A 51,189-nucleotide genomic window follows, 5' to 3' on the forward strand; every position below is an offset into this window, starting at 1 on the left:
TATAGGTTTTAGTTTTTGTTAAATGTAGGTTTTAGTTTTTAGTAAATGTAGGTTTTTAGTATATTTTGTTTTTAGAAAATTTGAATAAGTAATTTGAAAAGAATAAGTAAATGTAGGCCTTTTGAATAGAATAGTGAATTTTTAGAAATTTTGAATAAGTAAATTTGAATAGAATAAAATATGAAATTGAAAAAAAAGTAAATGTAGGTCTTTTGAATAGAATAGGAAATTTTTAGAAATTTTGAATAAGTAAATTTGAATAGAATAATTTAATGTAGCTTATGGAGTTTCACTAAGTCCTAAGATGACGATAATAATGTTTTTGTTTATATTTTGTTTTTGCAGAAATCAAGGAGCTCATGCATCATCCCCGCCGCCGTCCCCGTCACCGACCCCCTCCGACCTCGATCGAGGTGAGAGCAGCCGCCCCATGTTGTTAATTTAATTTAGGTATTTTAGGTGTTTAATCTTAGAATAATGTAGTATGAACCCTAGTTATGATCGAATCATTTTCAAAATGTAGGTTTTTAATTAGGTGTAGTTAATAGAATTTAGGTGTTTTAGGTGTCACATTTGTTGTTATTTTTTTAGTTAAAGCAACTATTCCCGCATTGACGTCGATGATGCCTATCCCGCATCATCGTCGTCGACTCAGCGGAGGAGGCCTGGGCTTGGTGAGGAGCCATGTCCGGAACTGGGCTCCGCCGGGCTGGTACTGGGAGGTGCTACCTTCCGGGGGCGTAGCTTGGTGAGGAGCCAGCCCGTCGTTGACCCGAACCTTCTTTGGTGGCGGTCATGTGGGCCAGTGACGGTGCGGAGGCTTGAGGACCCCACGGAGGTGGTACGTCACCGTGTCAGCGAGGAGGACGAGCACGTCCGTCGCTACATGGTTGCATTGGAGGGCAGGTTCTCCAATACCTGGGAGGTTCTTCAGGGATCTCACTGGAGCTATGATCCTGTGATGGTTCCTTCTCTTTGGGTGTCCACCGCCCGCGCCAATACCCGTCGTTTGCTACAGTTTTAGCTGTATTAGTGATTTATATGTATGATACTATTCGAGATCTATTAGTGATAATATTCGACGATGTATGAACGAAAGAGATGGTTTAGTTTTGCTTATTGAATGAATGCTAATTTAAATACTAATTTATTTATGATTTGGTTTTGCTTATTGAATGCTCAAATTGGAAAACTACTCCATCAAGTTTGAATGCTCATATGATGTAGATATAAACATGTATATCTTGTGTTGCTCAAATAGGATATGCGCTTGCCCAAGTGGCCGGCCATGTTTGCAAGTTACACCTCCTATAGTGGCCTATGTTTTGCCGGAGTGTTGATTAATTTCCGTTCCGGCAAATTTCAGGCACTCGATATGTCCTTTTTTAGCAAAGGTCATGCCGATTTTTTCGTGAGTTCTGGCATGACTTGTGCTAGAATATGTAGGAAATATCGAGTGGCCTGGATTTTCTCGAAAAATAATTAAACGGCATTTCAGGTTGACTTTAAGTCTGTCGAGGCTCCATCACCGAAGGTCGAAAAATCAGTGAGGGAGTGTATCCACCATATATGAGAGAGGACGAAGAAGCCCGACTGTTGTCGTGGGGGTCGTTTTTCCTTCTTCTCCTTGTGCTAGACCTTTGTTATGCACTAGGGGAAGGAGGAATAACGACCATCACCAGCGGTCAAAAAATCTATGAGGGAGTGTATCCACCATATATGAGAGAGGACAAATAATCCCGACTGTTGTCGTGGGGGTCGTTTCTCCTTGTTCTCCTTGTGCTATACCTTTGTTATGAACTAGGGGGAGGAGGAGTAACGACCATCACCGACGGTCGCAAATGTCAGAGAGGAATCAGTGAGGGAGAGTCTCCACCATATAGACTCGGCAAACCGATAGTCAACCCGTGATGAATAATAATGATCTAATTTAATTTTTATAGTACATATATTGAATTTTACAAGTTTAATCTTTGAATTACGAACATAGGAAATATCGTCATCGGACGACGAAAGTCTCCCGGGGGAGTGCAGCTGGTGGAATGACGACCGAGGTCTGTGCGACAGGCCTCACCTGGACGAAGATCGACGCTTCAGCATTAAGCTCCAGGAGACCTTCGATGTTGAAACGGTACGCAACAACGAAAAGTTTTTTTCGTAATTAAGCATGACTTCAACTATTTCAACGTGTAATTTTCATCTTTTACAATTCGAGTTGCTTATCCCATGACATGAAAGATGCTATGTCTGGGAGAGGATGGGTTTTGAAGACCATGAAAATTTCGAAACAAAAAAAATTCACCTAAGGACCCATCATGATATGGATTTTGAAGTAAATCTGTATAATTCTGAGAGCGTAACCCATTTTGGTTGCAAAAATTGGGAAGCACTTTGCAAGATTTATGATTTTTATGAGGGTATGCTTGTCACCATGGATCTTGGTGATCCTGATATCAACCAAGACAATATGGACATTTGGGTCCTTGTTGATACGCTTCCAATTCTATCGCTATGTGAGTTTCTCAAACATAGTTATTAACTAATTTATATTTTTCATTTCAAAATAGTTGACAACTTATTTCCATTGACAACTTATTTTCATTATTCAAACAATGTGCGGAACATGGTAGACAGAACGTACAACACCGATGGCTCTGAGTTAACTTATCAGGAGAAAAATCATCTAGTCGCATTTTGTACTGATCTTGAGAATTACAATATCTATTATAAAACTCCTCCACATTATGGTCAATACGTGTCACTAGTGCACGTGTTGAACTACGGCAACATCCATGGAGATGCCATGGTAAGATTTTTTTTAGTATTACGACATCCGTGCATCTTTTGCATAAACTCTTTTAAAACTTAACTACATTGCTAACTACGAAGTTATTACTATGTTTTTCAACAGAAAATCCCGAATGATTGTGCGCCTCATCTGATGTATCAGAATGGTCACCTTGATGTTTTGAACATATGACCAGGTCATCCTATGAATCTCACCTGTCCATATCGAATGTCTAAAAGAAGTGGAGACATAAAAATAAAAGAATGAAAAAAATGTATGGATAGTCGTAAGGAGGTACTTAAAAGCAACATTGTGCGAAAGGCAAGAATTGAAGACAGGATAATCTTCATTCTCCATAATGGAGAGTCAGGGCCTATCTTGTTTTATGCTATTTTACCTAAGAGAAGGTAGTAGGTCCTAGTTAATAATACTCATGATCATGTGCTAAGAACAACTAAGTAGGATTGGTTAGATGACTATGATGATGATGTGGTATCGAGTAGAAGTTGTATGATCGATGATGATGAGTATGACTTGTTATTATGATACCAATGACGAGTTATTTATTATTATGATCGATGATGCATGATGCTAAGTTGTTATGTGAGCATGATTACTTATTATATATAACAGTGGGCGAAATGAATCTGGATTAGATTCAAGTGAAGCCAACATGTGGTGCACATCGAAAGTACTACTAATCCAAACTAGATCAAGTTTGGATTAGAGTAGTACTTTCGACATGCACCACATGTTGCCTCAACTTGAATCTACTCCACGTTCATTTCACCCACTGTTATATATAATAAGTAATCATGGTCATAAAATCATATGATGAAAGTACTGTACATAAAACCACACAATGAAAATAAGCTGTATTTTTAAAAATACATGAAAATGTAGCAGCAGCGTTTTTTAGAACAAGCGCTACTGCTACTTACAAGTAGCAGTAGCGCTATCCAAAGGAAAACGCTGCTGCTAACTAGGTATAGCAGTAGCGCTCCCTATCCAGCGCTACTGCTACTAGTTAGCTGTAGCGCCTTAATGGTAGCGCTTGGCCCAACGCTACTGCTATGAATATTTCAAGCGATACTACTAGGGTTTTCCCTAGTAGTGTCTCCTTTAACCATGACATGCTAAAGGGTACGATGGGGACAGTCTTGAGAGATGATAAAGGTAGGTTTATTGCAGGAGGAAATGAAAAGATCGACTACTACGCGGATGCTTCGATGGCAGAAGTCTTAGCTCTCAAATTTGGCCTAACATTAGCGCAAAGGGCGGGATGTAACCGCCTAATCATCAACTCAGACAATCTGGAGGTGATTGAGACCATGCAGGACGGAGGACAGTTAGCCGGCGACGACGATTTTCCATGACTGTTATCACTATACATGTGATTTTATTATGACTAGATTCGAACATTGTAATAGAGAGGCAAATAAAGTAGCACATGAACTTGCTAGATTAGCTAGATTTTCTTCGACTTCGGATTGGTTCGAGGAACCCCTTATTGAAATTGTAATAATCCTCACAAACGATGTACTGGTTATTTCTAATGAATAAAGTTCCGTTTTAATTAAAAAAGAGTGCAGATCATGTGTTAGTGAAGCATGCATGGCCGCCTCTCTGCTTCATGCATTCGTTCATTCCATGTTATGGGAGATAACAATGGATAATTTTGTGCTTGCAAGACTCACACATGACTAACAAATTAATAATCATAAAGATAATGAGCTAACATAGGACATTGCATGACACTAAGCAATAATATATGTAGATTAAACTATTGCTTTGACGTGTCCGCGGACGTTTGGGATTTCTGATTTGATTTTCGAAAAGGGTCGCTTTATTACTTAAAAGGTTTAAGCATTATACCCGACCTCTGCACATAGCCAAACAAGTTCTCTTACACAAACGAAAATTAAGAAGGCGAAATACAAAGAAACAAAGTATGTATAACGCCTAAAGCAGAGGTGGGCCAATTCTAAGATCATGCTGTCATCCATGTTGGGTAAAAGTATCCATCGCCGTATCCTCCAATCGTGTACACACCTCCGTAAACAGGCCTCGATTCTCCACACGTTGTAGAAAGGACCATAAACGAAGAGTCCCGGTACACCTGTATATAACCTGCATCAGAGAAGTACTTTTATCGTTAAACACCTTATCATTTCTACATAGTCAAAGCGACCAAATAACGGCAAGCGCTCCCACCCTAAGAATAGTTCTAAACATGTAATCTATCCCATGTAACCAGTTGCCAAATACATTAGCAACACTACAAGGAGGATACAAACCAGAAGCTATCTGGATGACTGGCCATATAGAACGAGCCAATTTGCATTGGAAGAATAAATATTTTATTGTCTCATCATGGTGATAAAAGACACATTGCGGGCTTCCATGCCAATTTCTCTTAATAAGGTTATCTTTAGTAAGAATGACTCGGCGACGAAGATACCATGCAAAGATTGTATTCTTTAGAGGTATCTTCATCTTCCAGATCTTATTATTATCAAATGGCACATCAGAGTGGATTAACGATCTATACATAGACTCCACTGAGGATTGTCCATTCCCATGTAGGTTCCATCAAAATACATCAGACCCATGTGACAAATACACCATGGACAACCGCTGGAGCAGGATGTACCATGATTGAAGTCTGGGTCCAATTAAATCTCTTCTGAATGTCACATTTGACGGAAATGATTCCATTACCGTGGCGATAGTATCACCCTTATGATGCACAATGTTGTATAAAGCCGGATATTGTTCTTGGAGTGTGGCATTTCCTAGCCACTTGTCCTCCCAGAATCTAATTTCCGAGCCGTCCTTAATTGAGAAGGATCCATAGGAGAAGAAAATATTTCTTCGTAGCCATCAGACCCGCCCAAAAGTGAGAATCCCCAGGCTTCCAGTATACTTGAGATACCGCCTTAGAACCCACATATTTCCTTTTCAGGAGGGTTTGCCATACACCATCTCCCATCAGTAATTTAAACAACCATTTCCCAAGGAGGGCCCTATTCTTAACCTCAAGGTCATGAATACCCAGCCCACCTTGGTCTTTGGGACGGCAAACCACACTCCATTTAGCCAATCGATATTTCTTTTTCTCGCTATCTCCTTGCCAAAAGAATCTTGATCGGAAATAATCCAATCTATGTAAAACTCCTTTCGGCAATTGGAAGAAGGAAATCATATATAGTACCATGTTACTTAGTACTAAATTTTTTAGGACCAATCTTCCAACCAGAGACAGCAGTTTACCTTTCCAACTGCTAACTCTTTTTTGTCGTCTCTCCTCGACGTGTTTCCATTCAGCATTTGTGAGTCTCCGATAATGTATCGGTATCCCCAAATATGTGATCAGAAACTAGCCCAACCCGCATCCGAATAGTTCGGCGCATAGGTGGGAGTCGTCTTGAGCCTCGCCAAAACAAAACAATTCACTTTTGTGAAAATTGATCTTAAGACCTGAGAGTTGCTCGAATGCGGATAAAATTAATTTCAGATTTCTCGCTTTCTCGAGGTCATGATCCATGAAGAGAATCATATCGTCGGCATATTGAAGTATAGAGAGACCACCATCAACTAGATGATTTACTACCCCATCAATTTGGCCATCAACCTTCGCACGCTCAATCATGACCGCTAGCATATCCGCCACTATATTGAATAGCATGGGCGATATGGAGTCACCTTGTCGCAACCCCCTTTTCGTTTGGAAATAGTGTCCAATGTCATCATTGACCTTAATGGCAACACTACCTCCAGAAACGAAGCTATGGATCATAGCGTGCCACTCTGCAGAAAATTCTTTTTATTTTGAAAGTCTGTTGAAGAAATGGACATTTGACTTTGTCATAAGCTTTTTCAAAGTCTAATTTGAGTACCACCCCATTCAAATTTTTCGATGTAATTCATGGATTGTTTCATGAAGGATAACAACTCCATCTAGAATGTGTCTCCCTTGCATAAAAGCAGTCTGTGAAGGACGAACCACATGTTCAGCAACCGTATTTAGTCTGATCGCCACAACCTTCATAAATATTTTAAAACTAACATTAAGGAGACAAATAGGTCTATATTGTTGTATCCTTTCAGCCTCATTAACCTTAGGTAATAAAATAATCTCACCGAAGGTTAAGCGAAACAATTCTAGTTGGCCAGCATGTAGGTCACTAAACAAAAGGAGAAGATCCGGTTTGATGACTTCCCATAAGTTCTGATAGAACTCAGCGGGAAAACCATCCGGACCCGGTGATGAAGCTATGTACCTAGGGTAGGGTCATGGATCTGTCCAACATACCCTCCCTAAGGACATCTCTACAAAGAATCAGAAGCAGTCGAAGAGAAACCATCATCCACTCGACCATGAAGATTTGCTCACTCGACCACCTTGAAGACACTCGACCACCAGGAGATGAGAAACCTTTCACTCTGCAATGGTCAGGGTTTAAACCATAGCTTTATGAGCATTTACAGCACTTTACTTCAGACATTACCTGTAACGTTCCCCCTTTATGGGCATTGAACCTGAGTAACGGAGGGGAGCTGGGGTCCTGGCACACTCTATATAAGCCACCCCCTCCTCTGGGACAGGGGTTCGCACTTTCTGTAATTCACACACATATATTCAGTCGACCGCCTCTGGGCTCGGAGACGTAGGGCTGTTACTTCCTCCGAGAAGGGCCTGAACTCGTAAACTCGTGTGTACAACTCCTCCATAGCTAGGATCTTGCCTCTACATTCCTACCCCCTATTCTACTGTCAGTCTTAGTACCACGACACCCGGGGTTTGTTGTGCTCCGTTAAGAAAAGTGCATTTCTAACTTCCTCCTTGGTGTACGGTGCTGTTAGAAATCCGTTTTCCTCATCAGAGACCTGGGGGATGTCATTTGTTTGGGACTCATCCATCGAGAAGTTTCCTTCCTCTGGGGCTCTGAACAGATTTTTATAATAATTAGTGATGTAGGATTTAAGTTGCTCATGCCCCTCAATCGTGCCCTCATCCTGTTGTAGGGAATGAATAATTTTCTTCCGGTGTCTGCCATTGGCGACTCCATGGAAATATCTAGTATTTGAATCACCTTTCAGGATAAATTGAGAGTTGGAATGCTGGTACCATTTGAGTTCCTCTTCACGCAGCATGCTAGCTATCTGTGCATTCCAATGACTCTTGATCTCGATTTCATGCTCAGATAAAGGTCTAACCTCTGCCAAAGCTTCTAACTCATAATGATAGATGAAAGACGAAGCTTCTCCTTTTTGAGGATACCCACCGTATACCTAGCCCAACCACCAATGAATTTGCGTAATGCACGCATTTTGTTATTCCATCTGTGAATTGGGGTATGCCCGGCCACTGGTTTCTCGCATACCTCCTTGACCATATCATGGAAGCCACCCCTAAGCAACCACCCAAGTTCAAATTTGAACTTGCGTCTATGTTGTGGTCGTGGCAAACCAGTAGTTAGGAGAATGGGTGCGTAGTCTACTATAGCCTCAATACGAGGTAGAGCACGAACAGACACCATGGAAAATTTAGATTCCCAGTCGGTATCCATTAAAATGCGATCTAGTTTCTCATATGTCGACTCCGGAAGACTGTCCGCCCAAGTGAATTGTCTTCCAATTATGGAAACCTCTCGCAAATCTAGACTGTCGATGATAGCATTGAAAAGGAAAGGCCAATGATTATCAAACTTACCGCGGCTTTTCTTATTTGGGAAATCGAAGCAAATTAAAATTCCCACCTATAAGAATGGGGTAGGGATTATCTTTTGCCAGATTAACCAATTCGGGGAGAAAATCAGCCTTGAACTCGTCTTGGGCTGCCCCATACACGACAACGAGGGTCCATGTGAAGTTGTCGACCTTGTTGCGAATATGGAGTTTAATGTGAAACTCACCATCCGAGCTAGCCAAAACATCCATAGTCCCTGTATTTACGCCAAGTAAAATGCCCCCGGAACGACCTCTAGGCAGTCAAGAAATCCAAGTAAAGTCTATCCCGCTAGACAGACGGTTTAGCTGACTTACTAAGAAATCACGTTTCTCTGTTTCAGAGATAGTCAAAAAATCTAAATTGCATTTCCTATTACATTCCACAGTGAATAAATGTCTAGCCAAGTCACGAAGACCTCTGCTATTTCTGATTTGATAGAGGGAGTTGGAGATGCCCTTAATTGCCCGTGGCAACGCAGCGGTATTACGCTAGTCCTGCAATGATATTTGTTAATGAAGAAAGAGTGACATTCTATGCGAAAAGAAAACCCGCATACACACTATCACCATCCAGCATGCGCCGTACGTTTGTGTTCGTTCGCGCCTGTGCATGTAAAGGTTCTGTAAACAAGATAACATAAAGTTTGTTTCGTAGGTGTAGCAGCATATGCTGCCGTTCTCGCCACGGCACGTGGTGCATTTCACCAAGCGCCCCTAGCGCTTGACCTCGTCGCCGAACCTATGTAGCAGCTCGTCCTCGCCAACCAAAGTATTCCAACCTCATTTGATTCATGTCGGAGTATTTATACTCCGATACTAGACTCCCGGCTCGGCGTGAACTAGTGACTACTCGGGCTCTCGCGACCGCGTCGCCCCAGCGGGCGACCGGCCACGCCCCGATCTTCTTCTCCAGCGACCCTCCCTCCTCCTTCCCTCCCCGCCGTCGTTGTCGGCGCTCGCCGCCGGGCCTGGCCCGGGCGACGCTGGCGGCAGCGGCCCCCTCGCAATTCCCCTCTCGGCACTCCTCTGGCGCGGGACGGAGCAGGCCGCGGGGTGTCCCTAGGCGGCGGGGTCCTGGCGCTGCGCAGGCGGATGGCTGGGCGGTGGCGTCGCCGTTGGCAGCGGGGTAGCGCGGCGGCGCATTCTGGCGGCGCCCGCTCAGCCCAGATCTAGGCCCTTCGGGCCCCATCTGGGCCCGGGCGGGCTGTCGGTGGGGTGCGGCTGCGGCGCGTCCTCCAGGAGGCGGGGGGAGGCGAAGAACGGCAGGGTGCTGGCGGCGCCATCGCCGGCTTGCTGCAGCGTGGCGGCGGGGCTTAGCGGGCCCGTTTCGGGCCTGGCCGGGCCAGGGGTGGTCTGGCATGCCCTGCTGCCGCGTCCGGCCGGCTACCGCGACGGTGCCGGAGGTTCTGGCCTCCCGCACGACGGCGGTGGAGGTGGTTCCCTCCCGTTCAGCTTCGGTGTTGCTTCTCCCTCCACGGGGCACTTCTCTCCGGTCCTCTTGGCCTCGTGTTAGTGTCCGCAGTGAGGCGGCGTGGGTGGCGGCACAACCGTGATGACGCATGGTGGTGGGCGGTGGTCTGACTGGTCGGCTCCGGTCCGTTGGGCGGTGGGGATGGAGTGCGGGAGAAATCCTTGTCGGTTCTTCGGCTTCGATGCGGTGACACCTGCGGGTGCCACCATTCCTCCCTGGAGGGTGTCGGTGATATCCATCCCCCACCTCCCTCCGCGTGCCAGGGGAAACTCTAGGACATGTCCGGACAGCAGCGTCGTCGGCGTCGCATTTCTTTTTGGAGGTGCTGCTTGATACGCGGTGGTTCGGAGCCTCGGGTTGTGGTAGTTTGTGTCTGGAGGGCGTAGCGGTGGCGGGTCATCCGCGCTTTGTCGAGCTGCCGTTGTTGGCATTTGTTTCTTCTTCTTTTTCTTTTGAGCTTGCTGTGCTGTTCGCCCCAGCTCTCCTTATATCGGTGTTGGTTGCTTTGGAATACAAAGCAGGGGAAAACCCTTTTTCGGTATATATACTCCCTCCGTCTTAAATTTTTTATTTTAGATTTGTCTAAATACGGATGTATTAAGTCATATTTTGGTATTAGGTATATCCGTATCTAGACAATTCTAAGACAAGAATTTTGGCACGGAGGAAGTACAAGATACTTAATACTTTGTCGTGCACAGTCACGTAGTATGGAGCAAGTTGACGAGAAAGGGATTGGGTGGATTTGGCGGTTCATTCGGCGTCAAGGCTCCACGGTACTACTCTAGAAGAAAAGCCTGAGCCGTGACGAGGAGTAATCATGTTGTTGTTGGGATGGGACTCCCTTGGAAGAGACAGGTGAAACTTCAGGGTGGTTTCCTCTGTCCACGTGCAACAATGGGCTCACTATTTTATTGTGCAAGGAAGGAAAATCTAGCGATGCACTGATGCTCCAGTGTTCCATTCAGAAGATACAAACTAATCCTATACTTCATCTTCTAGAGTTTCTGTGGAGAGGCTTGTAGCTGCAAATCAACCTCGAAGTAGATGACGAAATCCCCATGCAGTGTTGGAGAGCTCTCGAGCAGCCGTGCTACCAAGTTCCCAGTCTACTCTCGAGTAGGTCGAAATCCAAAATGCTCTTGTAGCCGTGTCGTGCCGCAGAGTGCAGACACGATGGTGCGAGGATTTCAATCCAACATGACATGCTGTCTGCCCGTGTCTGGAACGGACTACCGGCTTCGGCTTGCGCCTGAGCCAACTTTTCCGAGGTGCACCGAACCTGTCGCTCGATCCGATCAGCATCAACTACTTGCGGAAGAGACGACCAGAGAAGTGGCGTGTCACTTTCCATCCGGCTTAGACTTTCCGAAATGAATCCTCACGTGTTGTGCTGACCGTTCGGGACGGGGATGAGAGTGTTCATGCAGCAGCGGGTGCAAGTTGCGGCGTCTCACGCCTTCCAGGATGCTTCCCCGCGACAGAAACCACTGATCCCATTCCCATGTTGGCATGGCTGACTGAGTGACAGAGAAGGGAGGAGGTTTTGGCCCGGATGGAGGGCGGTCGCCATCGGTTCGAAAAATCCGTGCCAATTCAAGCCCTTTGACGTAACAGCGCGGCGACGGATGGATATAGAGACCTGTAAAAAGAAAGCTACCTGTAGAGCAGCTGGTGGTCTAGTGGACACCCGTTGGGATTCAGTTTTTCTTTTTCTTTTTTGAAAGGAACACTCTGCATTCCATACAAGGTAGTGCTGGTAGAGTCTCCAGCTACATGGTCTTATACAGAGGATGGAAGTTTGTCAAGCCAGATTTCCCATGTACTCCTACTCATGGTTGTGCCATGTTCAGCTAAAGTTTGTGCAACATGATTATGCAACATGATTATGCAACATGATTACATTCCTGGTTATGGTTACAATGTTCGACGGATACATGAGATGAAGAAACTCTAAGTTGATATTTGATATCCCTAAAAATAACACCTAACTATGAAAGATCATAAGTATTTGACGTTATAGCCTGCTTCGGTAAAAGAAAGTCGGTTTCTATAATTAGCCAATCACATCCCATCCTGATTGCCACGTTCACAGCATGGAGCATCACCAATGCTTCAGAGTGAAGGGCATCTAATAAGTATTATAGGTTCCTTCTCCAGCCGCTATTAATGCACCTACATCATTTCTTAGAGTGAAGCCCCAACCTCCAAAATGAGTCTCCTCTCGAAAGGCACCATCTGTGTTAATCTTCATAATTCCCAATGGAGGAGGAGTCCATCTATGGATAGTGTTTCTGTCTCGTGTGCTTGCTTGGCTGCACATTGTTCAGAGCATTAACCAGATAGTGATCAATTGAGAAACGTATTTCATTGTTCGACTTGACTCTAACTCCCACATTAGCTTTGTTTCTCTAGTGCCACCACATCCAATGGATAATTTAAGTTTTAAATTTTTCTTCTTCATTAAGCTCAACAATTTCTTTCATGAATTTAAAGGAATCTCGACATTCAAGTGATCGAAGCCTAATGTGTTCTAACAGAGCATGTCTTCATATGCCTTTTACCTTTTTACATGTTAAGAAACAATGACCAGCATCTTCATCGCATCTAAAACACAGAGGACAAATGGTGTCAACAACTGTACCTCTGTGTTGAAGTTTTGTATGTAAAGGCAAACTGTAGGCGGCGATCCACCGTAAGAAATGTAGCACCTTGCATGGCTCTAATCCTGATCATAGGTCGGGCTGGGCTGGGTTTCGGCCAGGCTTGCAAAAGACCGATCCAAAAACTACAAGCCCAAGCATGATCTAAAGGCTGAAGCCCTAAAACCCTGCCCAAAGATTAGAAAAATAGATGCCGACTCGGTAGGACGCCTCATATTTCGCACGTAGGTCGCCCGTGATTGACCCATCGCTCACCCCTCCAGCGTGCTCGATCAGCGTTTAGGCCGACCCATTTTAGGCGTATTCCTCACCGGTTTTGGGAAGGTTCTATAACCTTCACAAAGCCAGTTTTTTTTTCTTTCTATTATGTTCCTTTTTAATTTTATTTCTTAATTTTCTCTTTTTTTGTTCTTTTTTTATTTTTCTTTATTGTTTTCCTTTTTCAGGAACAACTTTCAAACTTTCAAACTTTTTTGAAATTGTGAACATATTTTTAAAATTCGTGAATATTTTTTCTCAAATTTGTGAACAATTTCTTTAAAATCATGATTTTTTTTCAAATTCATGAACATTTTTACAAATTTGCAAACATTTTAATTTTTTAAACAATTTTCGAATTCATGATCTTTTTAACAAAGTCACAAATATTTTTTGAAATTGCAAACATTATTCTAAACTCGTGAACATTTGAATCAGCGACATTTTTTAAAATCACATACATTTTATGTTTGGTGATTTGTTTTTTGAAATACATGAACATTTTTTAAATTCATGAACATTGTTTCGACCGAAGTAATTTTTTCAATAATTGGAAACTATTTTAAAAATTTACAAACATTTTTTCGTTTTTTTAACATTTCTTAAAATTTTCATGAATATTATTTGGACTCGTGATTTTTATTCAAATTGATGAATACTTTTTGAATACGGGAACTTTGTTCAAAACCATGAACTTTTTAAATATACAAACAGTTTTTTTTACAAAGACCTCAGTGTCTATCTTTCGAAGTAACCCGTCATTACTCATACCGACATGCAATTTCTTAGTAAAACTTGAAAAGTATTAGACACCTGAACTGTAACGCCCCGTGACCGATGTGCCAGGTGTCCTTTAGTTATTCGCTGTTGTTGCCTTGTCATTGCTTGCGTGTCATCCATGTCATATCATGTCATCATGTGCTTTTCATTTGCATACATGTTCATCTCATGCATCCGAGCATTTTTCCCGTTGTCCATTTTGCAATCCGGCGCTCCTATGTCCTCCAGTGTCCCTTTCCACCTCTTTTCGTGTGCGGGTGTTAAACGTTATCATATTGTACCGAGACTTGTCATGCGGCCTTGGTTTACTACCGGTAGACCGCGTGTCAAGTTTCGTACCATTTGGACTTCATTTGATACTCCAACGATTAACCGAGGGACCGAAAAGGCCTCGTGTGTGTTGCAGCCCAACACCCCTCCAATTTGGCCCAAAACCCACCTAAACCTCCTCCATCATCTAGAGCGTTCTATCACGATCGCGTGGCCGCAAACCGCACCTCATTTGGAGCCTCCTAACTCCTTATACCTTTATTTAAAGGTCACTCCCCGAAATTTTCGGGCAAACCCTAGATCCCTCCCTCTCCTCGTGTGCCGGACATAAACCTCGTCGGCGGACGTGTCCGTTTCAACCGGCGCCGCTGCTCGCGCCCAATCAGGGCGTGCCACGTGTACCCGGACGGCCCCCTCCGCCGCAGCCCGCTCGGGCCCGCGTCCAGCCCTCCCCGCCGCCATTTCGGGCTGCGCCTCCTCACCAACCGCGTCGCCGTCTTCCCGCCGTCCGGCGTCCTCCGGCCACCGCCTCCCCTCACCGGACTTCGCCGGAGAGGCGCCGGCCACCGCCGCCGCATGCGCCGGAGCCCCGCCCCGTGCCGCCATCTCTGCCGCCTGGAAGCCGCCCCGACGCCCAGCTCCTCTCGTCGCCGCGCCCGCAACGCCGCCCGAGGCCGCCGCCTCCATCTTGCGCCGGCCACCATGCCCTTCGCCGCCCGTTCGCCGGCAACCTTGCCGCCCGACCTCGGCTTCCGCGCAGCGCCGCCACGAGCTCCCTCGCCGAGCTCCGCCGCTGGCCGAACCTCTCCGCAGGCGCCGCGCCTCCCCGCTGCCTCCTCCTCGTCGCGTCGCCGCTTTCCTCGTCGCCGGCGATCGCTGGAACGCGCCACGCCTCGCCGGAGTTCCTCCTGGATCAGATCTGGTGGATCGGAATCAGATCCACCCATCCCTCCAACCAAACGTCTCGCTCCGATCCGGATCCCTCCGTCCCGCACCGCTTCGTCCCGGGTTGACTTTTCCCGAGAGGTCCAAATTTCACTAAGCCCCCCAGATTTTAGTATTTTTTGAGCATTTTCATCGCATCATAACTCTGTCATCGTAGCTCCGATTCGCGTGTGTAGCATATCAAAATGTTCGTCTCGACGAGTACATCATTTCATCTCATTGCATCATTTTCATTTGAGCTCATCTTGATGCCCGCAATGCTGTTGGAAGAGGGCTATGTGATGATTATGTCAGATCTGTTTCAGCAAATGGCCTTTTGTCATTTTTGCCATGTTTAATGTGTGCATGCTATAATCCTGAGCTCTACATGTGTTTTGTTATATGTCATGCCATCTTTACAGGGGCGTATGCCATGCATTTTTGTGATCTTTGTGGTGACTAGCACAAGCATGCAAAGTAGCTTACTCGATGATGCTGATTTCAGGGACTTTGAATTTTACTAAGTCCTTGCCATGTCCTTATTTTTATGCCATATGTTCATGTTGTTTCCGAGTGATTCGTGCCTCTTTTAAGGATGATCAGTAAGGATGTTTTGTTAATAATGTTGTGCTTTATCCATCCATGTCTTTGTTGGCATTTATGGAGCACCCTAGCTTGAGTCAGTCGAGCTCTACTTTTGCTATTAAATGTTCCTGGCAGGTTGTTAACATGTTTAACAATTTTGCCGAGCTTATTGTTGTTGATCCGTGCATGTTATGTTGTTGTTCTTGCCATATATAGCTTCTATGCCATGTCTTCTTGATGGGTGTATGCTCAGATTATCATGCCATTCTTTTTAGTGAGTGTATCGAGCTCGTAAACATGCCTACTTGTTAATCTGTTTGCATGCTTGTGAATCTGTTTATGTTTTTGCTATGTTCACATGCTTGCAATTGTATTTTCTGATCCCTTTTGGCTCATGGTCACTAAGGAACTTTTGTTATGTGCTTTGAGTAGCTTCATGCCATGCCTTGCTTTGCCATGATATGTTCCTGTAGCATGTACTTATCATGCTCTAAACATTGCTTCCTGATGATAAATTCCTGATATCCTGTTAATTTCACTAAGTGTGAAACCAGCAATCTTTTGTTCTTTTGCCATGCTTGTTTGAACCTGTTATTGAGTGAATTAGCCGTAGCTCAGTGTTCATCTTTTGTCAAGCATCATGAGTGGATCCCTGCCATGTATTTTGTTGCCATATTTGAGTGTTGTAGCATATTTATCTTGATGCATTTAGTTGGCTACTTGCTATTTATCGCAGACCGGTGCCATATTTGTTTTGCTTGTCATTTCCAAACCGTGCACCCGATTCCGGTGATCTTTATATCGATTTCGACCGAAATCAACTCCTCCTTCCAGTGGCACTCTTGGTTTTCCAAGTTGAGGCAAGGTTCAACCATTCCTTTCCAAATCATGCATATGCACCGCATACCGCATCCCGCATATCATGCCATGTTCATGTGTTGATAGTTTACTATGTTGTGTGCTTCTTTCCGGTGTTGCTTCTTCGGGTTGGTTCCGATAACGTCGTGTTTGTGAGGACCCATTCGACTATGCCCGTTTTTCTTCTTCATGGACTCGTTCTTCTCCCTTGCGGGATTTCAGGCAAGATGACCATACCCTCGAAATCACTTCTATCTTTGCTTGCTAGATGCTCGCTCTTTTGCTATGCATATGCTGCGATACCTACCACTTGCTTATCATGCTTCCCATATTGTTAAGCCAAGCCTCTAACCCACCTTGTCCTAGCAAACCGTTGTTTGGCTATGTTACCGCTTTGCTCAGCCCCTCTTATAGCGTTGTTAGTTGCAGATAAAGATTGGAGTTTGTTCCTTGTTGGAACATGGATATTTTGTTGGGATATCACAATATCTCTTATTTAATTAATGCATCTATACACTTGGTAAAGTGTGGAAGGCTCGGCCTTATGCCTGGTGTTTTGTTCCACTCTTGCCGCCCTAGTTTCTGTCATATCGGTGTTATGTTTTGCGTTCCTTACACGGTTGGGTTATAATGGGAACCCCTTGACAGTTCGCCTTGAATAAAACTCCTCCAGCAATGCCCAACATTGGTTTTACCATTCGCCACCTAGCCTTTTCTTTCCCTTGGGTTCTGCAGACTCAAGGGTCATCTTTATTTAAACCCCCTGGGCCAGTGCTCCTCTGAGTGTTGGTCCAAACTGAGCTGCCTGCGGGGCCACCTCGGGGAAACTTGAGGGTTGGTTTTACTCGTAGCTAGTCTCATCTGAGTGTGCCCTGAGAACGAGATATGTGCAGCTCCTATCGGGATTTGTCGGCACATTCAGGCGGTGTTGATGGACTTGTTTTACCATTGTCGAGGATGTCTTGTAACCGGGATGCCGAGTCTGATCGGATTGTCTTGGGAGAAGGAATATCCTTCGTTGACCGTGAGAGCTTGTGATGAGCTAAGTTGGGACACCCCTGCAGGGATTGAACTTTCGAAAGCCGTTTCCGCGGTTATGGGCAGATGGGAATTTGTTAATGTCCGGTTGTAGATAACCTGAAGTTGAACTTAACTAAAATACATCAACCGTGTGTGTAACCGTGATGGTCTCTTCTCGGTGGTGTCCGGGAAGTGAACACGATGTTGGAGTTATGTTTGACGTAGGTTGTTCTAGGATCACTTCTTGATCATAGTTCATAGATCGTGCTTTGCCTTCTCTTCTCGCTCTCTTTTGCGTATGTTAGCCACCATATATGCTAGTCGCTTGCCGCAGCTCCACCTCATACCTTTTACCTACCTATAAGCTTAAATAGTCTTGATCGTGAGGGTGTGAGATTGCTGAGTCCCCGTGACTCATAGATACTTCCAAAACCAGCTTGCAGGTGCCGATGATACCGTGCATATGATGCAACCGAGCTCAAGGAGGAGCTTGATGAAGATCGTGTTCGTTATGTCGTTTTCATTTCCGGTTGATCAGTAGTGGAGCCCAGTCGGGGTCGATCGGGGATCTGTGTAGCATTTGGGGTAGTCTTCTTTTATTTCGGTTCCGTAGTCGGACCTTGACTGTATATGGGTGATGTAATGCCTTATTCATGTAATTGTGTGAAGTGGCGATTGTAAGCCAACTATGTATCTTTTCCCTTATTCATGTAATTGTGTGAATTGTTGTTTTTTTGCCTATTTCAGTGTTTCGAAGAAACGGAATATCAAACGGAGTCCAAACGGAATGAAACCTTCGGGAACGTGATTTTCTCACCGAACGTGATCCAGGAGACTTGGAACCTACGCCAAGGCATCAGAGAGGCGGTCACGAGGGTGGGGGCGCGCCCCCTGCCTCGTGGGCCCCTCGGAGTTCCACCGACGTACTCCTTCCTCCTATATATACCTACGTACCCCCAAACGATCAGAACAGGAGCCAAAAACCTAATTCCACCGCCGCAACTTTCTGTATCCACGAGATCCCATCTTGGGGCCTGTTCCGGAGCTCCGCCGGAGAGGGCCGTCATCACGGAGGGCTTCTACATCATCATAGCCTCTCCGATGAAGTGTGAGTAGTTTACCTCAGACCTTCGGGTCCATAGTTAGTAGCTAGATGGCTTCTTCTCTCTTTTTGGATCTCAATACAAAGTTCTCCCCCTCTCTTGTGGAGATCTATTCGATGTAATCTTCTTTTTGCAGTGTGTTTGTTGAGACCGATGAATTGTGGGTTTATGATCAAGTCTATCTATGAATAATATTTGAATCTTCTCTAAATTCTTTTATGTATGATTGGTTATCTTTGCAAGTCTCTTCGAATTATCTGTTTGGTTTGGTCAACTAGATTGGTAGTTCTTGCCATGGGAGAAGTAATTAGCTTTGGGTTTGATCTTGCGGTGTCCTTTCCTAGTGACAGAAGGGGCGGCAAGGCACGTATTGCATCGTTGCCATTGAGGATAACAAGATGGGGTTTATTTCATATTGCATGAATTTATCTCTGTACATCATGTCATCTTGCTTAAAGCGTTACTCTATTTTTAACTTAATACTCTAGATGCATGCTGGATAGCGGTCGATGAGTGGAGTAATAGTAGTAGATGCAGAATCGTTTCGGTCTACTTGTCACGGACGTGATGCCTATATACATGATCATGCCTAGATATTCTCATAACTATGCTCAATTTTGTCAATTGCTCAACAGTAATTTGTTCACCCACCGTAGAATACTTATGCTCTTAAGAGAAGCCACTAGTGAAACCTATGGCCCCCAGGTCTATTCTCATCACTTTAATCTTGCTTTGCTTTTTTACTTTGCCTTTACTTTTTACTTTGCATCTCTATACCAAAAATACCAAAAATATTATATCTACCAGACCTCACTCTCGTAAGTGACTGTGAAGGGATTGACAACCCCTAATCGCGTTGGTTGCGAGTAGCTATCGTTTTGTGCAGGTACGAGGGACTTGAGCGTGGCCTCCTACTGGATTGATACCTTGGTTCTCAAAAACTGAGGGAAATACTTACACTACTCTGCTGCATCATCCCTTCCTCTTCGGTGAAATCCAACACAAGCTCAAGAGGTAGCAAGAAGGATTTCTGGCGCCATTGCCGGGGAGTCTACGCAAAAAGTCAACATACCAAGTGCCCATCACAATCCCTATCTCTCGCATTATATTATTTTCCATTTGCCTCTCGTTTTCCTCTCCCCCAATTCACCCTTACCGTTTTATTCTCTCTCTCTCTCTCTCTCTCTCTCTCTCTCTCTCTATCCTCCCTCTCTATTTGCCTCTTTTTACCTGCTTGCTTTTTGTTTGCTCGTATGGTTGGAATAGTCGTTTATTTATTACTAAACTGAGAACCTAAGATCTATGGATCCTCATCCGCTTGATAATCTTTTTAAGAGATCCAGTTATGTTGAACCAATTGCTAGTGAGTTTTGTGCACTAGATTATCTTTATGAGGTTTTGCTTGAAATTCGTGAATCTGAAAAGTGTGATGAAGTACTTCATGAAGTGATACACGATAGATCTTTGAATAAAAAGCATGATTGCAATGATGATAGTATAAATTTTGTTAATATAAATTGTGCTAATAATACGCAAAACCCTAAGCTTGGGGATGCTAGTTTTGCTATGTCCTCTACTTGTTGCAATGATCATGATTGGGGTGATTCTTCTTATGATCTTGAAATTTTATTTAAGCCCCATGATGAATATGAGATTTGTCGGGGATATACTCCACGGTATGACCCGGCTGGAATGTTAAACCGGCTGGGACTTGGTAAACCGACGGATGGTAAACCGGCGGAGAGTTAAGACAGAGAGTCAAGACAGATGGCTAAGACAGACGGTAAACCGGCTGGTATTAAACCGACAGACAATGTTTAACCCACAGAACAATGTTAAACTGGCAGAACAATGTTAAACCGGCAGACCAATGTTAAACCAGCAGACGTTAAGAAGCCCAGGAAGGGAAGCCAAAATAGTTTAAGTTAAAGTCCGAGTTGGACTCCGCATGTAACCCGCCCCTTCAACATATATAAGGAGGGGCAGGGCACCCCAAGGGGGACAAGATTCACAAGTTCCACAGGTTGGACAAGTTAGGTTTAGACAATAGCTCTCAAGATAGAGCACTCTTGTAACCGTGATCATCATCATCAATATCAATGAAGCAGGATGTAGGCTTTTACCTCCACCGTGAGGGTCCGAACCTGGGTAAAACATCGCGTCTCTCGTCCCGCTCAACCCCTCTCAAGCTACCACATAGATGCGTTGGCCTCGCGACTAAGTCATGACACTAAGGACATCTGTCGTGACAATTCCATGACAAGATTGATTATAATGTTTGCAATATTATTGAAAGTGGGTTCGGAAGAATGTCAACTTTAGGTCCCACATATTTGGAGAACGCTCAATCTTATGAATTTTTTGATAAAGGTGGGTTTGGAGAAGTCATGACTTTAGTTAATGTTAATCCCACTATTTTGGAAGAGTGTCAACTTTGCATGTATGCGGATCGTGTTGAAAATATTTTATGTGATAGCTATTTTGTTGAATTTTCTTATGATCCCACATACAATTATTACGAGAGAGGAAAATATGGTGGTAGAATTTTTCATGTTACTAAATTACCTCTCGTTATGTTGAGATTGCTATTGTTTCTTTCCGCTTCCTTGCATATGCTAGTTTTTGCTTGCCTTGATAATTTGTTTGCCTATAATATGCCTATGCATAGAAAGTATGTTAGACTTATATGTGTTTGTCACGTGTTTTATGATGCTCTCTTTGTGCTTCAATTCTTGTCTTTCATGTGAGCATCATTGAAATATTATGCCTAGCTATAAGGCTTTAAAGAAAAGCGCTTGTTGGGAGACAACCCAATGTTTATCCTTGCTGTTATTTAATAAATAAATTATCTAGCCTCTGTTTTAGTTGTGTTTTTTGTGTTTAATTAGTGTTTGTGCCAAGTAGAACCGTTGGGAAGACTTGGGGAAAGTCTTGTTGAACTTGCTGTAAAACCAGAAACTTTAGCGCTCACGAGAACTGCTGTCATTTTTATTTGAAGAGTGATATTTAGTTAATTCTTTTTGAATATGATTAATAGATAAATTCCTCACGTCCAGCAATTTATTTTAGAATTTTTGGGGTTCCATATCTTGCCCTAGCTACAGATTACTACAGACTGTTCTGTTTTTGACAGATTCTGTTTTTCGTGTGTTGTTTGCTTATTTTGATGAATCTATGGCTAGTAAAATAGTTTATAATTCATAGAGAAGTTGGAATACAGTAGGTTTAACACCAATATAAATAAATAATGAGTTCATTACAGTACCTTGAAGTGGTCTTTTGTTTTCTTTCGCTAACGGAGCTCACAAGTTTTCTACTTTAAGTTTTGTGTTGTGAAGTTTTCAAGTTTTGGGTGGATTCTTGTGATGGATTATGGAACAAGGAGGGGCAAGAGGCTAAGATTGGGGATGCCCATGGCACCCCCAAGATAATCGAAGGACACCAAAAAGTCAAAGCTTGGGGATGCCCCGGAAGGCATCCCCTCTTTCGTCCACTTCCATCGGTAATTTACTTGGAGCTATATTTTTATTCACCAACATGATATGTGTTTTGCTTGGAGCGTCTTGTATTATATGTGTATTTGTGATTTAGTATGCCACAATCATCCTTGCTGTACACACCTTTTGAGAGAGCCATACATGAATTAAAATTTGATAGAATACTCTATGTGCTTCACTTATATGTTTTGAGCTAAGTAGTTTTGCTCTATGTGCTTCACTTATATCTTTTGAGCTAAGTAGTTTTGCTCTATGTTCTTCACTTATATTTTTTGAGCGCTATAATTTTGCTCTATGTGCTTCACTTAGATCTTTTAGAGCACGGTGGTGGATTCGTTTTAAAGAAACTATTGATCTCTCATGCTTCACTTAAATTATTTTGAGAGTATCTTAATAGCATGGTAATTTGCTTAATAATAATATGCTTGGTATTCAAGATTTGTGAAACTTTCTTTTGAGCGTGTTGAATATTAAGAAAAGATTGAAGCATGATAATTGTTTTGAGATATGGAGGTGACAATATTAGAGTCATGCTAGTTGAGTAGTTGTGAATTTAAAGAATACTTGTGTTAAAGTTTGTGATTCCCGTAGCATGCACGTATGGTGAACCGTTATGTGATGAAGTCGGAGCATGATTTATTTATTGATTGTCTTCCTTATGAGTGGAGGTCGGGGACGAGCGATGGTCTTTTCCTACCAATCTATCCCTCTATGAGCATGCGCGTAATACTTTGCTTTGATAACTTCTAGATTTTTGCAATAAGTATATATGATTTCTTTATGACTAATGTTAAGTCCATGGATTATACACACTCTCACCCTTCCACCTTTGCTAGCCTCTCTAATACCGCGCACCTTTCGTCGGTATCATACACCTACCATATACCTTCCTCAAAACAGCCACCATACCTACCTATCATGGCATTTCCATAGCCATTCCGAGATATATTGCCATGCAAATTTCCACCGTTCCATTCATGACACTTTCATCATTGTCATATTGCATATCCTGGTACACCGCCGGAGGCATTCATATAGAGTCATATTTTGTTCTAAGTATCGAGTTGTAATTGTTGAGTTGTAAGAAAAATAAAAGTGTGATGATCATCATTTTTAGAGCATTGTCCCAAGTGAGGAAAGAATGATGGAGACTATGATTTCCCCATAAGTCGGGATGAGACTCCGGACGAAAAATAAATAAAAGAGGCCAAAGAAGCCCAAATAAAAAGAGGCCACACAAAAAAAAGAAAAAAAAAGAGAAAAGGCCCAAATAAAAAATGAGAGAAAAAGAGAGAAGGGACAATGTTACTATCCTTTTACCACACTTGTGCTTCAAAGTAGCACCATGATCTTCATGATAGAGAGTCTCTCATGTTATCACTTTTATATACTAGTGGGAATATTTCATTATAGAACTTGGCTTGTATATTCCAATGATGGGCTTCCTCAAATTGCCCTAGGTCTTCATGACCAAGCAAGTTGGATGCACACCCACTTAGTTTCTTTTTGAGCTTTCATATACTTATACCTCTAGTGCATCCGTTGCATGGCAATCCCTACTCACTCACATTAATATCTATTGATGGGGATCTCCATAGCCCATTGATACGCCTATTTGATGTGAGACTATCTTCTCCTTTTTGTCTTCTCCACAACCACCATTCTCTTCCACCTATAGTGCCATATCCATGGCTCGTGCTCATGTATTGCGTGAAGATAGAAAAAGTTAGAGTATGAAACAATTGCTTGGCTTTTCAACGGGGTTGTGCATGATTTAAATACTTTGTGTGGTGAAGATAGAGCATAGCCAGACTATATAATTTTGTAGGGATAACTTTCTTTGGCCATGATATTTTGAGAAGACATAATTGCTTTGTTAGTATGCTTGAAGTATTATTATTTTTATGTCCATATAAACTTTTGTCTTAAATCTTTCGAATCTGAATATTCATATCACAATTAAGAAGATTTGCATTGAAATTATGCCAAGTAGCACTCCGCATCAAAAATTCTGTTTTTATCATTTACCTACTCGAGGACGAGCAGGAATTAAGCTTGGGGATGCCTGATACGTCTCCAACGTATCTATAATTTTTGATTGCTCCATGCTATATTATCTACTGTTTTGGACTATATTGGGCTTTATTTTCCACTTTTATATTATTTTGGGACTAACCTATTAACCGGAGGCCCAGCCCAGAATTGTTGTTTTTTTGCCTATTTCAGTGTTTCGAAGAAACGGAATATCAAACGGAGTCCAAACGGAATGAAACCTTCGGGAACGTGATTTTCTCACCGAACGTGATCCAGGAGACTTGGAACCTACGCCAAGGCATCAGAGAGGCGGTCACGAGGGTGGGGGCGCGCCCCCTGCCTCGTGGGCCCCTCGGAGTTCCACCGACGTACTCCTTCCTCCTATATATACCTACGTACACCCAAACGATCAGAACAGGAGCCAAAAACCTAATTCCACCGCCGCAACTTTCTGTATCCACGAGATCCCATCTTGGGGCCTGTTCCGGAGCTCCGCCGGAGAGGGCCGTCATCACGGAGGGCTTCTACATCATCATAGCCTCTCCGATGAAGTGTGAGTAGTTTACCTTGGACCTTCGGGTCCATAGTTAGTAGCTAGATGGCTTCTTCTCTCTTTTTGGATCTCAATACAAAGTTCTCCCCCTCTCTTGTGGAGATCTATTCGATGTAATCTTCTTTTTGCGGTGTGTTTGTTGAGACCGATGAATTGTGGGTTTATGATCAAGTCTATCTATGAATAATATTTGAATCTTCTCTGAATTCTTTTATGTATGATTGGTTATCTTTGCAAATCTCTTCGAATTATCCGTTTGGTTTGGCCAACTAGATTGGTAGTTCTTGCCATGGGAGAAGTGCTTAGCTTTGGGTTCGATCTTGCGGTGTCCTTTCCCAGTGACAGAAGGGGAAGCAAGGCACGTATTGCATAGTTGGCATGAGGATAACAAGATGGGGTTTATTTCATATTGCATGAATTTATCTCTCTACATCATGTCATCTTGCTTAAAGCGTTACTCTGTTTTTAACTTAATACTCTAGATGCATGCTGGAAAGCGGTCGATGAGTGGAGTAATAGTAGTAGATGCAGAATCGTTTCGGTCTACTTGTCACTGACGTGATGCCTATATACATGATCATGCCTAGATATTCTCATAACTATGCTCAATTCTATCAATTGCTCAACAGTAATTTGTTCACCCACCGTAGAATACTTATGCTCTTGAGAGAAGCCACTAGTGAAACCTATGGCCCCCGTGTCTATTCTCATCATATTAATCTCCATCACTTTAATCTTGCTTTGCTTTTTTACTTTGCCTTTACTTTTTACTTTGCATCTCTATACCAAAAATACCAAAAATATTATATCTATCAGATCTCACTCTCGTAAGTGACCGTGAAGGGATTGACAACCCCTAATCACGTTGGTTGCGAGTAGCTATCGTTTTGTGCAGGTACGAGGGACTTGAGCGTGGCCTCCTACTGGATTGATACCTTGGTTCTCAAAAATTGAGGGAAATACTTACGCTACTCTGCTGCATCATCCCTTCCTCTTCGGGGAAATCCAACGCAAGCTCAAGAGGTAGCAGCAGTATCCCGGGGAGTTGAGCTCCGAGGTGTTGTCGTCACAATTTTATCGTTACAGTTCTGGAATACCTGAGTTCGCCAACATCGAAAATCTCTTTTATGCAGTTGTTGGTGAGATAACCTCGACGCCACCCAGTACTGGGGCGGGAGTTCGGGAGTATTGCCATAACTTGTATAACGGATGCCTTTCGAAGGTTGAGGTAAACGATTTCCGAAGGTTTCTTGGTTATGTGTTGAAGGATGGATACAGCTGGATGTAGGATTTGCTAGATTTGGGTGAGATATTATGCTTCCCCTGTATCCCCAACACCGGATTGCATAACCGGAAAATTTCGGGAGTTTATAAGTGGGAATTCAAGTAGCTCTTAGGATATCTTTCCGACAGATGTATGATATGAAATTGGGGTTCGACGTCTAGTGGTCCACCTATCCATGGTTGGTTTTACAGTGGTCTCGTTGTGTCTTAAAGAGTCCTTGGCTATGCCGACTCGGGGACGCTTCGTATGTCATGTGCACTGCCTTGTACATGATTGTGTTGTATGATCGAGCCCGTGTAGGCCCCACCATGAAAACTTCGGACGAAATCTCTATCATATGTTTGTTCCGGCTTATTCCGCAAGACAATCCTTGTTTTGTTTTGAGTTGTGGTATTCGAGTTGCTTCAATGTGAAGTGTTGATTCCATACCTTTTCTAAGCGTTGTTCTCATGCTCCGATGTGAATACTAATCCTTCTCGATCATCGAGTCTGTCATGTCAATCCTTTTCACCGGTGTGTTTCTCTTCAAGTGGATCCGATCATTTCAACATCCGTAAGACCAACTCCAAGTCTTCTCAACGTTGTTTGTTTCTTTCGTCCCAAGCTGCCTTTGTTTTTCCCGCCCTCCCACCCTTGTTTCTTCAAGAACTCGGATTTCTTTATCAAGTATCCATTTTATTCATGTGAAGTCTCTCCATTCCTTTCCGTTAATGTCCTTACCCGGTGATTCTCATGAAGATCCTAACGGAACCTCAAGTTCATCATTCTTCATTCTTTTCTTCTCTGGTGGATTCAAGTCAATATTTCAGTGTTGATCATATTTCCTTTCCTTGTTTCAAATGATTTCTCATGTCGGTGCACCTCTTAATCATCCATTTCTTGCTATTCAATTATTCCGGAGTGCTAAAGATATCTCAAGGCTCGTCTTGTCATTCAAGATCCGTTCAACTTATTTCGAGGTCTTATCTTATTCAAACCATTCAATTCAACCGGTGCATTCTCCTTTTCAAGTAACCATTTTAACGGTGTATCTTTTGAGTGGGCCCTAACCCACATGTCTTTTTCCAGGATCTTACCTGACTCTTCTAATTCTCCCAGAGCTATCCTCAAAAATTATTTTCGAAGTTTGATGTAAGAATGAACTGTCATCAGTCAAATGCCTTTCTCCAAGATCTTTCATTTCTTTTCATCGTTGGTTCAACCTTTCAAATTTTCATTCCGGAGTATCTCAACAATTTGGTGGTGTTTCTCATTGTCATTCTCAGATTTTGAAGACCGAAGAAGAGTTTTACCTCCATATCTTATCCGTTCTCTCAGAGATTCGTGATTCTAGTTCGAGCCCATCCTCTCATAATTGTTTTTGATTGTGAGAATTCTTTTCATCCTTCTGTAGCAATTCAAGAGTCTTCTCAGTTTGTTATCCGGAGTCCATCAATTCAGGTTTATTCATTCTCAGCTGTCAGTTATCATTCTCCAATCTTACCGGTGCATCGTTCAAGTGATCTCTAATCAGTTCGTGATCCCTTCATTCTCATGGATCTAAATTCTCTCAAGCATCTTCGTTTATTTGTTAATCCTTCCCGGTGATTCACCCCTACTTTGTTCATTTTCAATTCTTACGGTGGTTCGTTCAAGATTTCTCTTCCTTCTTTATCTTATCAAATCATTCGTTGTTCCAATCCTACCGGTGGTTCGTTGAAGACCTTCCCAAGTTGACGCTATATCTATCTTAATCCTTTCCAACGAGAATAAGTAGTATGCCAAATTCCGCTGCTTGTCACCAATTTGAATTGGGGAAGGATAAACATAATGTAATTCTTATTCTGGTTTCATCGAGTGAACTCAATTCCTTATTCCGGAGCCTCATCAAAATTCTCGGTTTCACTTGTTTCGTCTTTTCTTTTCCAGAGTTCCAAGTTTCCACTTTATCTCGTCGCAAAGCTTCATCTAGTCATTGCAAGGCTTCAACCTTACTCTCTTCATCTTTCTTTTCATTGGAACATTCCTTTGTTTACCAGAGTTCTTCATGAAGGTTCTACATGGTGGTTCATCAAGGATTTAATTCCTTCTCGAAGTGTTCATCGAGATTCTTTTCAGAGGATCTCAAGTATTCTTTATATTGCATTTCAAAGTGCAATTCTTTAAACTGTATCATTCGAGGTGGTTATGTCATTCTTGATAATTTGAGTTCATGTCTCATGATTCACATGTTGTTAAGAATGAGGTATTTTAAATCCATCAATCTCGTCATTGGAGTTATCTAGGGTTATATTTCACCTAAAGCTTTCCCTAAGGATTAATGCTATTAATGGTGATAATATATGATCCAAGTTCTCCATCTACCCTCCCGGCGAAATAGTTCCTCGTCTTCTTGTTCTTATCAATCCAATCTTGTTTTCGTTAGTGGCAGAATTTCACCTTAAGTTTTGAAATGTTCTCCATAAGCCCACTACAAGCTTACTCTTTTCATTGTTGGTTTTCCAACAACTCCGTTCAATTTTTTCTTCGTAGGCATGCTCTTTCAATTCTATTTGCGAGAGTTGTCATTTCTTTCTCTGATCTCTTATTCTGACGATCTACCTTCTTTTCTTTCGTTCCGGAAGCATTGTGACGTTGCTCTCCTCTTCCTATCATCACGTTTGCCAAGATCATGTTTTTTTCCTTGCTTATACATCCAACCGGAGTGTCGTGCCCCTTTTCAAGTTCTTTCATCTTATCAAGTCTTTCATCTCTTTTCAACCGGAGTGCTACCCAAATCGGTTCTTTCTTATTCCTCTTTCTTAACGGAGTGTTTGCAACTTTGTTCTTCTTCATTGCATTCTTTCTTTCAATTTGTTCAACCTCGCAAGGTTCTTTGGTTTCACTCATTTGTCAAAAAAGCAACTTTGTTTTACCTCTCCCTCTTCCGTTTTCTATCTGGTGCCATCCAGATCTCGGGACGAGATCCTCTCGTAGTGGTGGAGTGTTGTAACGCCCCGTGACCGATGTGCCAGGTGTCCTCCAATTATTCGTTGTTGTTGCCTTGTCATTGCTTGCGTGTCATGCATGTCATATCATGTCATCATGTGCATTTCATTTGCATACATGTTCGTCTCATGCATCCGAGCATTTTCCCCGTTGTCTGTTTTGCAATCCGGCGCTCCTATGTCCTCCGGTGTCCCTTTCTACCTCTTTTTGTGTGCGGATGTTAAACATTATCAGATTGGACTGAGACTTGTCATGCGGCCTTGGTTTACTATCGGTAGACCGCCTGTCAAGTTTCGTACCATTTGGACTTCGTTTGATACTCCAATGGTTAACCGAGGGACCGAAAAGGCCTCGTGTGTGTTGCAGCCCAACACCCCTCCAATTTGGCCCAAAACCCACCTAAACCTCCTCCATCATCTAGAGTGTTCGATCACGATCGCGTGGCCGCAAACCGCACCTCATTTGGAGCCTTCTAGCTCCCTCTACCTCTATTTAAAGGTCACTCCCTGAAATTTTCGGGCAAACCCTAGATCCCTCCCTCTCCTCGCACGCCGGACAAAAACCTCACCGGTGGACGTGTACGTTTCAATCGCCGCCGCCGCCCGCGCCCAATCAGGGCGTGCCACGTGTAACCGGCCAGCCCCCTCCGCCGCGGCCCGCTCGGGCCCGCGTCCGGCCCTCCCCGTCACCATTTCGGGCCGCGCCTCCTCACCAACCATGTCGTCGTCTTCCCGCCGTCCGGCGTCCGCCGGCCACCGCCTCCCCTCACCGGACTTCGCCGGAGAGGCGCCGGCCACCGCCGCTGCATGCGTCGGAGCCCCGCCCCGTGCCGCCATCTCCGCCGCCTGGAAGCCGCCCCGACGCCCAGCTCCTGTCGTCACCGCGCCCGCAATGCCACCCGAGGCCGCCGCCGCCATCTTGCGCCGGTCACCGCGCCCTTCGCCGGCAACCTCGTCGCCCGGCCTCGGCTTCCGCGCAGCGCCACCACGAGCTCCCTCGCCGAGCTTCGCCGCTGGCCGGACCTCTCCGCAGGCGCCGCGCCTCCCCGCTGCCTCCTTCTCGTCGCGTCGCCGCTTTCCTCATCGTCGGCGATCACCGGAACGCGCCACGCCTCGCCCGAGTTCCTCCCGGATCAGATCTGGTGGATCGGGATCAGATCCACCCATCCCTCCAACCAAACGTCTCCCTCCGATCCGGATCCCTCCGTCCCGCACCGCTTCGTCCCGCGTTGACTTTTCCCGAGAGGTCCAAATTTCACTAAGTCCCCCAGATTTTAGTATTTTTTGAGCATTTTCATCGCATCATAACTCTGTCATTGTAGCTCCGATTCGCGTGTGTAGCATATCAAAATGTTCGTCTCGACGAGTACATCATTTCATCTCATTGCATCATTTTCATTTGAGCTCATCTTGATGCCCGCAATGCTGTTGGAAGAGGGCTATGTGATGATTATGTCAGATCTGTTTCAGCAAATGGCCTTTTGTCATTTTTGCCATGTTTAATGTGTGCATGCTATAATCCTGAGCTCTACATGTGTTTTGTTATATGCCATGCCATCTTTACAGGGGCGTATGCCATGCATTTTTGTGATCTTTGTGGTGACTAGCACAAGCATGCAAAGTAGCTTACTCGATGATGCTGATTTCAGGGACTTTGAATTTTACTAAGTCCTTGCCATGTCCTTATTTTTATGCCATATGTTCATGTTGTTTCCCAGTGATTCGTGCCTCTTTTAAGGATGACCAGTAAGGATGTTTTGTTAATAATGTTGTGCTTTATCCATCCATGTCTTTGTTGGCATTTATGGAGCACCCTAGCTTGAGTCAGTCGAGCTCTACTTTTGCTATTAAATGTTCCTGGCAGGTTGTTAACATGTTTAACAATTTTGCTGAGCTTATTGTTTTTGATCCGTGCATGCTATGTTGTTGTTCTTGCCATGTCTAGCTTCTATGCCATGTCTTCTTGATGGGTGTATGATTAGATTATCATGCCATGCTTTTTAGTGAGTGTATCGAGCTCGTAAACATGCCTACTTGTTAATCTGTTTGCATGCTCCAGTTTTTCACTAAGTCTGAATCTGTTTATGTTTTTGCTATGTTCACATGCTTTTAATTGTATTTTCTGATCCCTTTTGGCTCATGGTCACTAAGGGACTTTTGTTATGTGCTTTGAGTAGCTTCATGCCATGCCTTGCTTTGCCATGATATGTTCCTGTAGCATGTAGTTATCATGCTCTAAACATTGCTTCCTGATGATAAATTCCTGATATCCTGTTAATTTCACTATGTCTGAAACCAGCAATCTTTTGCTCTTTTGCCATGCTTGTTTGAACCTGTTATTGAGTGAATTAGCCGTAGCTCAGTGTTCATCTTTTGTCAAGCATCATGAGTGGATCCCTGCCATGTATTTTGTTGCCATATTTGAGTGATGTACTCCCTCCGTCACAGTTTAGAAGGCACAGTTAAATTTGCGTGCGTTTCCACAATAGACAAGGTTTAGGGCGCATTGCATTTATTTCTAGTAGCTAATTAGTACTATTTCTATATGCATGCGTAGTGTGAATGCTATTTTTTAGCCCATCTCACAACCAATAGATAACCACCTAGGTCCTAGAGGATTTCCAAGCGCGCCTTCTAAACCGTGACGGAGGGAGTAGCATATTTATCTTGATGCATTTAGTTGGCTACTTGCTGTTTATCGCAGATCGATGCCATATTTGTTTTGCTTGTCATTTCCAAACCGTGCACCCGATTCCGGTGATCTTTATATCAATTTCGACCGAAATCAACTCCTCCTTCCAGTGGCACTCTTGGTTTTCTTTCCCTTGGGTTCTGCAGACTCAAGGGTCATCAATATTTAAACCCCCCCTGGGCCAGTGCTCCTCTGAGTGTTGGTCCAAACTGAGCTGCCTGCGGGGCCACCTAGCCTTTTCTTTCCCTTGGGTTCTGCAGACTCAAGGGTCATCATTATTTAAACCCCCTGGGCCAGTGCTCCTCTGAGTGTTGGTCCAAACTGAGCTGCCTGCGGGGCCACCTCGGGGAAACTTGAGGGTTGGTTTTACTCGTAGCTAGTCTCATCTGAGTGTGCCCTGAGAACGAGATATGTGCAGCTCCTATCGAGATTTGTCGGCACATTCGGGCGGTGTTGCTGGACTTGTTTTACCATTGTCGAGGATGTCTTGTAACCGGGATGCCGAGTCTGATCAGATTATCTTGGGAGAAGGAATATCCTTTGTTGACCGTGAGAGCTTGTGATTGGCTAAGTTGGGACACCCCTGCAGGGATTGAACTTTCGGAAGCCGTGCCCGCGGTTATGGGCAGATGAGAATTTGTTAATGCCCGGTTGTAGATAACCTGAAGTTGAACTTAATTAAAATACATCAACCACGTGTGTAACCGTGATGGTCTCTTCTCGACGGAGTCCGGGAAGTAAACACGGTGTTGGAGTTATGTTTGACGTAGGTTGTTCTAGGATCACTTCTTGATCATAGTTCATCGATCGTGCTTTGCCTTTTCTTCTCGCTCTCTTTTGCGTATGTTAGCCACCATATATGCTAGTCGCTTGCCGCAGCTCCACCTCATACCTTTTACCTACCTATAAGCTTAAATAGTCTTGATCGCGAGGGTGTGAGATTGTTGAGTCCCCTTGACTCACAGATACTTCCAAAACCAGCTTGCAAGTGCCGATGATACCGTGTATATGACGCAACCGAGCTCAAGGAGGAGCTTGATGAAGATCGTGTTCGTTATGTCGTTTTCGTTTCCAGTTGATTAGTAGTGGAGGCTAGTTGGGGTCGATCAGGGATCTGTGTAACATTTGGGGTAGTCTTCTTTTATTTTGGTTCCATAGTCGGACCTTGACTGTATCTGGGTGATGTAATGCCTTATTCATGTAATTATGTGAAGTGGCGATTGCAAGCCAACTATGTATCTTTTCCCTTATGTATTACATGGGTTGTGTGAAGATTACCTCACTTGCGACATTGCTTTCAATGTGGTTATGCCTCTAAGTCGTGCTTCGACACGTGGGAGATATAGCCTCATCGAGGACGTTACATGAACATAGCGTTCCTATTGGTCATTTGGAGGGCACATAGATTGTGAAGCTGACCCTATAAAAATGTGTGCACTACCGCTTGTTCTTGAGCCCGCATAACTCGGCTCCTGGGCAACATGCTTGGTCCCATGTCATGTCACCCAACTCGAGCACGTCGTCGGCGAGCCCTACAGAAGAAGAGACACCAGACATGGCCGCATCGACGAATCAGAGAGTACCAAACTGATTACAGTAAGCCACCCAACTCTCTGCCACATTTTTGCTCTGGTTTCCAAGGGTTCTAAGTAGGGTGTCGATCGTTTGCAATATTGAGCTAAAAACTTGATGAAAATAGATACGTTGTTAGTGCCAAAAGCTCATGCGAACAATAGAATGTGCTTGGCGGGGGTGATGCTTACGCCTCGTTTGATTTGGAGGATTTTCGTAGGAAAAGCATATGAACAGGGATTCCAGAGATTTTTTTCTATATATTCATTCGGTTTATAGAAAATGCGTACATGAATTTCGTAGGAATACTACTCATTTTCTATGTTTTTGAAGAAAACTACACATCCACTCAAAGCTTATTTTTGCACGTATGAACAAGGCAAATCAATTCTTTAGGATGACAGGTGTCATCCTATCAAATTCTTATACTACTCCTAATTTCTACATTTTGATTTCCTCCAAACCGAATGAGGCCTTATGATTTATGGGTTTATGAGTGAAAAATCTTGGTATATCATAAAGTTTTATTGTATATACTTGCAGAAAAAGTGAATGAGGCGAATCAGAATAAGAGTGCTAAAGTACTCTCTCTGATTTGAATTTATTGACGTATAGTCTATACAACACAGAATGGACATTATATAGAGGTTGCATCTAAAGATTACTCCCTCCTTTCCGGTTTATAAGGCTCAAATATCAAATCTCATCAACCAAAGCATTTTGTGAGTGGAGGAATGTATCTCGTACTTTACAAAACTACGCCATTTAAACTCATGCATTAATTTGGATTAATTACAGTGCATGCATGCTTGGCCACTACTCCCTCCTTTTCGGTTTATAGAGCTTATCTCAAAATTTTAGTTTTTCCATTTTATAAGGCTCAATTTGGTTGTTCCCCATCACATGTTCAGACTTCAAGGTGCATTAAATCATTGCATGCAAGTATTAAGAGAAAACTGACCAATGCATGCACTTTATGTATGCATGCATTGCAATTAATGCATTCATAAACATAATTTTTTAAGGAAAACAAAAGCATTAATTGGGTGCTTTTGCAAACTACAAAAAATATTCCACCACTCATTATCTATCTTGGTTGATAAGATTTTGAATTGAGTCTTATAAACCGGAAGGAGGGAGTAGGTGAGTAGGAACATTACATGCATTGGTGTTGTTCTCTTTAATTCTTGCATGCAAAGATTTAGAGGGTGTTTGGATCACTAGTGACTAGAGACTAGAGACTAGTAGTAGTCACTTTTAGTCAGTAAACCTCCAAACACCCCTGACTAATGGGTGACTAAAACTAGTTTAGTCCCTAGTCACCCCACCCCCAACTAAAAGTGACTAAAGTCTCTCCTCTAACTATTTGGCGGGCCCATCCTGTTGCGGGCTAGAGAGATAAATGGAAGGGAGAGACAAGAATTTAATACTGAGACATTTAATGCTGACTAGTAGTAGTCATCTTCCAAACAGGGCCTGACTAAAAACTTTTAGTCTGACTACTACTAGTCACATGACTAGAGAGTATCTAAACACCTTCTTAATGCGCATTTTGGAAACTAAAATGACATGGAGATGAGCCCTCTAAATTGGAAAAACAAAAATATTGAGATGAGCCTTATAAATCGAAAAGGAGAAAGTATTATTTTTATTGACGGTGGAATGCTAAAGAGTTACTACTGTATCAACGGTAACTAAGCATCGGCCGGTCACGCCACAAACATTGAGTGAGGAGCCGTCAGATCCAGACGAAGCGTTTTCCTGAAGAGATGCAGTTAATGAAGATATCGACACTATTTTCAGAGTTCTTGAGTGTCTCCCAACCGGCAGCATCGTCCATTGACGCCTCGGAGATCCCTCTCCCGCAAATCCGGCGACCGGCGACATCAAGGCGGCCATGGGGCGGTGGACCGGCGTCGTCCACGTCCCGCTCTCCCAAGGCGCCCCCCTCTTCCGCGTCGCCGCCTCGCTCATACTCGCGCCCTCCAAAGCCCTCGCCGTAAGGATGACCCCGCTGCCCTTTTCCCCTCTCCAAGGCAATAATAGCATCCAAAGCCTCACACCCCGATGCCGCCCAGGTTCCACGCGCAAACGCGATCCTCTTCACGGGCGACCGCGTCCCCGGCACCGGCGAGCCGGCGATCGAGCGGCTGTCGGACGCCGCCTACCTCGCCAAGCTCCTCGCTGGGAAGCTCGCCGGGGAAGCCAACGCGTGGGTGGTCGATGCCGCTTGCTTTGCCGGGCCGTTTGCGGTCTACCGAGAGCTTGTGCCGGCCGTGGACACCGTTGGCGACCCTGAGCGGTATGACCCCACTGGCCTACCGGCGGCGGCTGGCGTTGCCAACATCTTGGCACATTGTATTCGGGAGGTAAGTTGCGGTAAATTTCGGGAAAATTCAGCAGTAGTTAAATTTTTGCCTTGGCCAGGTACGATGTTACAAGAATTGAGGTCTTATGGTATTGTGATATTGTCACGTTCTTGTTACTGGATATGCGAAAACCCTCTAGCACTGCTCCTGGATATGTTAGGTGTCTTTTATTTCAGGGCAGATACCACAGGTAGTCATCAGATTCAGGAATATTTTTTTTCACATAAAGTTCAAGTTTTGGTTTAAGTGAATACTTCTTGTACCCATTTCTGAAGAAGGAGAATTCGTGGGTCCTCTATTTGGGGATGAGATTCCATTTTTGTTCACAAAAACTGTACATAAACTGACTATCTTAAGCTAAAGGGTTTCCCCCAATTTCCATTTATAGAAATCATTGCTTTACAATGTTGTTTTAACTTTTAACTCCCTCACACATCAAACACCAAAATAGCGAGCCCAAAAACAGGGGCAACAAAAGCCAGAAGCTAAACAAGGCGTACGGAAAACAGCGGCAATGCAAATATGTAGGGCTCAGCTCCTAGCCAGGGAGGAGATCTAGCTAAAATGGAAAAGGAAAAAGACAGACGCCATGCACCTAGAATCCATCCCATCTTTGTTGCCGTCATGTCGTCAGTCGAGGAATCCACAGCATCCAGCTGTGTGAAGCTTGGAAGATCTCAACTGTGACTTGTTCAAACCATCTTGCTCACCTGTGCAGTACCAGCTTTGCGTCCTCCTTCCCTGCAAGTGGCTCCGAACTTAATCCTGAAACAAATTTGAAAGATCAGTGCACAAGGATTGCTAGGCCATTTATTATGAAAGTAGGCCAAATTACACGCTTTCCAAATACCCCACATGACCCCTGCAAACCCAACAGCCGCTATCCCACGTTTGCTTCCAGTAAAAGTCTTAGCCAGGTATTCAGGCAGTGATCAGCATCAGTAAACTGACAACGAATTCCCAGTGCACAGCTAACCACATTCCAATATATCTGGCCAGGGGACAAGAGAAATGGGCGTGACTAGTGGTTTCATTGCTACCACAAAACTGATAAGAAGCTTCACAATTACCACCCCTTCTCAGCGAAACATCCCTCATCAGAATGCTTTTCCTAAGCACCAGCCAAATGGAAGTTTTGACATGCAGGGGATCTTAGCTTTCCACCAGAACTTGCTGGGAATTACACCAGCACTTTGCATAGCAGCATAGAAAGACTTCACGCTAAACTCACCAGAGTGGGAGAGAAGCCAAACAAGTTTGTCCTTTTTTTTTTGAACTGGAAGACAGTATGAAAGGCTCTACTGACACATGTATTAAGTCACCAAGGAAATAATTTACATACTTTGGGCTAGTTTATGGTGTTCCCACGTCTCGCAACCTACTATAAGTGTCAAGGTAGATGATAGTTGTGAGGTGAGAGGCCAAAATGACACTAGTCAGAGAGTAAAAGGGAATAAAATCTAATCTAGGAGAGGGGGTTTACAGTACCAAGAATGGCTGGCCCTAGGTCAGCCTTGGCCCTATGAATCAAAAGTTCAAAATCTTTTTTGAATCTGTCTCTCCAGGACTGGAAGCAGGGCACAATGTGCTTGAAGATTTTATTATTTCTCTTCTTCCAAATACTCCAAGCAGCACAGATGAAGACCTCCATGAGGAGAGGACCAGACCAGAGATGTCTCCCCTGATTAATGAGTAGCAGTCTGTCACCATCTAGAGGCCAGGAAATGTTAAGGGCAGTCCAGCATCTGCGGCTGAATGGGCAGCTGTAGAAGAGATGTTCTACAGTTTCCTCCATTGACTGAGAACAAAGGATGCATTCCAGACCAGACTCCTAAGTATAGTTCCTTCTCCGAAGCATGTTTCTTGTATTCAGTCTGTCAGACTTTGTCTTCCCCATCAGTCAGACGGAAATTAGCGCACAAATCACGTAAAGCTCGCAATTGTTCTAGTCTGTCTCCAAGTCAAGTTCTTCTGAAAGTTAGAGAATTAAAACCCAAAGCATAAACCTGATGTACTGTAATGTTAGGCTCTAAAGAGGTACAGTAGAAAGGAGCCTGGGGAAATTTTCAGTGAGTCTGGTTCCTCCCAAAAGCTTGTTTTCTTCCAGCTTCCTAGTTAAATTCTACATCAGCTAAGAAAGAGGTTTTATTCCATCAATCCTTGCCAAAAGTGAGTCTCCCAATTTCTAGTGACAACTTGCCTTAGATTGATACTCCCTCCGTCCGAAAATAGTTGTCATCGAAATGAATAAAAGGGGATGTATCTAGATGTATTTTAGTTCTAGATACATCCCTTTTTGTCCATTTTGATGACAAGTATTTCCGGATGGAGGGAGTATTTCTCAAGTATTTGTTTGTCAGGAAATCTTGCCAAGGAACTCTGCTATTAAATAGCTTCCTACAACCATTTTGACAGAAGTGAATGCTCATGATTTCTAGATCTGAAATCCGAAGGCAACCATGACCTTTAAGTAAATAATGGGGCCAGTTAACCAAATGGCATTTCTTTTTCCGTCCCCACTCCAAAAAAGTCTGGCTTTTAATGGACCTGCTTTTTCCTTAATCCTAACTGGAATTCTGTAGAAATGCCAGACAAGAAGGAATTTATGACGATAGTTCTGCCACAAATAGATAAAGTCCTGCCCAGCCAGCACCCAAGTCTCTGCTCAATCTTCTCTACACTTTTGTGCCGTTGCTGTTTCTAATTCTCTTCTCATCTACAGGGATCCCTGGATATTCTAAAGGCAGTTTCCCAGTTTTACAGGTTAAGATTTCCTCAGATTCAGTGTTTCTGTTTGTAGCATTACCAAGTAGATAAATTTCACTTCTGTGAAAAATATTCTGAAACTTGACATCTGCTCAAACAGACACAGTAAAAGTTTAAGGTTTCTTGCCTTCTCTAAGTCATCGTGGAACTGAAGGGTATTACCATATGCATATTACGGAATGGCTACTCCCTCGGGCGCAATATGTTTAACTAAGCCAGTGATAAGATTATTTTCAACAGGTCTAGTGATCATAATTGACAAAGCATCAGAAGCCAGGTCAAAACAGCAAATGTGACTATGGATCAAATAAGTGTGTCTAAAGATGATGAATCTAGTTATGGTGATTAATGCCCTCGTATCAGATCCACCTTTTCACTACTTTTTGTGCCGACATTACTGCGTATTTGTGACAAGCTGCTGCAGTGCACTTTCATTCTCTCAGGGCATATTTGTTTTGCAGAATTAGATACTCCCTCCATTTCTTTTTACTCTGCATATAAGATTTATCCTACGTCAGACTTCATAAAGTTTGACCAAGTATATAGAAAAATATCGACAATCACAGTACCAAATCAATATCATTATATGAATAATGGAACTAGTTTTCATATTATATATCTTTAATACTGTAAATGTTTATAATTTTCAATACAAGGTTGGTCGTCAAACTTTATAAAGTTTGGCTCAGAATAAAACTTATATGCGTAGTAAAAACTTATATGCTGGAGGGAGTATTAGCAGGAACCATAACACTTCTGATAATCTTGCCCAGGAACCAGAGAGCGATCAATGATAAATTCCATGTTTGATATAATACCAGAGGATTGCTGTGAGTATTAGATCATTGCTCTTCGATTTCACGTGGGAATCATGTACATTTCTGTTTATTCTGTGGGTGGTGTGCACGAGAACGACGGCCTCTCACTGATCCAAGAGGCTGGAGTAGAGCGGACAGGTTTGGACGTGGTCCTTTCATCATGTTTAGTGTTTCCAGCCCAGAGCCCAGTGATAGACTCATCGTGTCCTTGCAGCATGTCATCATACCATGTTCGTTATAGGATGTTACAGCTTAGTTTGTTGAGGTTGATGCAATGTGTATTTAATGGATGGAATAGTCTGCAGATGATCTAACCTGGATTCTTGGAGAGACGGTTGATGGGGTAGCAGAGATGCTGATGTTTATAATGTAGCGAACCAGGTCGCTGAGCTCATATAGCACACAGCTAGGAAAAGTTTGGAGAGAATGGCTATATAATGCATTCCGTGGTCCAAACAATCCATGATAGCTACCTGATTCAAAGGTAATACTGATGCTACATATTTCCAGTATCTCGTCTAGTTACATTGACAGTGATTCTGGATAGTGGAGCAAGAACCCATACTGCTGGGAGAAAGATAACTGAAACCAAAGCACACACCCTTAACGGCTCTTGCTTAGAAAATATATCCTTCCCAACTCCCATCACTATCGGAGGAACCCACTGCCTTACTAGTTTAGGACAATGCGTATGTTATATGTTCTTATTTTGCGCCAATGTGGTTTTTGGTTTTCAATATGTGCTTAACTCTGCATACTGAGATGTTTAGCTTTCCTACGAGATCTTGCCATTTCGTTTCCCTTTTGTGTATTTATCTTATTGCGCCACTCGTACACACTTTTTGTTTAACCGATGTTTATGCTGAAGACAACCTGGTCGTTGACCTCATATAGGAACCTGTTCATCGTGTGGTAGTTTTGGAGAGAATCACTTTAATGCATCCCGTGGTCCAAATAATCCAAGATAGGAGCCTATTTCAAAGGTAATATTAATACCACAAATTTCCGGTATCTAGTCTGGTTACATTGGCAGTCTTGTAGAATACATACGGTGGTGCACATCACTAGGGGAAAGTGTGGTTCAGATTCGGGGTGCATCTGGATCTGAGAGCCAGAATGAATTTCCGCAGTCTTGTATTACTATCTTATATAATTGTGGTGGAGCAAGACCTATACTGCCGGGGATCCTTCGAAGAAAACTGAAACCAAAACACGCACCCTTAACAGACTGTTGCTTAGAAAATATATCCTTTCCATCAGTATTGGAGAAACCCCACTGCATTACTAGTTGATGATAATGCATATGTTATACGTTGTTCTTGTTTTGTGTCAATGTATTTTTCAATATGTGCATACTTAGATGTTTTTGTTTCCCTTTTGTGTATTTATCTTATTGCGCCTGTACATTTTACGTGGTTTATGTCTTCCCACTAAATTAGCATACTGTAGTCGTATTCTCATTTCTTGTAGACATTCTAGATTCCACTCAGAACTTTGTGCCTTTCCGCTTTTCCTTGTTAATTCCTCCCATCCATGTTTTTTGTTCGCAGATACAAAATAAGGTCACGAGGGGGTCATTGAATGATTCCGCAGGCAATCAAGAACCTACTGCATCATTGCTACCGTCGTGTGCTCCTAAAACTACCATCCTGGGATTCAGTAAGGGTGGAGTTGTCGTCAACCAGCTTGTGGCAGAACTTTCTTACTGGGCCTCAAAATCAACAAAAAGTTCAGTTGATGTTTCACAGCGAAGCCCATCCCTCTTGACCGGTGATCTACTCGTTCCTGCTACAGCTAGTGATGTTTTATCAAGTATTTCCGAGTTCCATTATTTGGATGTGGGCCTCAATTGTGCTGGAGCATACACTACTGATCATGCGGTGATCAAGGGGATAGCCAGCTATGTTTCCCAGACTAGTGATACTCTCCGTTTTGTCCTTCATGGGACTCCGAGGCAGTGGTCTGATCCGAACCGCCCATGGATCCTGGCCGAGAAAAACACGATGCTGCGGTTGCTTCAGGACGAGGCTAAGAAATGTGAAGGGAGACTGATGCCATCTGAAAAGAAGTATTTTGATGGTAGACCACGCAGTCTGCTGATGCATTTTGAGATTCTGGAAGCAATGGACATCTGCTGATATTCGGCCTGTGCAGCTTTGTAGCCTTCTAGTCTCTGTACAGCTTGTGCAGATAATAACGGAATGTGAATATTTCAAGGGTTTTAGATTGTTTTTCGTCTTTTCGGCGGTAGTTTCATTCCATCAGGGAGTATGAGATGTCTTTTCTGAACAACAAACACAAATCAGTTACAGCTGATGAAATGATTAACGAAATATATATGAGATGTAGTTTGTTTATGCCCGGATTTCCTTGTGTACCATTCGGGGCAAATGTCTTCTTTTCCCTATTAAGCTTCGTGCACTAGCCAGCGGCTGCGCGATCAAAAGTCTAAACTGCAAAAGTCCGAACTGATGAAAAGGACTAGTGCAATCCGAACACACGCTTCAACATTCCCCACATTTTCCCCTTCTTGTTTGCAACATTATGCCAGTTCCAAAAAAAAGCTCAAGTTGGTCACTGCAAACTGCTGACAAGTTCGGGTCACGGGCTACTTGCAGCTGCAGGCTAAGGAAACGACTGTTTTTCTGACGTACATCCTCGTCTGTTATGAGCTTTTAGGTGAAAATTTTGTCAGTTGCTTCCTCGATTTAGTGAGACCAAGTCTACTTACTAGTAGTATATATTCGTCAAGCTGATCCGTACGCGGCATCTGCTAGCTCCAGTTTAGATGTCAAGCAGACTTAGCCGAGTCTGTAATAATTGGGGCAGGCTGCATATTCAGTTATTGAACACGTCGTGTCGTGTCGTACCCGTGCCTGACCGAATTCCACGCAACCATGACCTCTGAGTTCCACATGATCCATGAAAGTAACCACCATTGCGCATAAGATAATGGCGCCAGGCCGGTAGTGGTTAACTGGTTAGTACAAATGTACAGCATACTAAAATGAGCCTATGGTGATTCCAGCTACACTCGAACTGTTGTTTCTTGTCTCACACTGGAGGCAACACCTGAAGCAGTCAAAGCAGAGAGTCTCCCCAAGACCCACAGACACGCCATTTTCAGATGGACTGATGAGGTTGGCGTGCTCGTGATCTCCCTTGTCCCGTATCGTTCTTAATAAAACGGCGATGTCCAAATCTCGGGATTCAGTTCCGGCTAAACAATCACCGGGAATTCTCGCTGATACGCGTTGTCCGTCGCTGCGGGACAAACCTCGCACGAACGGATCAACCGCATGCCGCCACCGATGCCAGTCCAAGAATGCGCTTTTTTCGGTGTGGCCGTGCTTCTTTCGTATTGTTTGGCAATGCAACTCTCAATTGATTTGGGTGCATACACGCACGTATATATTTACAATGAGCAGCCCACGGCCTCGACTATACATGGTAACTAGGAGGCGGGGCAAGGTAGGAAATGATCCTACATATACATGCGATATACTGCCTATACAAAAGATATTCAACACCCCCCGCAGTCGATACGTCATTAGTGACGCATAGACTGGACCGAAACTCCTCAAATGTAGTCGTCGGTAACCCCTTGGTCATGACATCGGCGAACTGCTGAGCGGTGGGGACATGTAAGACCCGTATGTGTCCGAGAGCCACCTGCTCACGCACGAAGTGAATGTCGAGCTCGATGTGTTTCGTGCGACGATGATGAACGGGGTTGGCGGAGAGGTAGACGGCAGAGACGTTGTCGCAGTAGACAACGGTAGCCTTGGCCACACCAAGGTGCAACTCCTGAAGAAGCTGCCGTAGCCAGGAGCACTCTGCAACAGCATTAGCCACAGCGCGATACTCAGCCTCGGCACTCGACCTGGACACCGTGGGTTGTCGTTTAGACGACCACGAGATGAGGGAGGGCCCGAGGTAGACGCAGTAGCCAGAGGTGGAGCGCCGAATGTCGGGGCAGCCGGCCCAGTCGGCATCGGAGTAGGCCACCAGATCCGTGGAGGAGGACGCCGTCAACGTGAGACCAAGACCCATAGTGCCGCGGATGTAACGGAGAATCCGCTTCACCAAGGACCAGTGAGAGTCACGGGGAGCGTGCATGTGGAGGCACACCTGCTGAACCGCGTACTGTAGGTCGGGACGAGTGAGCGTCAAGTACTGCAGGGCCCCAACAATGGACCGGTAAAAGGCGGCGTCCTGCGCCGGGGTGCCTTCAAGAGCGGAGACCTTAGCCTTCGTGTCGATAGGCGTAGGTGCGGGCTTACAGTTAAGCATGCCGGCGCGCTCGAGTAACTCCTGGGCGTACTGCTGCTGATGAAGAAAGAACCCGTCCGCACGACGCACTACCTCGATCCCGAGGAAGTAGTGTAAAGGACCGAGGTCCTTCATCGCGAACTCGGTGCCGAGGCGAGCCGTGAGCTGTCGGAGAAGCTCAGTCGTGGAAGCAGTCAGGATGATGTCGTCGACGTAGAGCAGCAGGTAAGCCGTCCCAATGGCGTGCTGGTAGACGAACAGAGAGGCATCCGAGCGGGTGGCCACGAAGCCAAGCTGCTGAAGGAAGGCAGCGATCCGCTGGTACCAAGCACGAGGAGCCTGCTTGAGCCCATAGAGTGAGCGCGAGAGCAGGCACACATGATCCGGCTGAGTGGCGTCGACGAAGCCGATGGGCTGCTGACAGTAGACCTGCTCGGCGAGATGGCCATGAAGGAACGCGTTGGAGACGTCCATCTGGTGGACGGGCCATGCGCGGGAGACCGCCAGCTGGAGGACAGTGCGGATAGTGCCCGGTTTGACAACCGGGGCGAAGGTGTCGGTGAAGTCCACACCGGCGCGCTGACGGAAACCACGAACGACCCACCGAGCCTTGTAGCGCTCAAGGGTCCCGTCAGGCCGGGTCTTATGCCGAAAGACCCATTTGCCGCTGATCACATTAGCATGCGGCGGCCGAGGCACCAGCTGCCAGGTGCGGTTACGCTGAAGAGCGTCGAACTCCTCCTGCATCGCGGCGAGCCAATGAGGGTCTCGAAGAGCCGCTCGAGCCGACGATGGGAGGGGAGAAGGCGCTGAGGTGGACGGCACCGAGGCCGCAAGCAGGTACTCGTCGGCAGAGTACCACTGACTCGGGCGGAGCGCACCGGTCCGGGCACGAGTCACCATGCGGGAGGGCGGCGGGGCCGGTGCGGCGGGCGAGGGTGAAGAAGAGCCCGCCGAGACCGAGCCGGCCGAGGGCGCAGGGGATCCCTGCGCGGATCCGGGCGACACGGGCGCTGGAGAGGCCGGCGGAGAGCCCTCAGCCGAGCCCGCTGGTGAGTCGGAGGCGGGCGTCGGGGGCAAGGTCGCTGTAGAGCCCGACGCGGGGGCCCCGGCGGAGGGCGAGGAAGGCGCCGAGGTGACGGGTGTCACGGAGGACGTCAAGGACGCCGCGGCGTCGGGCGAGGGGACTGGGCCCGAGGCCGATCCCGCAGCCGCCGAGCGGGGCGTCGAACCCTCCGAAGCCGCAGCCGCCGAGCCGGCATCCCGCGAGGCGGGGAGGGGGCAGAAACCAGGAGGCGGCCCGAGGGAGGCCCGAGGGCGCGGGGGCGCACCAAGGAGGCCCGAGACCGAGCCGCCAGTAGCAGAAGGTGAAGACGCTGGCGAGTCGGTCGGTGGTACCTGCTGAAACGGAAAAACCCTTTCGTCAAAGTAAACGTGTCTAGAGGTGAAGACACGGTGAGAAACAGGGTCGTAGCAGCGGTAGCCCTTGGTGTTGGCAGGGTAACCCAAGAAGATGCACGCAAGAGAGCGAGGGGTGAGCTTATGAGGGGTGGTAGAGGCGATGCTGGGATAGCAGAGGCACCCGAAGATGCGAAGATCGTCATAGGATGGGGGGCTCCCGAAAAGCAAGTGGTGTGGTGCAAAGTTGCCACGGACGCGGCAAGGCCGAATGTTGATGAGGCGTGATGCGGTGGCAAGTGCATCGGGCCAGAAGCGGGGTGGCACATTAGCATGAAATAACAAGGTGCGGACACAATCGTTAAGAGTGCGTAAGACCCGTTCTGCGCGCCCATTTTGTTGCGAGGTATAGGGACAAGTGAGACGAAATATCGTGCCATGTGTGGTGAGGAGGGTGCGAACCGCGAGGTTGTCGAACTCCTTCCCGTTGTCGGTTTGGATAGCGTGGATGGGGCGACCAAACTGGGTGTTGACATAGGAGTAAAAGGCGGTGAGAATGGATATGACATCGGATTTCCGCCGCAACGGGAAGGTCCACACATAGTGCGAAAAATCATCTAAAATGACAAGATAATAGATGTAGCCGGTATTACTCGCAACTGGAGAAGTCCACACATCACTATGAAGTAGTTCAAACGGATACGATGCAACTGACGAGGAAGTGCTAAAAGGAAGCCGAGTATGTTTGCCTAGACGACACGCATGACAAGTGTGACCGTCGATCTTATTACAAGTGAAAGAAAAACTCCGAAGAATATGACGAAGGGTGGTGTCGTTCGGATGTCCCAAGCGAGCGTGCCAAAGATCCACACCGACGGAGAGGGCGACCGGAGAGGTGGAGGTGGAGGCGGGTGGGTGGACTGGGTAGAGCTCGTCGGGGCTATCACATCGGTGGTGCACCATCCGGGTACGGGCGTCCTTGACAGAAAAACCACACATGTCAAATTCAACGGTGACAGGGTTATCACGAGTAAGGGAACGAACGGAAACAAGATTAGTAATGAGTTCGGGAGAAACAAGTATGTTAGATAATGAAATCGGTGTAGATGTGGACGGAAAGTAAGCATGGCCTATGTGCGTGATAGGAAGAGATGACCCATCGCCAACAGTAATACGATTGGAGGTATGAACAGGATATGAGGAGTGGAGAGTACCGGGGTTGGCAGCCATATGAGAGGTGGCGCCACTATCCATGTACCAATCGCCACCACCCGTGTAGTTGGCTGGTGAGGGGGCGGACTGGAGCGCCGCGAGAAGGGCCGGATCCCATGGAGCCGGCGGGAGCGGCGGCGCCGACGGTGGCAGTGCGGCATAGGGCGCCGCGGCATAGGGCACCGGCGGCGGCGCGGTGTAGGGCGCCATGGCGTAGGCGCCTGGAGATGGCGCGGCGTACGGCGCTGCTGGAGGCGCGGCGTACAGCGCCTGTGGCGCGGCGATCAGCGCCTGGTGCGCTGCGGGACGTGGCCCCAGAAGACCAGGAGCGGGCGGGCGGGGCACCGGCATGCTATACGCATGCACCAGGCCCGTCCACGGGTTCTGGGCCGCGGCCCAGGGCGCGGTGGCCTGCTGCTGACGAGGCTGGCCCCCCTGGCCGTTTCCCTTGCGACCGCGACGCCCACCATGGCGGCGATCGGAGGAGGCAGGCGGGGGTGGCGGCCCCTGGAAGTGGCCCGCTGGTGGCGGCGGGTACGGCCCGTAGGAGGCCGCCGGAGGAGGGAACCGCGGCGCGGCGGACGCCTGTGGAGCCGGCGGGGGCGGGCCGCCGCGGGAGGTCCCGGCAGCGAGGGCGACGTGGGTCGCCCTAGTTTTCGCCATCTTCATGCGACGTTCCTCCAGACGCAAGTAAACCACAACCTTGGCAAAGGTTGGCTCCGGGATCAAGGTGAGGTTGGAGGCAGCGTTGCCGAACTCTTCATTGAGCCCGGCGGAGAGGGTGCTGAGGAGGAGATCGTCGGAGATGATTTCGCCGAGATCACGGAGCTCATCTGCAAGTTTCTTGAGACGCATGCAATAGTCATCGACAGAGGAATCAAGTTGATGCGACCCAAAAAACTCTTGTTGAAGAAAAACCCGGCGTTGGAGTTGGTTGTCGGTGAAGAGCCCGTTGAGTTTGGTCCAAACGGCGAGGGCGTCATCCCCGTCGCTGACCACCGTGTGGAAGAGATCCTTGGAGATGGTGAGGTAGAACCATCGGATGAGTGTAGCATCGATGGTCGTCCACTCTACATCACCGAGCATGAGGCTGGAATCCACGGAACCGTCGACGTGATCATGGAGATGATACTCGCGGAACACTAGAGAGAAATAGGTCTTCCAGGCATAGTAGGTGGAGGTGGAGTAGTCAAGGCACACGGGGACACGGCGGTGGATGTCAAGATCGCGGATGAGCACGGGATCGGGGCCGGCGAAGGGGTTGGGGATGACGGAACCGGATGCGGAGGAGGCGGGTGAGGCCATGGCGATGTCGGGTGGGAGAGGGAAGGTGGTGGTGCGGCTGGAGGGGAAGCAGCGGCAGGGAGAAGAAGCGGCGGCGGCGGCGCAGCTAGGGGGCGGCGGCGGCGGCGATGCGGCGGCGGCAGCCTAGGGCGCGGCGGCAGCAGGAGCGGAAGCTGTTTAGGAAGAGGATCGTGTGAGGAAAACTGATACCATATTGTTTGGCAATGCAACTCTCAATTGATTTGGGTGCATACACGCACGTATATATTTACAATGAGCAGCCCACGGCCTCGACTATACATGGTAACTAGGAGGCGGGGCAAGGTAGGAAATGATCCTACATATACATGCGATATACTGCCTATACAAAAGATATTCAACATTTCGTAATCACCTCTAGAACCGGTCAACCGAAGGTCACAGACATGGCCGGCCCTAGAGTTATGAAGACCCTAGTGCAAATGAGGTATAAGACGGTAACATAAATGGCGATGTATCAGGTGAAAACGCACATTCAGTAAAAATCTGGAAACTATTGTTATGGAGCGTGAGATCGGCAACGTATGATGACAGATCACGGTGGGATTGCCTCCAGACCCACTTAAGAGTATTTTGCGAGTGAATTGCAAGAAACCACCATATTTGGGGCTTCTATTGCAGAAAACAATCTCGTCGCTAATCTTTTGCAAAAGCCATCGCGCATTCAGTAAAAAATTTGCAGAGTGCATTGAACCTGTCATTTGGCGCGGTTGAGGGCGTTTCCGACGGTGGGGCCCAATTTGGGTGACGTGGCCCAACGGACGCGCGGACGGCGCCGTTTGGTTAAGACCGACACGGTCTGGTCGCGCCGGACAGACCGACCGCCCGCACCCGACCAGACCAGACCTCTCCCTCCAGCTCCAATCCATGGCGACGACGAAACCTGGCGGCGTGGACGGCGGCGGCGGAGTTGCTGCCGGTGGGGATGCTCCGGGCGAAGGTGCTGGAGATCCGCCGGAGTTCTGCGGGAGCTTCAATCCCTCGAGCGCGCTGCCTCTTCCCCAACCGTCGTCGCCGCCGAAGTCGTTGGAATACGCGGCGGCTACTGCGTTCGCCCAGGCGGTGAAGGCCAATCCGACGGGCAGCCAACATCTTGCCTCCTCCTTCGGCGGTGTGGAGTAAGTCATCCTCCTCCTTTGTCATTTCCCCGATTGGCATTCTAGGGTTAGGGTTCTATGGTTAGTGTTCTTGGGTAAGTGTAGTACGGTTTAGGTTCTAGGGTTAGGTGTGACGCCCCCGATTTGACCGTACACTAATCATACACGCAAACGTGTACGATAAAGATTAGGGACTCACGAGAAGATATCACAACACAACTCTACAAATAAAATAAGTCATACAAGCATCATATTACAAGCCAGGGGCCTCGAGGGCTCGAATACAAGAGCTCGATCATAGACGAGTCAGCGGAAGCAACAATATCTGAGTACAGACATAAGTTAAACAAGTTTGCCTTAAGAAGGCTAGCACAAACAGGGATACATATTGAAAGAGGCGCATGCCTCCTGCCTGGGATCCTCCTAAACTACTCCTGGTCGTCGTCAGCAGCCTGCACGTAGTAGTTGGCACCTCCAGTGTAGTAGGAGTCGTCGGCGGCGATGGCGTCTGGCTCCTGGACTCCATCGTCTGCTTGCAACAATCGGGTATAGAAAGGGGGAAAAGGGGGAGCAAAGCAACCATGAGTACTCATCCAAAGTACTCGCAAGCAAGGAGCTCCACTACATATGCAATGTATCAAATGAAAGGGGTAGTATATGTAGACTGAACTGCAGAATGCCGAAATAAGAGGGGGATAGCTAGTCCTATCGAAGACTATGCTTCTGGCAGCCTCCATCTTGAAGCAGTAGAAGAGAGTAGATGGTAAGTTAACCAAGTATCATTGCATAGCATAACCCTACCCGGCGATCCTCCCCTCGTCGCCCTGTGAGAGAGCGATCATCGGTTGTATCTGGCACTTGGAAGGGTGTGTTTTATTAAGTATCCGGTTCTAGTTGTCATAAGGTCAAGGTATAACTCCAAGTAGTCCTGTTACCGAAGATCACGGCTATTCGAATAGATTAACTTCCCTGCAGGGGTGCGCCACATTTCCCAACACGCTCGATACCCTTTGTCCGGACACACTTGTTGGGGTCATGCCCGGCCTCGGAAGATCAACACGTCGCAGCCCTACCTAGGCACAACAGAGAGGTCAGCACGCCGGTCTAATCCTATGGCGCAGGGGTCTGGGCCCATCGCCCATTGCACACCTGCACGTTGCGTACGCGGCCGGCGAGCAAACCTAGCCTCCCTTATACAAGAGCAGGCGATCCAGTCTAACCCAGCGCGCACCGCTCAGTCGCTGACGTCACGAAGGCTTCGGCTAATACCACGACGTCAAGTGCCCATAACTGTTCCCGCATAGTTGGTTAGTGCGTATAGGCCAGTGGCCAGACCCAGATCAAATACCCAGATCTCGTTAAGCATGTTATCTTAAAATAACCACGGACACCGACCAGGGCCAGGCCCACCTCTCTCCTAGGCAGTCTCAACCTGCCCTGTCACTCCACCACAAAGGTTCACTCAGAGGGCCGTTCGGACAAACGTCCTTTTGGACCCAATCCGTGAATCACTCGCGGGTACTCTACGAGCCGACCCGACTTTAGTTGCCACAAGTATCATATAATATGTATATAAGTATATACCCGTGATCACCTCCTGAGTGATCACGACCCGATAGTATAGCATGGCAGACAAACAAGAATGTAGGGCCACTGATGATAAACTAGCATCCTATACTAAGCATTTAGGATTGAAGGTAAGGTATCAATGACTGTAGCAACAATGACAGGCTATGCATCGGGATAGGATTAATGGAAAGCAGTAACATGCTACACTACTCTAATGCAAGCAGTAGAGATAAGAGTAGGCGATATCTATTGATCAAGGGGGGGGGCTTGCCTGGTTGCTCTGGCAAGTAGTGGTCGTCAACACCGTAGTCGATCGGGGCACCAGCAGCGGCGTCAGTCTGGCAGTCTACCGGAGAGAAGAGGGGGAAGAAACAATGAATACAATGCAAACATATGCATAAATATGCATGACATGACAAGTAGCGGTGCTAGGTGTGCCCTAACGTGGTATGAGGTGATACCGGTGTAGGGGGGAAACATCCGGGAAAATATCCCCGGTGTTTCGCGTTTTCGGATAGATGAATCGAAAGGGAAAAGTTGCATGTTCGCTATGCTAGGGTTGCATGATGGACGAACGGACTGTGTATCCGGATTCGTCTCATCGTTCTGAGCAACTTTCATGTACAAAGTTTTTCCAACCGAGCTACGGTTTATTTTATATTAATTTTAAAAGATTTAAATCATTTTTAGGATTTGTTTAATTATTTAAATTCAACATTATCCAGAATAATGCATGCTGACGTCAGCATGACGTCAGCAGTCAGTGTTGACCGTTGACCTGGTCAACCTGACAGGTGGGTCCCACCTGTCAGCGACTGTTTGACTAATTAGAAGTAGTTAATTAGGTTAACTAGTAATTAGGTTAACTAATCTTAATTAGTTAATTTAAACAGAATTAATTAAGTTAATTATTTAGTTAATTAATTAATTAATATTTTATTTATTTATTTATTTATTATTTATCTTTTTAATTAGTTTGTTTTTTTAAAATTCTTTTTTTAAAACGTTCTGTGCGGGCCCCCTTTGTCATAGGCCCATAGGGGCCAACCGGGCGATGGGCGTCGGGCGCAGCCCGAACGGCGCTGGTGCACCCGACTGGGTGCCACGGGATGGTTGGCGGGCGCGGGCGCCGGCGCGCCGGCGGGTGTGTCCAGCGGACGAGCAGTGGCAGCAGTGGAGCGGGGCGCGAGCATGTGTTCGTGCCGTGGCGGCGGAGGACGGAGCCGACACGGCCACGGCGCGACAGGGCAGAGGCTGGCGGCGCGGCTGGGTGGCGCAGGCGAGGCAGCGGGATGCAGGGGAGGTGAGGCGCA

At 45.8% G+C, this 51,189-nt stretch overlaps 1 protein-coding gene across 2 annotated transcripts; it reads left to right on the top strand.

Moving 5' to 3' along the window:
- Positions 1-34,865: 34,865 nt before the first annotated feature.
- Positions 34,866-41,364, top strand: LOC119317319. 2 transcript variants are annotated; one of them, XM_037591749.1, is made up of 3 exons: positions 34,866-35,051; positions 35,131-35,421; positions 38,144-39,286. In XM_037591749.1, the coding sequence occupies exons 1-3, from the start codon at positions 34,950-34,952 to the stop codon at positions 38,219-38,221; spliced, it is 471 nt and encodes a 156-aa protein (XP_037447646.1). In that variant the 5' UTR covers positions 34,866-34,949; the 3' UTR covers positions 38,222-39,286. The 2 variants fall into 2 exon arrangements, with proteins under 2 accessions (XP_037447646.1, XP_037447645.1); XM_037591748.1 differs by lacking the exon at positions 38,144-39,286 and adding an exon at positions 40,556-41,364 and having other exon boundaries at positions 34,869-35,051.
- The last annotated feature ends 9,825 nt before the right edge of the window (positions 41,365-51,189 follow it).

The sequence above is a fragment of the Triticum dicoccoides genome, chromosome 6A (assembly GCF_002162155.2).
Source record: "Triticum dicoccoides isolate Atlit2015 ecotype Zavitan chromosome 6A, WEW_v2.0, whole genome shotgun sequence".
Lineage (NCBI taxonomy): Eukaryota > Viridiplantae > Streptophyta > Magnoliopsida > Poales > Poaceae > Triticum > Triticum dicoccoides.

What these genes read in the sequence shown, in the direction of transcription:
- LOC119317319 (XM_037591748.1), top strand. Translation starts at nt 34,950, where the DNA reads ATGGGGCGGTGGACCGGCGTCGTCCACGTCCCGCTCTCCCAAGGCGCC. An exon ending in CGCCCTCCAAAGCCCTCGCC is followed by an intron (nt 35,052 to 35,130) that starts GTAAGGATGACC and finishes GATGCCGCCCAG; the next exon opens with GTTCCACGCGCAAACGCGAT. An exon ending in TGGCACATTGTATTCGGGAG is followed by an intron (nt 35,422 to 40,555) that starts GTAAGTTGCGGT and finishes TTTTGTTCGCAG; the next exon opens with ATACAAAATAAGGTCACGAG.